Source organism: Medicago sativa, chromosome 4, assembly GCF_051527215.1.
Source record: "Medicago sativa cultivar Bolivia chromosome 4, Bolivia_mono, whole genome shotgun sequence".
Lineage (NCBI taxonomy): Eukaryota > Viridiplantae > Streptophyta > Magnoliopsida > Fabales > Fabaceae > Medicago > Medicago sativa.
The window spans coordinates 64,877,702-64,949,790 of record NC_140752.1 but is presented as its reverse complement, the minus strand read 5'-3'; the positions used below and the strand labels follow the sequence as shown (position 1 = coordinate 64,949,790).

The 72,089-nt window shown below is 32.6% G+C and overlaps 6 protein-coding genes, 1 long non-coding RNA gene and 2 pseudogenes across 11 annotated transcripts; 6 read left to right on the top strand and 3 right to left on the bottom strand.

The window, feature by feature from the left end:
* Positions 1-20,832: 20,832 nt before the first annotated feature.
* On the bottom strand, positions 20,833-24,205 carry LOC146930759 (TNF receptor-associated factor homolog 1a-like). Its single transcript, XM_085702237.1, has 8 exons — positions 24,022-24,205; positions 23,796-23,949; positions 23,564-23,706; positions 23,357-23,477; positions 23,038-23,190; positions 21,517-21,858; positions 21,219-21,370; positions 20,833-21,139 (listed from the first exon to the last, which is right to left on the bottom strand). Exons 1-8 carry the CDS (start codon positions 24,041-24,043, stop codon positions 21,132-21,134), a joined length of 1,095 nt encoding a protein of 364 aa, XP_085558363.1. The 5' UTR covers positions 24,044-24,205; the 3' UTR covers positions 20,833-21,131.
* A 6,527-nt stretch (positions 24,206-30,732) lies between these two features.
* On the bottom strand, positions 30,733-31,890 carry G1 (transmembrane protein G1P-related 1). Its single transcript, XM_085702236.1, has one exon. The coding sequence runs from the start codon at positions 31,757-31,759 to the stop codon at positions 30,959-30,961; it is 801 nt and encodes a 266-aa protein (XP_085558362.1). The 5' UTR covers positions 31,760-31,890; the 3' UTR covers positions 30,733-30,958.
* Positions 31,891-33,743: 1,853 nt separating this feature from the next.
* LOC146930757 (zinc transporter ZTP29-like) lies at positions 33,744-39,043 on the top strand. Its single transcript, XM_085702235.1, has 12 exons — positions 33,744-34,100; positions 35,544-35,602; positions 35,922-36,014; positions 36,120-36,206; positions 36,297-36,375; positions 36,474-36,529; positions 36,636-36,692; positions 36,839-36,879; positions 37,259-37,326; positions 37,717-37,773; positions 37,857-37,974; positions 38,572-39,043. The coding sequence occupies exons 1-12, from the start codon at positions 34,037-34,039 to the stop codon at positions 38,615-38,617; spliced, it is 825 nt and encodes a 274-aa protein (XP_085558361.1). The 5' UTR covers positions 33,744-34,036; the 3' UTR covers positions 38,618-39,043.
* Positions 39,044-42,713: 3,670 nt separating this feature from the next.
* On the top strand, positions 42,714-43,386 carry LOC146930756 (copper transporter 6 pseudogene; annotated as a pseudogene). Its single transcript, XR_015006461.1, has one exon. The product of XR_015006461.1 is annotated as a copper transporter 6 pseudogene (transcript).
* A 115-nt stretch (positions 43,387-43,501) lies between these two features.
* Positions 43,502-45,804, top strand: LOC146930755 (uncharacterized). 2 transcript variants are annotated; one of them, XM_085702232.1, is made up of 3 exons: positions 43,502-44,367; positions 44,473-44,567; positions 44,652-45,804. In XM_085702232.1, exon 3 carries the CDS (start codon positions 44,720-44,722, stop codon positions 45,791-45,793), a length of 1,074 nt encoding a protein of 357 aa, XP_085558358.1. In that variant the 5' UTR covers positions 43,502-44,367; positions 44,473-44,567; positions 44,652-44,719; the 3' UTR covers positions 45,794-45,804. Both variants share the same exon structure in this region, with proteins under 2 accessions (XP_085558358.1, XP_085558359.1).
* Positions 45,805-47,887: 2,083 nt separating this feature from the next.
* LOC146930754 (copper transporter 6 pseudogene) lies at positions 47,888-48,740 on the top strand (annotated as a pseudogene). Its single transcript, XR_015006462.1, has one exon. The product of XR_015006462.1 is annotated as a copper transporter 6 pseudogene (transcript).
* A 7,578-nt stretch (positions 48,741-56,318) lies between these two features.
* LOC146930753 (E3 ubiquitin-protein ligase BIG BROTHER-like) lies at positions 56,319-61,345 on the top strand. Of its 2 annotated transcripts, none has more exons than XM_085702239.1 (9): positions 56,319-56,472; positions 57,126-57,234; positions 57,343-57,510; positions 57,690-57,921; positions 58,765-58,802; positions 58,942-58,986; positions 59,587-59,714; positions 60,880-60,988; positions 61,092-61,345. In XM_085702239.1, exons 3-9 carry the CDS (start codon positions 57,370-57,372, stop codon positions 61,143-61,145), a joined length of 747 nt encoding a protein of 248 aa, XP_085558365.1. In that variant the 5' UTR covers positions 56,319-56,472; positions 57,126-57,234; positions 57,343-57,369; the 3' UTR covers positions 61,146-61,345. The 2 variants fall into 2 exon arrangements, with proteins under 2 accessions (XP_085558365.1, XP_085558364.1); XM_085702238.1 differs by having other exon boundaries at positions 57,126-57,244.
* Positions 61,346-63,747: 2,402 nt separating this feature from the next.
* Positions 63,748-64,809, bottom strand: LOC146930752 (uncharacterized). The gene is made up of 3 exons (XR_015006460.1): positions 64,578-64,809; positions 64,309-64,470; positions 63,748-64,108 (listed from the first exon to the last, which is right to left on the bottom strand). It is a non-coding gene; the product is annotated as an uncharacterized LOC146930752 (long non-coding RNA).
* A 3,665-nt stretch (positions 64,810-68,474) lies between these two features.
* On the top strand, positions 68,475-70,422 carry LOC146930751 (uncharacterized). The gene has a single exon (XM_085702231.1). The coding sequence runs from the start codon at positions 68,605-68,607 to the stop codon at positions 70,207-70,209; it is 1,605 nt and encodes a 534-aa protein (XP_085558357.1). The 5' UTR covers positions 68,475-68,604; the 3' UTR covers positions 70,210-70,422.
* The last annotated feature ends 1,667 nt before the right edge of the window (positions 70,423-72,089 follow it).

Below are 72,089 nucleotides of genomic sequence, written 5' to 3'. Positions count from 1 at the left end.
CATTTTTCTTAAAGCGCTATTATACCTGTTTTTTTTAAGGCCTATAATAGCGCCCGATAAAAAACGTTATTATACCTCTATATTTGAGTTTTTTAATAGCATTTTTCTAAAAGCGCTATTAAACCAGTGCTATTAAAGGTCAAAATTAAGTTCGTTAATTAAATGAGCTGAACTTGAACTATATATAGTTCGACTCGTTTGGTTCACGGGTTGGCTCGATTATATATATGATACATTTTTAATATGTACACTATCAATAGTTTTTTTATATAGGATGGAAGTGGTAGAAGAGTTAATCTATTATATAAGTTGTTTTAAAGGAATTACCAGTACTATTTTGAATAACAAATATAAAAATAAACAAAAAGAATAACTCATAAGCTATAAATGATATTTTTGAAGGAACTATGAATGATATGTATATATAATAATTGATAAGATGGTACGAATATGAAAACGTATTATCAACCATGAAATGAAAAGGAAAGATTACAAATAACAAATCAAATACAAGAGATAGTGTATTATCTAGCTAGACTCTTATTCTCGTTGTTTAAGCATTAACCAACAATTAGTAATAGTCCCACATCGAGCGTATATAAGAAAGTAAGAGGAAGCTTTGGCTATAAAATATGAGCCTTGAGTGAACTTACTGGTAGTCATAGATTGTGTTGATTCAACCCGTGTTACAATTATGAAATGCAGGGATGTCAATTGCAATTGTCATAAGAATATTAGTGCAATTTTTTCATAGTATTTTAGTGCAATTTTATCATAGTGTTTTAGGGTCAGGTGCACAATTTGGTTACATTTAAGCAGAATCTAACGAACTGAACCTACCGAGTTGAGTCGAGTTGCTCGTAAACTTAAAACGAGCCGAACTCGAGCTTAAAAAAAGGTTCGTTTCGAACTCGAGTCGAGTTTCGAGCCGAACCAATTCTAATCGAGTCGAGCCGAGCTCAGACAGGTTCGGTTCGACTCGACTCATTTCCAGCCCTAGCCACAATTGAGTCGGACTCAATATAAATGTGACATAATCCTCTGTATAAAGCAATAGTCAAACCTTTTTTATCGCCCATAATTCAGTTGAGGTAATAGTGAGGTGTATAAGCTCTCAGCAAAACCCACGACAAACTCATTGTCGAAATTGCAAACTACTCCGTTGTAAGCTCCGTTAAGACCATTGTCCGTCACATTACTGTCGTAGTTCACTTTCATCCACCCATGCAGAAGAGAATTCCAACAAATTCCATTTGTACTACTTGCTAACATGTTGGCTGACATATTTTGAGGAAGAATTTGTACATTTTCCAACTCATTTTCCTCTTGAGTTTCACCTTGTAAGTAATGGCCGAATTATCATTCGAAGAATTAATAAAACAAATGTTGGAATATTTTATTATTTAATTATATTCCAATATCATTATGTGGGCAAATATCGTAATAATAATTATATTAGCTATTTATCAATTGTGAGCCTTAATTGATTAGTGATCAAATTAAGTATAAGGCTATTAGATTTCTAATTAGATAATTAATTAAATATTTAATTAGTTGATATGGACTCAATGAGTGGATGTCCGGATGACCCATTAACGGAATAATGGAAAACCTTAATGGCCATCCAATATAAAAGAGGTTATAGTCCCCATACACCGTACACGGCAAAACTCTCTCTTCTCCCTGTCTGAAGAGAACTTGAGGCATAAAGGTACCGATTGAGGAAGAACCAAATCAGCCGCCGCTAACCGTGTTGATGTTTATGTTTGTTTCAGATCACCTTCTCTTTGGTTATCATTCTTGATGAGAGGGCTGCTATGAAAGCTTCATCCAGGTATTCCTAATACTCTAATTCTTAATATGCTTGATAAATCAAACATGTCGTAGATCCTATCATGATCATGTTCAATATTTTATTTGCTTCCGCTATTGATTCATATTCGTTGAACATGGTTTATGAAATCTGTTTTTATTAAGACCTAAATTTCCAACAAGTGGTATCAGAGCGGTCGTCATGTTTGATTTATTGGGATTTTCGTTAACCCTATTTTTGATTTTCGGGCTTTTGGTTTTCTCCCATTTGTTTGAACCCTAGTTTTTCAATTAGAAGCTTTGATGTTGATATCAATTTGCGATTACGGCTTATGTTTGTTTCTTTTTTTGGCTGTTGTCGTTCAATCTCTTTATACGTGTTTCGATGTTGATTATAACATGCAAAAATTTTGGTCATATGCATATATGATTCATCTGGTGCCGATACTATATTGCGTTTTCAAATTTCTAAACAAATCAAATTGATTGATATCATTCCTTTTTTTTATTGCTGCGCCATGCCATTCAGTATTTGTATATTGTGCTTGCAATTGAATTGTTAATTTGGTTTCAAAATCTTGCAATCGAAAGGATGTAGCAAATAAAGTCTGTTCCCTTGTATGTTGTCAATAAAGAGATGCTACATTAAGTTTTTTTCTTTATTTTATAATAATGATATTTGGGGCTATAACGACTCTAGTGAATCCAGCTGAACATATGTGCATAACGTTTTATTTTCTCCATTAAGATTTGATTGCAGTTGAGCTTTGGGAGAATTCATAGATGAATCATTTTTTTTTGTTTTGTTCGTCTGACCACTCATGAACGATATATGATAATACAGTCTTGATTATTATATATGATAATTTTTGTTTTGGTGATAAAATCTCTTTTATCAATTTAGTTTTAAAATTAAAAATGCTAAAGGATAAGGATAATTTCCCCTTTACGGTCAATGAAGGATTATGGTTCTACATGACATTTATGTACGAGACTGTTGATTGAACATATTTGAAACGTGTCTCACACTTCATACGGCCTGGTAATTTAATTTTTTAATCAATTTTTTTGGTAAAAAATATTTTTTTCAAATATTTTTATCATATCTTAGAGCTTAATTTCTACAAGAATTTGGTTTTGATTCACATAGATTCAGTACTTAAAAGTTTATTTTGAGATATTAGGCAATTTTTGATATATATTTGGTCATCATATATCATTTGTGAAAATTTATTGTCTCTTTTGAATAGTGTTTGAAAACACATCTCAAAATATTTTTTAAACTAATTTGGTAGTACATAAAGTAAGGATTAAATTCTTTAATTTTGGAAAATATTAATTCTAGTTTTGCTTATTTGTTTATAGACATATAAAGTTTGATTTCTTTATTTAGGAAATCATTTCTTTAAAAGAATCATTTGGTACTTGTGTGAATCAATTGTAGCATGAATACTTTTGGTATATAAGATTCAATTTTCTTCTGTTTCAAAATTGAATATTTGTCTTATAGCATGATTATGATGTTAGAGTTTATTGTTATTAAGTTTTCTACAATAATATTTTGTCTTATCATGCATTTTGAATATATTTCATGCTATGTTTGTTGTTGGTTTTATGCAATATATGTAAATTATTGTCATACACACATTGGTGTGATTTGTGACTTGCATCTTCTTTCAAATTCGTGAGTTTATCTTCACACTTAAGTATTGTCATACACACATTGGTGTGATTTGTGACTTTCATCTTCTTTCAAATTCGTGAATTTGTCTTCACACTTAAGGGTTGTCGAGTGACCTTATGGTTACTTAGCAACATAATGAATTAATTCAGCCTACATTATGTCGGTAGTGCCTTGTAAATTTAAGACCATTCCCATTTAATTTGCTGTGAAATGTCTAGTAATTGCGGTTGTTTTGGTTGAAACAACATGTTGCCAAAGTAACCTCTGTTGCGTAGATTTGATTCAACTGAACTTACAAAAGACGTAGTTAAATTATCCATGTGAGTTGTCGTCGGCCCTAAGGTAGGCACAACTTGACCGGATAGTTGCATACATATGGTAGTAAATGTGTGGTGATTATAAAGTAATTTTCCATGTGAATAATAGGATACCCGAAGGTGACTATTATTTGACAGGATTTATCACCCCATTTAATATATATTAAAATTGTCTAGTAAAATTAGTTGAGTCAGTTGAAACAATAATGTTGCCCAAGTAAACTCTGTTGTGTAAATTGATTTCAATTAAGCTTACCAAAGATGTAGTGTAAAATTATTCATGCGAGTTGTTGTTCGGCCCCAAGGAAGGCGCAACTTGGCCGGATAATTATGCACTTGCGAGAGTAAATATGTGGTGATTATAACCTAATTATCCATGTGGGTAATAGGATGCCCAAAGGTGACTATTATTTGACAGGACTTATCACCAATGTTTGATCATTGCATTGAGAGTACCGCTTGCAGTTAATTCTTAGCAATCCAAAGATTGTGTTTTAATGGTGCGCTTGGTATCTTGTTAAGGTCTTTTATTTACAAATAAAGAAGCATGTTTCTTTAATATTTTACTGGCATGTGTGATAATGTTGTGCGAGTGTAAACTTATTTATATATTTAAGAGTTTACATTCCACAAATATTATGATAAACATATGACAATTATAAGAATTTATTCTTTGTCAAAGTAAATTGTCATTGTTTGATCAATGATGTAAAATACCGCTAGCAATTGATATTATTGTTTAAAGACTTAATATTGATGGTGCACTAGGTATTTTGGTGAGTACTTTGGCTACTCTTGTTCTCTTTAAGTTAATATAGTTTATGTATCTGTTAATTTGAGTTGAAATTTTATTTTTCAACTCTTAAAAGTTTTAACTTTTAGAAATTTTAGAATAATATTAATATTGTTCTTGGATCTTGACCTTAGATAAGGGTGGTGAAACTCACATTCTCTCACAAAATTCAGCACCTAATATGAGAATCAAGTTTGATAAGTGAGTATACACCAAATCTCATAGGTCATATGTGATCATAAAGATAGAATATCATATGTATTAGAGGTGTTATTTAAAATGACAAATTTTTTGTCATATTTTCTTTGCTTAAACTAAGGTGCTTTTAAAGCAATATAGAGAAAGACAAGCTCTCATTGAAGAGTGGGTATTTCATTAAGGTTATTAGGCAAAGAAAACGTTAGGAGCACATTATGTAAATATTTGCTGAGAAACTATAATTTCGACTATCAGGTGACTTGTTCGAAAATTCAGCATTGAATACTCTCTTTGCATAGTTAAGTTTATAACTGTTAAAGTTAGAAATGATCCTTGGAAAGATCAATTCATAAAGTGTGCAAATAAAGAAAAGATAAAGCAAGAGAAGATAAAATAGTGTTCATTCAGAAAATACCTCAAAAGATAAGGGCAAATGAAGAATGGTAATCTTGACTGACTTATGTCCAATGATGTTGAAAGATATGTCAATTAAGAATGGACAAAGTCGATAAAGATTTCTTTATTCATTTTTAAACCAATTTTAGATTGTCATTACTAGCATATTTTTGTATTTAAAAGACAATTTGGTGAATCATTATTTGAATTAATTTGTTTTAATTTCTCTTTGAAGAAATCAAGATATTTAGAGTTTTATTTTCAAATGATGATTCAATGTGTTTTTAAGTTCAATTATTAGAGTCAATTTAGTTATGACTTATGACATTCTATATTGTTTAAGGTTTTGAATACTATTAGTTTTTTGTCCCACAAATTAAGAAAATTTTGAGACATAAATTGTTAAGTTTCCTTGAGGATATTGAGTTTGGAGAGAGATATTGTAATAAGAACAAAATTGAATGAGGAAGAATTAGTTCTAAACTAATTCATATAGTTACTATTATTATAGTATATTTGGATCCTTATCAGGACATTACTGTTCTTCCTCTCCATCAAGTTAAGAAGTTAATTCACATATAGATCAAACTCAACACCCTCAAGAACTAGGGATTCTAGTGTCATTGAGAATTGACTGAAAAGAGAAATTCTATTTAGTTTAACTGAAAGACTCTACTAGGACAGTCATGATACTAGTTTGCTTATTATAATTTTGGAGCTGCATAAGATGGATTTCAATTTAGTGTTTCTTAATGGTGCCATTAATGATACAATATGGTGCAACTGAATAAAGCTTTTGTGTCAATTGATACAAAGTAGATGATTTGCAAAGTCATGCAATCCACTTTTAAGTTAAGAAATTTGTCTCTTTAGTGTTACCACAAATTCTCATAAAGTAATTGTCTCATTTGATTTTGAGATAATATTAAGGAGAATTGTGGATTTAGTAAGCTCAGTGGGAGTAAAATTATATTTTGAGTTTAATATGTCAATTTTATTTTATTTAGTCAACAAAGATATATATTAGTTATGCAAAACCAAGAAAATCTCTAACGAAAGTTTAGCGATGAAAGATCTTGGGGACACTTCTTTTGTATCAAGTTTTAGATACTTAGAGATTACCCTCAAGGTATCCTTCAGATGTCACAAAAGATTTATATCAATAAGTTGGAAATAAATTGACATATAAGTTATGAGTGACCTTAATCACTGAAAGAGACTTTTCAGTCTCAAATATTGCCCATTAGAAAATTTATGAATTCGAAAATTAAGTATTTTCCTTTGCTTTGGCAATAGATATTTTTTTTATGTATAACCTTATTTATATGCATTTGGAAATAGCATATATAATTAGATTGTTTGACAGATATTTAAGCAATTCAAAAAGTTTGAATTGTTGAAAAGGCAACCATAAAGAGAACAAAAGAGCTTATGCTCAAATCAGGGATCTGACAATTAGGAGATCATTTGTGTGTCAGACTCTGGCTTTTGGATGTCTGTATATAATAGACATCCTAACTCAGGAAATGACTATAAATATTTATGTCACTTTGTTGCATATAGTTAAAAGTATTGAAAGACCATTCAAGTTATATAGTGACATAATCAAGTCGTATAGTTATTTAACAACAAAATTTATAAGGTTCATTACCTTATAAAATATTGTTGTTAAATGATAGAACATGTAGAGACAAACTTTATGCTAGCTATACCACTAATCAAAGACATGACACATAAGGTCTTTCATATGGTTGTTGTCATTAAGGATGTCTCGGGTTAGTGGGAGTCTCTTTTATTTTATGTTCTATACTTTTGTTTTGGTATTGATACAGACTTTATGTTATGATTTTATGCAGAAATAAAGTTCATGAGGTTATTTTGTTATAACCATTCTGTATCATTTTGTGCAAATATTGAATTTGCAAACTTCGGTTTGATCTCACTAAAGCTTTAAGTTGGACCAGTTGGAAATAGACATGATTTAGAGATCACATTACATGAAATTTCCATGTCACTCATCCATATTGATCTATGTCACCAAGTGCATTGATATGGTGGTCGTCGGGGTTCCGTTACGTTATACGTCAGTGACGACAGCCGCGGTGGTCCCATTATTAATGTATGAGGTGGACCAGATTGTAAAGTTGAAATCTAAAGATAAATAGCATTCAGACGCGCGCCTAAAGTATTCTGATATAATTATTAAGATATGTAGCCCAAGTGGGAGATTGTTGGAATATTTTATTATTTAATTATATTCCAATATCATTATGTGGGCAAATATCGTAATAATAATTATATTAGCTATTTATAAATTGTGAGCCTTAATTGATTAGTGATCAAATTAAGTATAAGGCTATTAGATTTCTAATTAGATAATTAATTAAATATTTAATTAGTTGATATGGACCCAATGAGTGGATGTCCGGATGACCCATTAACGGAATAATGGGAAACCCTAATGGCCATCCAATATAAAAGAGGCTATGGTCCCCAATACACCGTACACGGCAAAACTCTCTTCTCCCCATCTGAAGAGAACTTGAGGCATAAATGTACCGGTTGAGGAAGAACCAAATCAGCCGTCGCTAACCGTGTTGATGTTGATGTTTGTTTCAGATCACCTTCTCATTGGTTATCATTCTTGATGAGAGGGCTGCTATGAAAGCTTCATCCAGGTATTCCTAATACTCTAATTCTTAATATGCTTGATAAATCAAACATGTCGTAGATCCGATCATGATCATGTTCAATATTTTATTTGCTTCCGCTATTGATTCATATTCGTTGAACATGGTTTATGAAATCTGTTTTTATTAAGACCTAAATTTCCAACAACAAATTCTTTCCATGCCTGCAAGAGGCACTCTAGAGTTATCATGATTCTGCAATGAATATGCACCTATAGTCTACAACCTACGGATTTTTTGTTAACCGGTCGGTCATTGAGTTAAACAATGAAGTAATTTTTGTTTTTGTTTTTGTTTTTGTTTTATCTTTACAGTTTTCATTGTTAACAAGACTCTCTTTTTAATTGCTCAAAATACCGAAAATGTCAAAATAAGATAAAATAAATCTATTAGACAAATATGGTAAAATTTTGAATATTTTATTTGTTTTAGCTTTTCAAAAACAAACGTATTGGGAATAGGCAAACATATTTTATTGGGGTAGCTAAACATAAAATACACTTTACTAATACAGACAAAAAATAATAACTTTTGGATAGCCAGCTACCCTCCCTAACTCACAGCTACACCCCTGGGTAGGATTCATTGTCTCGGTCAAATTAGACTCTTTTTTTTTATGTCAAATAAGATATTACATTTTTATAAAAAAAAATATCCAAGTACTACAACTTTTTATTTATTTATATGGTAACATCAAATATTTGTGATCAAAGCAAACATAGAATTTGTCTAGTTCTAGTTCAACAAACAAACATACTAAAATTGTTAGGTCGGACGTTGTGAGTAAGGTTGAATCCCGACTTCTCCAATTGTGTATGTAAGTTTTCAATAGTTATTTTCATTTCATCTATCTACAAAATAAAAATAAATATATCATCAACTTAAATTTATAAGGGATTCCCTCACATTGTCCAATCTAGCAAAAAAAAAATCCAATATTTGTAGACAACATACAACGATTCCTTAGTGCTAACATTGTTATATATCCAGATCAAATTATTTACACTCGCATACTATTTAGTTTATGCATCGCTAGCATCAAGATAAGCCCTAATGTGACTATCTCTTAATTTTCCTATTGTGCTTAATTTTACGCTTGTCTTATCGTATTTGGTTATATAATTTTTTTAAATATATTGTAATCAAACAGATATTTAACTTTTATTGTTCGTTTAGTAGTGAAATTGGCATTTGTTTTACATAGTTGGAATGGTAAAATAACCTTCAATATCCCCCTTATATATTATGAAAAATGTCATTGATAGAGATGACACAAATGCACGCAGGGGATATACATACTTTCTATGCACTCCTCATTAGTGCCCCCCCTTTGTGGAGAAATCAAAACCATGGAACACCTATCTAAAGTTCACACTATGACCTATGGCTTCACTTGTCATACCACCTTAATGCCCCCTAAAGGGGGAAACTTGACTAAAAATTTAAAATATGATACCGTCTAATTGTATTGAACCTTGGGTACAATCATTTGATATTTTTATACAAGTCATTGCAAAATATCTTCCAAAATGCACGTGGGTATCTATGACCATACTTTGCACACCACCTAAACGTCCTATCTACATTTTGATTGCATGTCGACTTGGTAGAAATAAAATATTTACCTTGTTGGAATGGTACTGAACCATGGATATCCTCCTTGAATTTTGTGATAAAGGTTACTTCAAAAGTTGACACAAAATTCACGCGAAAATCTATGATTTCATTTGGCACACTTCCTTAAAGCCATATCAGCCCAACCTCATAGCGACATGATGGAAAACTCAAGGAGTGGTTTTTGAAATAATAAGAAAATTTCCAAATCTACTCTATATATTGTTTTACAAATCCCTGCAAGCAATTTGGTGGAAATATTAAGGACGTGTCGTTCGAATGGTAGTAATAGTTATTGTGTTATAACACCCCACAAAAGATGAACCAAATTTCACGCGGGGATCAAAGGTTTCATTTTGCATGCAACATAAAAATCACCTCTTTTAAAACAAAGATGAACTTAGGCCAAAAATAAAATAGGACTCATATTTATATTAAAAAAATTCCAGACACTCTTTATTCAAAGCATTAGAAGTCCCTAAAAAATATGATGCATAATGCACGGGCAGTTCTATGGCATCACCTGACTCACCTTCGTAATGGATTCTTTGTCTAATGAGGGGATTTTTAAAAAAAGAAATCATTGACAAGTCATCAAGATGATACTAAAATATGGATATAATTCTTATATATTGTTATACAAGACCCTCATAATTATAGTCCAAAATGCAAAAGAGTATCTATGACTTCACTTTGCACACTGCCTTAAACCCACATTATCCGGACCGCGTGGCGTATTGGTAGAAAAATCCAAGAGGCGTCGTTTGAGGTCCTTGGGATGTTATAAACGTGCCTGGATATTTTTGGAACAAAATTTGACTCGTGTGTATACGCGCTCTAGGGAAAAAATTGCAATTTTGCGCGTTTCGATCGAAAAATCAAAATAAATCGAGACGTTGGCGAAATGTTACGGAACTTTGCATATCCTCTCAATTAGTTTTTATAGAGACGTCTGCAAAAAACAAGGTCAAAATTCAATTTCTAGGTCAATGTTTTGCGATTTTGGTTTCTCGAGTTATTGACTCGGTAAAAATTCATATTTAATTTGTCCCTTGTCAGAAAAATTTAATTTTTTGTGAGATACGTTGTTTTTATGTTCTAAACATTAATGCAAAAAATCATGAAAAAACACAACTTCTAGATCACTTTTTCAGACTTTATGTCTGGAGAGAAAATTAACACTTTTTTCTACAACAACCAAAATGGTACATCAATCGTATATCGTATATAGGGGGAGCTTGTTAGCGGGTATGATGCGGACTTATCAGGGCCTGCCTGGGGCGTGGGCTATCTATTCCAGTCATTTTGCCACACATCAAACATGGGTTCGCCCTAAAGTTGGATTCTAATTTTTTTTGTAATCTTAGAATATTGAGATGAACTTTTCATCATTTTTAACGCTAACGCTCGTGGCAAAATTTCTTCACTAAATGGTTTTTTTTTTAATAGAATAATAATATACATGACTTTGGCTCGTAGCTGCTTGTTAATCAAAAAATTTCAACACAACCAAACAACTAATCTAAGTACTATAGTTACTTGCTTTTTTTGAAGTATATTCCTTCACTCTTGTACATTTCCCTCAACTTGTGCAGTTGCCTTGAATTTTTGGAGATCATCTTCATTTTTAAGGGATGAGTGCTGCATGTCGTATTCTGCCAGGTAACCATCCTCAGTGATTCCACGTTCGTTGAGAACAACATTAAAAAACCAGCTCTGATTTTAAAAAAATTGTAATTAGAATAATTTATATAAAGGGTATAATTGTAAGATAAAAAAGACAATCCAAAATCATATATCTCCTTTATATATAGATATAGATGAACCTAATATAAAAATAAACAAAACAGAACAATTTTTTTTTTTAAAGAAACTATTAGAATACAAAGTATTACTACCATTCAAATCTTAGAATATAAAGAAACTAGATGACTGAAATAATTAATGACCTTAATGTCTCTTAGGTTTTGTTTGGTAAAAATAACGGATAGCTGATAAGCTAGCGGATAGCTTATAGCTGATAGCGGAGGAACTAATGGTATGTACAAAAATTTACCTAGCAAGCTAGACATGGATAAAGTGATTGTTGTAAGCAAGGAGACAGACTTGGACAAATTGATTGACACACTCAAGGAATAGAGAATATTTGCTTTGGATTTAGAACATAGTGACCACAAATCATTCCTAGGAGTAACAAGTCTTCTTCAAATCTCTTTTTTGAATAATAAGGATTATATAATAGATACAATTGAAGGTCATGACTACATTTTTGAAGATTTAAATACATGTAAGGTTATTCATAGGGGTGCAAGTGACATAAAGTGGCTCCAATGAGATTTTGGTATCTATCTTATCAACATCTTGTTGGAACAAAATGTGTTTAACAATGAACCTTAATGAGTTTTGATGATAAGAAGGTATTAAAAAATTGTAAATTGGACTAGCTAATATTTGTTCAAGTGTACAGGACCATAGTTAAATTTTTACATCATTAATTGGTACTGAAGAACAAATAAAGAGCAAAAGAAATCAACAATTCGAAGCTTAGATGCTCCTGAAGGCAATATGCTCCTGAAGACAAAAAAGCGCTCCTGAAGAGAGAAAAGCGCTCCTGAAGTCAAGTGCTCCTGAAGACTAGTGCTCCTAAAGACTAGAGGTCCTGAAGTGCCACGTCATTATCAGAAGCTACATTATCAGAAGCTGCCTCATCAGAAGCCATTTCACCAGAAGCTGAAGATCAACTGAATTTACGAAATTCAAGGATTCAAGAGTTGTTTCATGGATCGAAATTCATCAAAAGACAGCAGAAGACTAGTGGATTCTTGCAACGGTCATTTTCAAAGGTGTTTGAAGGCATTTTCTTGCAATATGAACGAAAGCGTTGACATTGTACTCTGTACGAACTGTACAACCACCTTCTCCACTACTCTGTTTTGTGTCCACGCTACAAGACAAGAAAACAGCTCCAGATACGGTCTCACCTGCAAAGATGTTCCTTTGGATTAGGAATGGATTTCAAATTGGTTCTTCATAGGACAACAACCAAATCAGGCAAAAGATCATTGGTGAAAGATCAAGCTTCAACAACGATTCTTTTGATGTGTTGGCAATTTCACAACGTCTCTTTCACACCTCTATATAAAGGAGTGAAGACTTAGAGTTTGGCATACGACTCAACTATAATTTACAAGCGCCAAAACTCTGCTGAAATTGTTTTGCTTTCAAAGTTACTTAGAATTTCTGTTTTCAAGTTCTTATCTTAGAAATTCTTAAGTTATTGAGTCTGTATCTGATTTGTTTTGTGAGCACCTCTGATTGTATATCAAGTGTTCAATCTCAAACATTATTCTTTGTAATTTTGTTTGTTTAGAAGTCTCTTGCAGTTGTGCTTGAGCATAGAAGTCTCTTGATTGTGTTCTTGAGCATAGGAAGACTCTTGCAAAGTGTGCTTGAGCAAAGGAAGTCTCTTGCTGTGTGCTTGAGCAATTGTAATCAGATATTACATTCTAGTGAAATCTCCTTGGAAGTGCAAGGGGGACTGGACTACTTCTGGATTGTTGAAGGAACCAGTATAATTGTTTTGTGTCTTTCTTCTTCTCTCTCTTTGTTTTATTCCGCTGCGTTCAGATTCTGTTTATCACTTCAGAAGCTGTTTCACTTAGCTTCTGATCAGTGTGTTCAGTTTTTAGGATAAACGAAGAATTTTTCAAAACACAATTCAACCTCCCTTCTTGTGTTTTTCTCACCTTCACATCTTTGATACGCAAATAGCATCTTTGACCTTGAAAAAGGAGGAATCAAACCTGAACTTCCTGCTACAAGAGTATTGCAATGAGTCTAACGATAAAATAATGCAGGTATGACATTTCTTTTATTTGCAGATACTACAATGTAATAGCTTTTTGGTACTTACACTTTCTCTTTTATTTACAGTTGTGTGACTGGACTGAGAGGCCTCTTACGCCTAAGATGAAATTATATGGCGCGACAGATACCCATTTTCTGTTACACATAGCACAACAATTGGTCATAGAGGCCACAAGAGGAGGGGCCACAACAGGAGGGCTAGAGCCAATGGAAGATATTTGGACTAAATCAGATAAGCTATGCCTTAAGATGTTTGAGAAGGACACCAACATTACTTCTGGAAAGAAAATAATTAAAGCCAATGATCTAAGCACATATTGTCCTGATTGCCATAAGGCAAGCTAACTTTCTTTTATTTGTGGGTTATTTTGTTTGAAATCATCATCTAACAAACATATTCTAATTTCATTCAGGGAATGTTAAGATTATTGACCATGATCTGTGCATGGAGGGATATCATCTCTCGGATTCATGACGAAAGCCTCCAGTATACCATAGCAGACAATGATGTTTGAGAGATGGCTAGAGACTTTACAGCAGGCATAAACCTAAAGACAATGTTAGTCAATCAGAAGAGTCCTTCTCTAGTTCTTAGATCTCACATCAAATCACTCGAAGACTTCATCAATAACAACATGGACAGTGACAAATTTCAACTGAGTACTTTGGCAGATGAAGTGGAGACTTGTCTGAAGATGTATTGTAGAAGGGACCATTTCAACACAAAATTGGTAACAGATTTCCAGATTACACTGCCGACATTAGAGAAGAGTATTGAAGACAGTTTTTCCAAGGTTAAAAGATAAAGAGTCACCTCCTGCAGTATTACTTATTCTAGATTTAGCTACTGAAAAGTCGGATACTTGATGACTGATGACTTATAGCTGATAAGCTGATTGAAGTGTTTGGTAAAATTAACGGTTCAACTAGCTGATAAATATAAAATGACATAAAAGGACATTATTAATTCATAATAAAAATTGTATCAATTAATATTTAAAATACATAGAATTTAATAATTTAAATTTAATCTATCTTTTATATATTTATTTTAAATTTATTTTCATTAAAAAGTACTATACTTTGCGGAAAAAATGTAACACTAAAATATGCTTCTATCCATTATTATATTTTCTATGCATTAATTTTAAATTATAAACTTAACAATAAAAGTATAAACTAACAAAAAAAATTATAAGTCACTAAAACCAAAAATTACGAACACTTATATAAATGTAAACCTTGGTCCTTAATAAAAATTATTGTAACCCCATAAAATATATATATATATATATATATATATATATATATATATATATATATATATATATATATATATATATAAGCATTAAACGTAACATTTTTCTTTGTAACAACTTTTTTTTGGACCGGAATAATATATATAAGCATAACATTAAATATATTTTAGATAAAAATAAAATAAAATCTATTTAAATCAGAAAGGTAATAAGGGGAACAATGTTGTAACCAAAAAAAATAATAAGGGGAACAATGTTATATGAGAAACGTAAGTCCCATAAGTCCTTGCACAACTGGCAAAAATGCCGAAATTGTTAGGCCGGACGTCATGACCGGGGTTCGAACCCCGGTACCTCCAATTTGTATGTATGTGTGAGTTTATGATGGCTTTGCCATCTCGTCTATGTACCCAAAAAAAAAAAAATCCGTTCAACAATGTTATATATGCGTGAACAATATATATTTTTTTGGTAGTGTATGCATGAACAATATATATAAGCGCAGTAACGTAACCCTCTTTTGAAAAAAAAAAAAACTATTTTATTTAAATTAAAATAAATTATAAAGGGTAAAGACGGATTTTAGATAAAATAATAAAGGTAAAAGTGGAAGAAAAAATAATAAGTTATAAGCTAAAATGCTACCTGAAATAGCGTCCGAAAAATAGTTTATAAGCTCGTGAAATAAGCTATAAGTTCGTGGCAAAAAACCATTATCAAACAGTTTTTTTGGACATGTGAGCTTATAAGCTATTCGCTATCCTCTATAAGCTAATTTGTTGTCCTTACCAAACAGACCCTTATATAATTTTTAAATGGTAACTAATGGACCTTATAATTTATCCATAAAATAATAAATTTTACAAAATTTTAAGAGATTATTTTAAAAAGATAATATTTACTTGATAGATAACAGATATATAATAAATAAATAAATATAATATGAGTTAAAATTTACGATCACTTTGTATTACTAACATTTATATTAATTATTCTCACATGACATGCATTGCTTAAAGAGTCATATTTAATACATGACGAATGAGCTAAGATATGTATTTTTTTAGAGGAACTAAGATATGTATTATTTGCAACATATATTGATAGTTCATGCATGTAGTTGTTGTTGTTATTGTTGTTTGTGGTTGAAATGCATGATTCGAAGATTCAATTTTAAATTCACAAGAATGAGCAAAAATCAATTCAGTGTGATTTATCTAAGCTTAATATTTACCTGTTCACGAAATTGGTTCCCCAATTTTACAATCCTCAAGGTTTAGTCCCTACCTCAAACTTTTGGACTAAAACATTGTGACATGACATGTTTTAAATGATTGACATACAATGTGATAGTTTAAACTTATATTATTAATTAAATTATAAAAATGAATCATTTCTGAAATGGAACCTAAAATTTTGAGCGAGTTTTCTTACAATTCCATGAGCGTTGATAATTTCACGTCAACATAGCATATGTCACGTTATTTCAAACATGCCACATCACAATTTTTAGCTAGAAAAATTGTGGAGGATCCAACACTGGTATTTTTTGAAATGGGAAAAAAATGGGAGTCCCAAAATTGCAAATAAACCATTTATCTAATATTTTTAATTTATTTTTTAATTTAAAATTAATTATATGTTGATTATGTTTTTATCTTTTTCTTAATTAATAAAACATGCATTCACCAAATTCTAGTAGGTTTTCAGAATATTTCTCTTTGTTTATGGAGAAGCAAAATTTAATTGTTGAGAAATGCTAAGAAAACTCACTCTAACACTCACTCTATTAGGGTAATACTCATGCACGTATCACCATTGAGATCATCACCATTTTATGTGGGATTCATTTCTGAAGTATGTGTCACATATGATTTTCATCCAATGAAATAATTGTATACAATAAAGTGTCTTTCTTTATTTTGACTAATTGTATATGTAGTCTATTGATGCTTTTATATATTAACGAATTTACCTTTTGTTTTTTGCAACTTAAATTTTTTATTTTCATTTTTTCAAGTCAAATTTTTTGTTCAAACCTTGTGGGCATACAAAACTATAATAATTTATCCTTCAAAAAAAAACTATAATAATATAATATAATTAGATGGACCAAAAATATCAAAGACGGCCCTGTCTCAGTTATTCATTCATGAGCAAATCTTTTGGCATTCTCTTTTATCATAATCAACATATATTTAAAGAAAAGATGGAAAATCAAAATAATATGTGAACACATCTCTTACTTATAAATGTTAACCCGTCTTCTTATACTTAACCTAATTTTTCTCTCCACACTTTTGCATTTAATGTTTATCTAAAGTAAAATAAAATTATGTTCCTAATTATATGCTATTTTTTTAGGAAATCTCTTACTTATAAATGTTAACCCGTCTCGCTATCTCTTACTTATAAATGTTAACTCATCTCGCTATACTTAACCTAATTTTAACCTAATTTTTCCCTCCACACTTTTGCATTTAATGTTTATCTAAAGTAAAATAAAATTATGTTCCTAATTATATGCTATTTTTTTGGAAATCTCTTACTTATAAATGTTAACCCGTTTCGCTATCTCTTGCTTATAAATGTTAACCCATCTCGCTATCTCTTACTTATAAATGTTAACCCGTCTCGCTATACTTAACCTAATTTTAACCTAATTTTTCCCTCCACACTTTTGCATTTAATGTTTATCTAAAGTAAAATAAAATTATGTTCCTAATTATATGCTATCTCTTACTTATAAATGTTGACCCGGCTCGCTATACTTAACCTAATTTTAACCTAATTTTTCCTTCCACATTTTCGCATTTAATGTTTATCTAAAGTAAAATAAAATTACGTTCCTAATTATATGCTATTTTTTTTGGAAATCTCTTACTTATAAATGTTAATCCGTCTCGCTATACTTAACCTAATTTTTCCTCCACACTTTTGCATTTAATGTTTATATAAAGTAAAATAAAATTATATTCCTAATTAGATGCTATTTTTTTTTGGAAAGGAATAACCGTTAACCCGTCTCGCTATACTTAACCTAATTTTAATCTAATTTTTCCCTCCACACTTTTGCATTTAATGTTTATCTAAGGTAAAATAAAATTATGTTCCTAATTATATGCTATTTTTTTTTGGAAATCTCTTACTTATAAATGTTAACCCGTTTCACTATAATTAACCTAATTTTAACCTAATTTTTATGAAATATTATATGACAATCATGACATTCATCTAAACTCTTACAAATGTTAACCCGTCTCGCTAATTTTAACCTAATTTTTCCCTCCACACTTTTGCATTTAATGTTTATCTAAAGTAAAATAAAATTATGTTCCTAATTATATGCTATTTTTTTGGAAATCTCTTACTTATAAATGTTAACCCGTCTCACTATCTCTTACTTATAAATGTTAACCCGTCTCGCTGTCTCTTACTTATAAATGTTAACCCGTCTCGCTATACTTAACCTAATTTTAATCTAATATTTCCCTCCACACTTTTGCATTTAATGTTTATCTAAAGTAAAATAAAATTATGTTCCTAATTATATGCTATCTCTTACTTATAAATGTTGACCCGGCTCGCTATACTTAACCTAATTTTAACCTAATTTTTCCTTCCACATTTTCGCATTTAATGTTTATCTAAAGTAAAATAAAATTATGTTCCTAATTATATGCTATTTTTTTGGAAATCTCTTACTTATAAATGTTAATCCGTCTAGCTATACTTAACCTAATTTTTCCTCCACACTTTTGCATTTAATGTTTATATAAAGTAAAATAAAATTATGTTCCTAATTAGATGCTATTTTTTTGGAAAGGAATAACCGTTAACCCGTCTCGCTATATCTCTTACTTATAAATGTTAACCCGTCTCGCTATGCTTAACCTAATTTTAATCTAATTTTTCCCTCCACACTTTTGCATTTAATGTTTATCTAAGGTAAAATAAAATTATGTTCCTAATTACATGCTATTTTTTTTGGAAATCTCTTACTTATAAATGTTAACCCGTTTCACTATACTTAACCTAATTTTAACCTATTTTTTATGAAATATTATATGACAATCATGACATTCATCTAAACTCTTATAAATGTTAACCCGTCTCGCTATACTTAACCTAATTTTAACCTAATTTTTCCCTCCACACTTTTGCATTTAATGTTTATCTAAGGTAAAATAAAATTATGTTTATATGCTATTTTTTTGGAAATTTTTTACTTATAAATGTTAACCCGTCTCGCTATACTTAACCTAATTTTAACCTAATTTTTATGAAATACTATATGACAATCATGACATTCATCTAAACTATTTTGTTTCCTATTACCGTCAAATTTTACAGTCGATATGACCCGTGCGTTAACACTGGTCGATGGTCTAGTAAAAATGAATGTTCTACAATACCCCATGCCATGCCCCTATTTTTCTCCTGTAATAAAGAAGGTTACCGTTGGTCAGCCTGTAGATATGTACATTGTATATCTCAGTCTTGGTGTGTTGCATTCTAAGAACTTCAAACAATAATTGGGTGAGGTTACCAATAAATTCCAAATTTAACATGCACAAAAATATTTCAACATTTTGCAACCGACTAGAATCATCAGAGTAAGTTCAATGTCCCTGCAACATTGGCTTATCATGTAGCTAAACATTATTGCAATTGCAATTTGCAAACATTGTGATACAAAAATTTATTCTAATATGGATTTGCAATCATAGATAGAAATCCTTACGCAAGTTCAACTATTCTTAATAATGGACGATTGGTACATGATTCGGTGTGCCACAATACTCACGATGCGCTCAGTTTGTTCGTCTCTCTTATAGTGAAGGATGATAGAGAACTCCAACGCGAGATCTCACATTGGATGAGAGCGATTTCTACGCCATGGTTGACCCAATCTTTGAGTTTTCTAAAGACAAAGGAGTTTGTCCCCAAAGTCTTGAGAGACTTAGAGTCTGCCCCCCATCGAAAACCTTAGTGTCAACCTCATTACCAGAAAAAATTAAATCAACATGGCTGAAAGAGTCGAAGAGGCCTTTGAAGGACATATATAGAGCATTGGCTCCTTACCATCCCTGCTGAATTAACCCCACCCGTGAAACTTCCGCCAAAGCTGCTAAATCGGATTGACATTAATTCAATCATCGCCATTGTTTGTGCCATGTTAAAACTGTTCGTTCAACACCACATGGAAAAGGAAAATGGGCAAGTAATCATTGTCCAGACCAATACTAGAGCTACTATTTTGTTTCATAATTTTGATATTTGCCATATTTTTTCTGTTTCTACAGGTAGTAAGATACTGGTAGTTCTTGCTGTGTATATGCATATCTACAATTTGTTTTGTTATGATCCCGGAGGTATGTGCTACCCACATCATGTTTTGGCTGCACTTAATTCCATGCAATATTTTATGGCTGAGCACAATGGAATATTTATTTATGTTGATTCCTAAAAACTTGAGGCTAATAGTTATTTATGTTGATTCCTAAGAACTTAAGGCTGCATCACTTATAAGGTATTGGTTTCATGAACAGAATAACTGGAAATTTGGAAGACTTATTTATCTTACTTTTATGAGATCACTATATAACCATAAAGAACTTGCCGATACAATTCAATTATTTAATGTTGGAGTTGTGTTGCTTGCTCGAATATCCTCCATGCCTCGTGGTGTTATCTCAGTGCACAGGGAGCCAATGCGTTTTTCTCAAATGGCTAATATTAATTTTTCTAACTTGTTAGTTAGAAAATGTCATTCGAATTTCAAAGGTTTGGGTTAGCAGTCTTGCACGTACCGTGGCTGGAACGGTTGAATGTGCAACCAGTATAGACTCTATACTGAAAAGTTTATTGAACAACATCGCTATTGTGTGGTTGGTATAATTACCTTATTGCGTGTATGCACTAGCTCATATCATGAATCATGATACATAAGCATCACGATTCTATAGGTCAGTCCCAATAATGATGATTTCCTATATTCTTTGCATTTGTAATGACCAGTTCACATTCACACTTCACAGTTCTTCCATCTCTTGTCCATAGGACCAATAAAAATCAAACCAGTTTGAGAAATGATGTTGCATACAGAAATGGGGAGCTCTTAAATACGACTGATAGAAGTTCTGTTCTCAGGATCCCGTTAACCGGAACTGCATAATGTCCAAGCCTAATCAGTTCAAGATACTCCATAAATTTTGAGATTTTGTAATTAAATATCAGATTGATAGTTGTCAGCAAAAACAATAAAAAGTCTCTGAAATTGCACTATCATATTAATCGAGTCCCCTGCTTTAACAATATTTCGAAAGGATCTTAGGTTCGTCCAGGTACTATAATTACATTAAATTGCAATGATCATTGAAGCATCGCACTCACAGGCCATGGTGATCTTCAATTCCAGCAAGTCATTAAGCTTAGCTCTCACTGTGGATATCCAGAAGAACAGACAATTCCTCTTCCAAATCTGCTGCAATCGATTCATCATTTTGCTGCAGCCACAAACAGTTTCTATCAAGTAGTTAACAAAATAAGAAAAACCCATCTATTTACAGCCAAAATCAAGTTTACCGTTTGCTCCATCTCTTCTACACTTATCATTTCTCTTTGGTATAACCATCAAAGGAAAAGAAATAGTTTTTCCCGTTTCTTTCACTTTCTTCCTGGACTTCTTTTCAGTTCGATTGAGCTCACTTTGAGTAAAGTTCCCCCGAATTTTATTCCTGCATCCATTAAATAAATAATTAGAATATGATCAGCCTGCACAGTCTACTGGATATCAAGCCAAAAGCCTAGCAACACTATTGCATCACACGAATTTAATATAAAGAAACAAGACCCAGGTCAATAAATAAATGATATATGGTACCTGAATATCCAGTCAAGAGCAAATATTTCCACTATCATGCAACAAAACTCTATGGCAATGCTTTCATGTATAGGTTTATACTCTCTACCAACAACCACTGTAAATAGGGCTGGCACATCAACCAACCCAAACCTATCTTCCTCAATTTTGACAAACTTAGCCGTAGTACTGTTATCATTTATTGATGTATAACCAATGTATAATAACTCCATTACCAAAGGAGATGTCACAATACCATCTACAAAAAAGTGATTCACCAAGGCTTCCTGAATTACAACTTGTTCTTCCCAAAACATTTGGTCCTTCGAAATTTGGTCACTTTCATTCACGAAAGTACAGAATCTGCAAATATTGAAAAATCATGTTAGTTAAATAGCAAACAAAAAATTTGAGGGTGTGACGCCCGTTTTTTTTGTTGAATAACAAAACATGGGTTTCAAAATTTCATTTCTCATAAATTAAGAGTATCCCTTTTAAATTCACAACATTTGTACAACATAGATAGACTCCTACAAAAGCATCAAATACAAACTTAGACTCCTACAAAGTTTGTACAACATTTGTACTGTTGAAACTGAATTACTTGGCTATATTGTTCCTATCCTGTAGTTAATTATTCCTATTTCTAAGGAAGTGCTAGTGAAATTGACTTAGTCCTTCCACAATTCACGTTTTAGTTAGTGGAGTCATTTTATTTAGTGGTTTTCATCTCTCCGTAAGGATATTAAAGACATCTCTTGTGCACTCAAATAATACTGATAAATTCCCTTATGTTTTACTCTTACATGTACATAGTACATCATGGTATGCACATACAAAAAAGACCTTTGGATTTTCTTATATCTAATATTTAGCTTCCCAACATATATTCTTTAAACTTACCAAGTTTCAATCCTTTAGGAAAATCATAACTTAATCACACAATTCGTCATTTTCTAGGTCCCATGACTACATACTTATGAACTTCATCACAATTACACTACACAAGTTCACTAGAATCAATAAAATTAGTACGAGATCAAGGATAACCGTCTAATAGTAAGATTACACACAATTTGATATGCCCTTGGAAGTATCCTTGACACATGTGTATAAGAGACGGGGTAAAATGGGAAGCAAAGAAGAGAAAGAAGACATTGCTATTGCCACCATAATTTGTTATATTGTTTTGTTACTATTATTTTGGCATTTAGAGCTCAACCTGGGGAGAGTATGCTAATGATGAATATCTAATTAACCAAGACATTGCTTCAAAAACAAAACAAAAAAAAAAGAAGGAAAAAAAAAACCGAATCAACTAAGACATGCTAAACATAGAATAGCATATGTTCATAATATTTATTGTTTTTTGCTTACGGGGGCTAATGACGAGATGCTTACTCGTTCCACCATATATTAGTAAAATTCAAATGGTAAAACCATACACATCTATTAATTAAGTTTGTGACTCTTTTGTCAACTCCATAATAATAAATAAAAATATCATTTTCAACTTACTCGTAGAAAAAAAGTAAAAAATACCTTTTCCACTTATTTTCATCGTCAATCAGGTTCTTCAAGTTATCTATTGTCTTCTTAAAAAAACTAGAACAAATCATGTTCACAAAATGCTTGTTGGTCAAAAGAAGCTCAGCTCGATACTTCTTTACAAGGAGAGGCTGGAAGACATCTAGTCTGTGCATTAAAAACAATGATACAATGAGTTGCATGGAATTCAGTGACACCCAATGCTTATAATTATTGGTCAATATAGTTAGTAATATGGTAAAAATTGTATGAGTATATTGACCAACAACAGTAGAATGAGATTGAGATTTCTAATGCATACATAAGGACTTACCCAAAGATCTGAATCTGCAATTCTACTTCAAGATTACCCTTAGGGTCAAGAAAACCTTCACCGGCATTCTCAAGATGAAATATATACCCCGGGTGAGCCTTAGAGACTGAGTGGAATCGATCTGAATAAACTCAAATGAAATAGTTATAGTTAGTATTAGTAATTTTTTTAAAAATACAACAACAACAACATTATTTAAAAACCTACCTGAATAATAAGTTAGCAGGGGGTCACTGCGGTGAATTATGGCTATTGTGTTCAGTGCATAAATTTTCATCCTTGGATTATTGTCTATGTCAGCAAGAAAATCAAATTGCAACGTTCCCTCAATCTCACGAGCTATGAAAGTCCTGTATTGGCATATCAATATTTACTTATATATCTTTACAATTATTCACTCTTGAATATATAAAATAGAAAAATTAAGAAAGTTGAACACCATTTATATTCTCCAACTTCAATGACTGCAGAATCCTCATATCGAGCAATCGGGTTTAGTATAAACAATTTTTTTATATATAGTTTTGACGCATCACAACCATCTTCTTCAACAATTTTGGATTCCACAATTTCCCGAATTCGATTACGAATATCTGAGAGAGAGGACAATAAGTATGAGTATCATCAAAAGGAGATTTTGTTGCTATGTTTAAAGAGATGCTTACAATTTTCGTCCTTCGCCTCCATCTTTCTTTCAAAATCAAAAAATTGTATGAAATTTTCTCCTTCCTGTTGAAACAAAACCCTATAATCTCATACCACCAATACAATATACATAAACACTATAACATGAAATTGATTAATAGAGATTATAATAAGATTAAGATTCAATTCAAGAGCTCAATACCTACCTATCTGTGTTTCTGCGTAGTATTAGGGTTTCGGTGGATTTATTTGTTTTATGGGAAATGCTGACCGTTGCCCGGGGCACTGGTTAAGGATACTAAAAAAGGAAATTATATATTAATTATTGCATTGAAAATTGCTTAATTAGCTTCCTTTTATGGTAAGAATTTTCTATTTTTTTTGTATGCTTAACCAGTATCCCGGAGGCACCGGTTAGCATGACCCTTGTTTTATAACTTGGAGTGGGCTATTTTTTATTAGTAAGTGCAGATAGCTTCTACTTTTTGCTATTGCTTTTCTCACCCTCCTTTCTTAAAAAAATGTTCCGACCAAATTGTTTTATAATGAAGTACAAGAGTGAAATAAGTTTATAATTTAATTTAAATGCTCAATTATTAGTTAAAATTGTAATGTCTTTCAACAATAACATCACATTTGTTATGCACTCAGATGATTGTAAAGTCACCAAATGTAGACAGAAAATTGTTTGAGAATTTGAATAAATAATGAATAACTAATTGGTCCAGAAGTACCATATTTTAGTTCAATTGAGATACAATAATGTACATTGCTAACTATTCATGTTATGATGATATATTATGTTACTTTGTTATATTGTAAATGCATGTTATTTGTGTGATGGTCATGATGAAATTTTAGCACTGCTTAAAGAAAGTCGAGAATATGTTTGGTTGAAGTGTATGATTAAAAACGTAGAAGAAACCTGCAGTTTGTCTTCTGAAAGATTGAATGAAACAATCATTTATGAATATGATATCATGTGCATCGCTCAATTGAAAGGAGGTGATCATAAGAATAAAAATACAATAATAGAGATATTATATCTTTAGTAGACTTTTGACCCTTGCGTCTACCAAAAGAACACAAAAGAACTTTTTTTGTTTTGTTTTGAAGAAGCTAAATTAGCCCACTCAAATTGGTACCGAAGAGAATCGAACCTGAGACCTTGAGGAGAAGCACACTCCCAAGTCCCAAGTCAATACCACCAGACCAACTCAGGTGGGTTAGAACACAAAAGAACTTAATAGAGATATAATAATATTAAGATAAAAATTGCCGTATTGTGCCTTTCAAAGATATTTTAAAAAAAAAATATGATATTGTCGTGGTGATTAACATTTATAAACAAATAGGAATTGGTACCGCTCAAAACTATGCACGAAATAATTCATATGACATTGTTGAAGGGATTTTAAGAGGGGTTTCTTCAAAATTTTAATCCTCTTTGCGGAAGAAATCTTATCGAAACGGATCTTGATTAAATCATTAATCACAAATCAAACACATACTTAAACAATTTAAGGATTCATGTGTTTACCTCTTGAAGAGCAGAATTGTTTTTGATCACGAGCAAAGCAAAGTAGCGATGCCTCTACTTAGTCCACACGAACAGAACTTCTCCGATGACCGGTGCTAGCCAATTCCAACGGAGATTCAGAGAGAAGAAGGTTTAGAGAGTGGCGGCTATGGTTTCACAACTTTTGTGAATTAGGTTAAGCACTCACAAAAGTTAGTAATGCTTCAACACAAGGGTTCTATTTATAGAATCACTTGTGTGGTCAGCAAGACAAGCACTTAAGTACACCGTACCTTACGGTGGACCGCGTTTCTCTATTTGGTTTCATAATTTTGATATTTGCCATAATTATTCTGTTTCTACTGGGAGTTCTTGCCGTGTTTATGCATATCTACAATTTGTTTTATCATGATCCCGGAGGTATGTGCTACCCACATCATGCTTTGGCTGCATTTAATTCCATGCAATATTTTATGGCTGAGCACAATGGAATATTTATTTATGTTGATTCCTAAGAAAACTTGAGGCTGCATCACTTACAAGGTATTAGTTTCATGAAGAGAATAACTGGAGATTTGGAAGACTTAGTTGTAGAGTTTTATTGCTTGCTCTAATATCCTCCATGCCCCGTGTTATCTCAGCGCACGGGGAGCCAATGCGTTTTTCTCATATGGCTAAGATACATAAGCTATTCAATAAATCAAGTTATTTGCTTATAATAGTGACCGAATTGAGCATTATTTATGTTTGTGACCAAGCAAGTTTAGCTCAACTTGCCGAGACAATTCACCTAATTGATGTTGGGAGTTGGGTTGGAGTTGTATTGCTTGCTCTAATATCCTCCATGCCTAGTGATGTTAAAGCAGAGCACGGTTAATTACACCTTTTTCCAACCTGTTAATTTAGAAAATGTCATTCAAAATTTAAAGGCTTGGGTAAACAACCTTGCATGTACAATGGCTGGAGCGGTTGAATGTGCAAGAGGTCATTGATCAGAACTCTTTCAATTTTTTTCCACTCATCGTTACATCATATGTAGTTGTTTTAATATTGGGTCATAACAAAAAACTTGGGGAATGTTGAGGAAATTAATGGCCAGATCAAGGTAGAATTGATTAAAAGCAATCTGTGTGTTTTTGGAATTGGGAGACATGGGATCCCGATGGACAATTGAATATGTCTATGACAACTAGATCTTCATTCAAACAATAAGACCCAATAAAACTTGATTCATTCAACTGTTAAGTTTTACAACCTCCAGGACAAGATTACTCTTGGAGAGATAGGATCGCTAAGGCTAGAAGAATAAAGACTCTTCTAATTTATTCAAGGGAATTGTTTAGGCATATTCTGGAAGTTTGTTGATTAGTGTCTATTGTGTGGTTGGTATAACTATCTTATTGGGTCGTAACATATAATAAAAAATGATAGAGAATAGAGATGATGAAGAGGTGAATGAGAGGATGAGATGGAGAAGATTCAGAACCATCAAGACAATTATTTCTAATATGACTTCAAAAACCACAAGCTGTTTCCATCGTGTCCTTGAAGACCAGCATGGAAATTTATGCGAATAAAAATAAGGTCAGCATAAGTTATGCAAAACGTTAGTAGCTTCTTACATCATGACATATAAGCAAAACCTTTCTATAGGTCAGTCCCAATAATGATGATTTCCTATATTCTTTGCGTTTGTGATGACCACAATTCACAAAGCATAAAAAAAAAAAAAAAAAAAAAAAAAACTATTGACTTCAACTAGTACATATCTGATAGTGCTATTCCAAGCACATCCTGCACAACAAAAGTAAAGCTACCAGTTCTGCCATCTCTTATCCAAAGTACCAATAAAAATGGAACAAATTTGAGGAATGATGTTGCATACAGAAATGGGGAGTTTAAATTCACACTTAAATATTAAATAGGATTAATAGAACTTCTCAGGTCCGTCAACTAAAACTGCATATTGTCCAAGCCTAACCAGTTCAAGATAACAAAATCTGAGATTTTGAAATGCAATAGCAGATTGATAGTTGTCAACAATAGCAATAAAGGTTCTCTGAAATCGTAGGATTGTATCGAACCAGTCCCCTACATTAACAATATTTCAAAAGGATCCCTCAAATTGCAAAATGTTAATGAGATTCGTCCCTCTGTTTGTAAGGACTACAATTACATTAAATAAATTGGCAATCATGGGATGCATTTGCAACTAAATAATTACATTCAGAGGTGCATTTCATAACAGACCTAGAGAGAAGGACAGACCTAATTAATATATTGCAATTCTGATGATCATTCGAGCTGAACATGTGAACACAACCTAAGCCCTCCAAGCAAAGTAAGGTCATAAAGCGAATTTTGACTATACAAAAAATATCCACTGCAAAGCATCCAAGTTAATCTATTCTTTTGTTGAAACTCTGAAGATGATAACAAAGATCGATCCTACTGATTCGTCAATCATCGCATAACAGAAGCAAATAATCCTATTAATGGAAGGGAAGAAGACAGCCAAAGATGAGTGTTTGCTTTCATTAAATTATGTTTTTCCACGTCAAAGGGAAGATAGAATGGTTACATCAAATATGGGGAAGCTAATAACATGTAGAAGAGGTGATGAATCTCCAAAAAGTAGAAAGTAGAAGTGAGTCTAGCAATGACCACCATGGATCTACTGGACATTTAAATCCATACTTGAGACGCAAAGTGTCTAATACAATATCATTCAACACTTACATTATCAACGACCATATTGAAATATTTAGTGTTCCTTACATCAGCACAGTCTGTTGTTGATAGCAAAAAAACTCTTCAAAGCTAACAGCATTGGTTTACCATTCATGGCTATCCCTATTCATTCATATGACCAAATATTTGGGATTCTCTTTTGGGTCTTGTTAACAAGAACTAAGAGCATCTTCAATGCATGTTCTAAATATGGTTCTTAAAAATAATAACGAATTTTTATGGTAAAGTATCTGTCACATATAAGAACAATATCCATCCCTAATCTCTATACATTTTTCTGATACATGCACATGGCTACTGTTATATCTCTGATCTCTACCCCCCACCTGTGTTTTTCTCTTGCGTATAAAGAAGATTATGTTCTGTGTATATACACCTGCAACAACCTGATTCCTACTAGAAAATGTTATAAATTCTCAGCATAGTGTTACATTATAAGAGCCGCAAAAACTCAGGATCTTTCCGAAACATAAACTTTTCCAAAACTTGAACCTTATTTAGAACATGCAACTAATTAACATTATGATGCCAAAAATATTACACCAATTTGAGTTTTGCAATCAAAGATTCAAAAGTTGCTCGGGATACACTCTAATTGTACGTGTAGAATGAGATATACTTCTGAGTTCTGAGACAACAATGTAGCATGCAGTGCAAACCAAGTTTTGACAAGGCATACTCACAATACTACCATAGCAAGCTATATAGCACAAGTTTAAACATAAAGTCCAGCCCAAACATATTTCCTTTTGAATATGATGCAATTCACCAAAACTTATCATTCATTTAATCACCTGTAAATGTTATTCCAAGCACATCCTACACAACATATATGACAGTAAATGCTATTCCGAGCACATCCTACACAACAAAAGTAAAACTACCACCTTGCAGTTCTGCCATCTCTTGTCCATAGGACCAATAAAAATCAAACCAGTTTGAGGAATGATGTTGCCTACAGAAATGGAGATCCCTTAAATAGGACTAAAAGAAGTTCTGTTCTCAGATCCCGTTAACCAGAACTACATAATGTCCAAGCCTAATCAGTTCAAGATACTCCATAAACTTTGAGATTTTGTAATTAAATATCAGATTGATAGTTGTCAGCAAAAACAATAAAAGTCTCTGAAATTGCACTATCATATCAATCGAGTCCCCTGCTTTAAAAATATTTCAAACGGATCTTAGGTTCGTCCAGGGACTATAATTACATAAAATTGCCAACGATGGGATGCATTTGGAACTAAATAATTACATTCAGAGATGCATTTGATAACAAACCTAGAGAGAAGGACAAACCTAATTAATTAATATATTGCAATTCTGATGATCATTTTAGAATATTGATAATGTGGAATACTATATTAACACAATCCTAAAATTTCAGTAACTAAATTTAGATATTTACTCAAAAGCAAATCATTCTAGATGAATGTGTGAACACAACCTAAATGATCTCCAGCCCTCCAGGCAATGTAAAGGTCATTAAGCGAAGTTTGATGATACAAAAATAATCCACTCCAAAGCATCCAAGTTAATCTATTCTTTTGTTGAAATTCTGAAGATGATAACAAAGATGGAAACCACTGATTTGTCGATCATCACATATCAGAACAGATAGAAGAGCTGATGATCGTTGAAGTGAGCCTAGCAGTGACCACCACCTTGGATCTACCATACATTTACATCCATACTTGAGAAGCTAAGTGTCTGATACAATATCATCCAACACTTGCATTATCAATGACCATATTGAAATATTTACTGTTCCTTACATCAGCACAGTTTGTTTGTTAATAGCAAATAACTCTTCAAAGCTAACAGCACTGGTTTACCATTTATGGTTATCTCCCTAGACCCTTATTCATTCATATGACCAAATCTTTTGGTATTCTCTTTTGGGTCTTGTTAACGAGTGCCCTAAGAGCATCTCCAATGCATGTTCTGAATATGGTTCTTAAATATAATAACGAATTTTTATGTGCCACATGTAAGAACAATATCCCTAATCTCTATACATGGTTCTGATACATGCCCTCCATATTATTCTCTTGCATATAAAGAAGATTATGTTTTGTAAATATATACTCCTGCAACAACCTAAATCCTACTAGAAAATGCTCTAAATTCTCAGCATCAGTGTGTTACATTCTAAGAGCCGCAAAAGCTCAGGTTCCATAAATTAAACCTTATTTAGAAGATAACTAATTTACATTATGATACAAAAAAATTACATCAATTTGAGTTATGCAATCAAAGATCAAAAGTTGTTCAGGACCCACTATAATTGTATGTGCAGAATGATATAAACTTCTGAGACTACAATGTAACAGGCAATGCTTACAGAACAAACCAATTATTTTAACAAGGCATACTCACAATACTACAATAGTAAGCTATATAGCACAAGTATAAACCTAAATTCCAGCACAAACATATTTCCTTTCTGAATATAATGCAATTCACCTGTAAATATTTATTTATTAAGAAAAATAATGCATTACAACTACAAGACAAATAGTAAGTAGCCTCATAAACAATCAAAATTTGTATAATCTCTCTTTCCATTATCGGATTCTCGTTAGCAATGTGTTCCTCCTAATCATTATTACAAAAAATTCTCAACCTATACTCAAACAATATCATTGTAATATAGTCCTCAATAAAATTAAAATTGTACCATAAATCTACGCGGCATTGTTGGGTTTCTCCTCAGGTTTCTCCTCGGGCACACCCTTAGTTTCCTCAAGAATCTTCTTATTCTTCTCAATAGCAGCGGCTACTTCTTTCGGCATATACTTCTCATCATGCTTAGCAAGAACTTCAGTAGCCGAAAAATAATACTCGCCACTCCTCGCCTTCGCGGCCACATTCTTCACCGAACTTTCCTTCTTAATCTCATCGGTAAACGGTTTCACAAACCCTTCAGCAACAACAGAATGTCCTTCCCTAAACAAATCAGGCAAAGAGCCGTTGTACCGAACCACAATATCGGTAATCAAATCGGTTACAACGAATTCTGTATCCGGTGAATTCGCGGGATATACGATACTTCCTTCAAGAACTAAACCACCTAATCGGAATTTTGATTTTGTAGGATTGGCTTTGAATTTTTCTATTACTTCGGTTGGTGTAACGTAGAAAACTAATTGATCTTGGAAGTTGTTGAGAACAACGACGATGAAACCGGCGAAGGTGGCGAAGGCTAAGCCGTAGGTCCAGAGACGGCGAGCTTGGAGCTGACGAGCGCGTTCGGCGATGTCGATGTTTTTTTTGGGGCGGGTGAGGGGTTGGCGGCGGGAGGTTGAGAGGAAGCGGTGGAGGGAGAAGGAGGGGAGGTTTATGGAAGTGGAAGTGGAAGTGGGGGTGCAGAAAGAAGAGAAGAGTGATGGGGAGGGTTTGAAGGGGGGTGCGCGGAGAAGGGGGGTGAAGAGGGAGGTGGTGCGGAGGAGATTGGATCTGAATCTGAGGGCGAGGGAAGTTGCCATTGGGGTTTGAATTGGAAGAGAGAGGTTGGTTGGGTTTAGGGTTTTAAATTTTTAATTAATCAGGCTACGCCGCCATTACTGAACACAGGTTGGAACTGGGAAGGTTCGATTTGAACATCATTTCATGTGAATGAATGGAGAAAAAGAGATGGAATAAAGACGGGTCAAATAAAATAATTATTTTTGTTTTTTTTTTACACGAAAAATAATTATTTTTGTTAAAATTTAAAAAGAAAAAAATATTGTGTAAAAATAAAGTTTTATATGATACAGCAGATGGAGCACATGGATCATCCAGACCTGAAATATTATCATTAACATGTGCGCGCGCGTGTGCGTGTGCGTGTGTGTGAGAGAGATGTTTGGTATAGTAATAATAGTGTCATGATTGTATAGTAGGGTGATATTTTTTTTTAAATCGTCTGGATTATACGATTTGGACGATACCAATGCATAACTGTTCTATGTGAAATACATGATAACGCAATTAAGTTGTAGTCTTGGATTGTGCATTGTCACAAGGAGAAGTTCATCCTCCCATCAAACAACCAAACTTCCAACTTAAATATAGCCAAAACACTATCTACGAAAAAAAATACAAATGAAATGTTTACTAACATCTCTTTAATCAAATGACACGACATAACATCTCTTCCCACCTTGATCGAAACCTTTGCTATGATGTCATTTGGTGGAAAAACAACAAGAGAAAATCTCCACAAAAGGAGCAAAAACAAAAACTATTCAATAAAATTTATTACTCAGCTCGCAATTTTTACAAAGAAAAAATTACAAACTCTCACACAATTGCAATTTTTATAAAGACAAAATTGCAAACCTTTCAATCACAGTTTTTTGAACAAAATTGCAAACTCTCTCAAAAATAAATAGAGAACTGTCCATACACTCAAAAGACTAAAGATGTTGCGGTGAATAAAACTCTATGTATATTACCACCATATTTATAATAACTCTACCTCTCTTTTCTTCAAACTACTCAATCTAAGACTTGGATGAGTATCCCTTTTAACACAACACAATTTACACAACTTTGTTAAAGAAAAACTATGTATTCGAAATCAATTGGTTTTTGGGTACAAATTCGACATCAAATTTCTGATATAACAAAATATTTCACTTTAAAATGGTTATAAAACATTTAAAAAGGGTTCTTTAGATTGATTTGAGTAGTTTTAAAAACATTCATTACGTCAAATGACCTGCTGATACGTTAAAGAGAAATGACATGACATGCTGAAGGTCTAAACATACCAAAACTATATAACTTTACATTGAACTATTGTGCGGTGGGACGTGCACCAACGCACTCATATAGCACGCCAATATATATGCTAGGAACAAAATATAACAAAACAAACTTCATCGAATCCTACCTAATACTATTTGAATATATAATTAATAAATAAAATTTCCTTAGGGGGCTATAAATAAAATATTTAAAAACATATTGATAATATTTCAAAAAGAAAAGTATTTTAATAAAAAAATATTGATATAAGTATATGGTAGGTCATGTTTTGTAAGCACACTCTTTTGTAATTGCTAAGACATCTGATATGTTGTGACACAGATGCAAATTTCTAATTTCTTACTTCTCAACATTTAAAATGTAAATTTCACAACCTAACTCTTAATAGAGTAATGATATTTTGACAACCATTTGATAACAACTTTTTTGACAACCTTACTTCTCTTTCTTCTCATTGGTCAAAAACAATAGAGAGAGAAAAAGGAAGAGAGAGGATAAATACATCATGTGAGTATGAGAGAGAAAGTAGTATTAAAGTTGTCATAAAATGGTTGTACAAATATCATTTCTCCTCTTAATATTCAAACAAATAAAAATTGTCCTTATGAGCTTAGCTCAGTTGGTATGGACAATGCATAAAAAAATATGCTAGGTCAGAGATTCCAACCTCGATCACCACAAAAAAAAACAAAAAAATTAAAGTGCAAGGTAAGTGTGAGATTGAGGTTGAGAAGAACCGAAGGTGACACGAGAAAGTGGAGAAAAAAGTTCTTTTCGTGGACCAATGACACAATTCATCTCTTTCTTTAATGTGTGCATGTTTCACTGTGGGATATTCAAATTCCCTAACCTTTCCTCCCATCGTGGTCTTACATTAAAAAAACAATAACCGTGAATGAAAAACTGTATATATACACATGTTGTGAATGATGGATCCAAGCATAGTTCCATAATCAAATTCCTTTCCCAAAAATTTATTTCAATTTTTCCCTTGCATTCTCATCCTCATGGATTCTCAATTCTTGCTAGGTATCGCCCTTTCATCCATTGGTGGTTTAAGCACTTCAATTGGTACGTGTATTTTTCCCTTGCTTAAAAAAAGAATACGTAGTCACTCACATTAATATTGGTAATGGACAATGGGGGCTGCAAATTAGTATAAGTTTATTTTTTAAGTGTTTATTTTTTCACTCGTTCATACATGTTTCAGATTATATAATCTAAAATGTTGAAGGACGTTGGATAATGTTTTTAATGTGTTTTTACTCCTTTTAGAATATATAACCTGAATTATTGTAGAAACTCTCTTGTTTTTTTACGAATTAATGGGACACAAAGCCAAAGAAACACATTAGAAGGCGGAAACATAAAAACAACCAAGGCAATGTTTGGCTTAGCGGTGACTTCAATATTCTCACGTCCCAATGTTGTTTAAAAGTGAAAAATAGAATCTCCAATTTGGAGCTTTGGGCAAAACGCACGTTGGGTGTGGTACCCCACCGTGAAAACAAACTCGCTATAAGGACTTGGGATAATAAGACCACGTTTAGCAACAATCCTAATAACTTAAGCGACAAGAAACAATTTATATATGCAAGTGAAAACAAATAAAGAATAATATTTTCATGAATAAAAAGTGTAGGAAAAAAATAACAAGCATATACAGTAAAATGTAATATGTGAAATGACATGTTAAAAAGGGAAGTAGATTTGGAGAAATATAACCGTTAAAAAATGAGGAAGGGAACATCCAAATTTAGGCCACTGTGGAAAAGTGTCTCATAATTTATGGTGGATTAATATTTGAAAATCATTTAAAACTATAACAACTATCAATATTGTTAGGTAAGTAGAAGACTTATATATTACATACACTCACGACTAAGATGATGATCCAATGAAAGAAAATAGACTTCATTGCACTTTTGATCATCATATTCGATCATGCTCATGAAAATATCCTCCTTTTTAAATTGAACTCTTGGACTTTCAATTATCATATATGTTGCAATTTCGGTCTGAAAGTAGGTTTTATATATAAAAAATGTGATTTATTGCCCCAATTTCGAAACTCTAGAGAAAAAAAAATTGCTCACTAGCCCTTGGATTGCTAACAGACACCTAGAAATTTCAAAATTCCCCCCTTCGTTTCCTAACTCCCTATCGCTCTATTACGTGATTGTATCAACGCTAAGAACATGAAGTACTCTGAACTTTTTTTAAAAATTGATGATGTAGATCGTCATCAAAGTTTTAACCATTTTTCAAGTGTCGGGCTATGTAGTGTCGACTATGCTGAGTTTAAGTAATACTTTCAACATCAAAATGCCAATATCAAATACGACGGTTTTTTATTTTTTTGTATATTTTTTAAACACCTAAGTCGTAGAAAATAAAAAGTAAGAGAAATAGTTGATTAAGTTTACATTATCTATATTTTGATGTTCAAATGATATGGTTGATTGAGATTTATATATAGCTATAGTTAAGCTAAAGTTTCTCAATATGTAACAGGTGCACTTTTTGTAATTATGAGTCAAGCTCCAAGTTTGAAGATGCTTGGACTATTACAGGTGCTCGCAGTCTTCTATCTATCTATTCTAATTAAAGTCTTATGCTAATATGACACGGGACTATGAAGTACGGACACTCTTCGAGTTAGGTGTGACCCTGACACGACACCTTTGATTACACCGGATTATGTCATTTTTTCAAATTATTATCTATGTCGGTGTCCATGTCGTGTCCGGTGTCCACGTCTGTCCGTGTTTCATAGGCACGAGATCTTTAATAATTCAAACCAAATATTTTATCAATATTATCTGTTTTGAGATTGCATAGGTTCATTTTTAATCTTTTCTAACTTCACCTTTTATGAAATGTGAAATAAAGGGTTTTGCTGCTGGTTTGATGCTGAGCATATCATTCTTTGATCTTGCTCATAATGCCATAAACACACTTGGTTTCCTCAGAGGCAATCTTTGGGTAAAGCCTTTCTCTTCTCTTTACTTCTTCAGCATAATTTTAGTATTCTACATTGTTCTCTCATATTTATTCTAACCATGATGTTTTATTTTCTTGTTCATCTAGTTTTTTTCCGGTGTCATATTCTTTGCTATTGTTGTCAACTTTATACCAGAACCAACAGCACCTCCTCCTGATAAGAAGAGCAAAAAGGTTTTAATTAATTTAATTTTCTTGGCTATTATTTGGTATGTAGATATTAATTGTGATGTATAATTTTGTGACACGCTTGAAAATATTAAGGCTGGTAGTCAAGAAAACAAGAACACGATGAAAAAACGTCGCCGCCAGGTTTTATTCAGTGGAATTATTACAGCCATAGGTACGAGTACCTTCCATCAAAGGGTGGAGGAATTTACTTGATTCAGTATTAATTTCTTTAAGGTTAAATTTAAAATTTTCAATTTGGTTTTTTCCTAGGTATAAGTTTACATAATTTTCCAGAAGGAATGGCGGTGTATCTTGGATCCATGAAGGTATATACCTCTTCTTTCGGAAAAAAATTAAGGTGTTTACATTACATGTAACTAATGTTTATGTTGTTACATTAAATTGATGAATGTGTCACGTTTCTTTTAATAGGGTCTTCGTGTCGGTCTCAACCTTGCATTGGCCATTGCTCTGCACAATATCCCTGAGGTATAAATTTTGAAGCAGAAGCAGCTTAGACATGAGACTTTAATTTTATTTGATGCCATGTCTTAATATTTTAGTTTAATTTGGTTTGTTTTAATTGCACATTTTTAGTTTCAGATAAAATTTGTAATGTTTTCTCTGCTTTCCAGGGTGTTGCTGTTGCACTTCCTGTTTATTTTGCAACAGAGAGGTAAAAACCTTAATGGGGTTTTGTTGCTTTTATTTTGGTTTAATAGAAAGAGATATAGTAAAGTAAAATAGAATGAAATCATAAATTTTTTCATTATTTGGATTTGTATTATTAAAAAGAAATTAAAGGGTATGCACTTCAAACGGTTTTATATTGATATACAATGAGAATCCATTATTTTGGGACATCACTTCACTTTCGAAATTCATAGTGTGACATAGAAAGGAGATGGCTTCTTATCAGAAGTCGGTGTAAATTTGTTTTACATCGACAATATATAGTCCATCAAACTCTTGAAAATACGATATTTTTTATACGATAAGCCAATTATATTACTCGAGTTGTAACTTTTTTATTTTATTTGTGCGATGTGTCATAGTAAATGGCAGGCATTCAAATTGGCATCTCTTTCTGGCTTGGCTGAGCCCCTAGGGGTTATTATTGTAGGTAATATCGTCTGCTTTTGCTGCTTTGTACCATATTAATGCATCTTTGGTTTGACGGAGAGATTAACAAAATTACAATGACAAAGTGGCTTCGTGATTTTGTTGAAGCTTCAAAGAATAGTTGTTGTCACATGATTTTCTCAAACTTATTGCAGTTACAAATATCCTCTTATCAATTTTACTTTAGTAGAAACCGAAAGTAAGAATAAGAAGAAACTAGGAATAATAACAGTTTGATTAGGAGTTAGGACATGCTTAATTAATAGGCTAACACACCTAGCACATTGAATCACTTTTCCTTCTCAACTATAGATAAATATTTTGATGACTTTGAATATGTGTAAGATGGTAAAGTTGAACTTACTGAGATAATTTCTTTCTTTTTATGTAGCATGTCTGTTCCCTACTAGTCTAAATCCTGAGATTCTTGAGGGATTGTTGGCATCAGGTTTGAATTGCTCAATAATTTTATTTTATTTTGGCACTTTGTATTGCAATGTATATTTGTTGATTATTCTGTTATAATTACAGTTGGTGGTGTTATGGCTTTTCTGACCCTTCATGAAATGCTGCCATTGGCTTTTGAGTATGCTGGACAGAAAAAATCTGTTAAGGCTGTCTTCTGTGGGATGGCTTTCATGTCTGCAAGGTAACAAATCATTAAATCTTTTTCCAATTTATAAAAATCCATCTCAAAAGCAATGCTAGTACTCTTAGATTTTGCATGTTACTGGTAATTGTTAAAAGTCTCACATCGAACAAAAGATGACCTATAAGTTCAGGCAATTCTCACCTCACAAGCCGGTTTTGTAGGGTTGTGTTAGACCCAACCACGATATCTAACATGGTATCAGAGCCTCCTCCAAAGATCTATTGGACCACCTGCTATCAGGTTTCCGCTATCGGGTCACCCACCATCTATACAAACCAAACCCAATAGTGCTAGTCGTGAGAGGCGCAACCACGATTTTGTGGGATTGTGTTAGGCGCAACCACAATTTCTAACAGTAATTTTATTTATTATTAGTTGAGATTATTTACTTTATCTATAAAAGTGCATTGAACATTTTAGATGTACTGTATTTCAGTAATTGTATGAAACTATGAATATTGATTGGTGCAAATGGAAGAAACAAAAATGTAATGCAGCTAATTAAATTTATTAATTAGTGACATTTATATCTAAAATTTTAATCATCCTATATCCTATGGTCTTAAAACTAATTTACTATTGCTTGATGTGCAGCCTGTATTTTCTACGTATCAGCTTACCAGAGGACACTGGCTTATAGTTTGGTTTGCAGCCTGTAGAGGAAATTCAGGATACTATATCTTTTATGAATGAAATGTATGCCATATACTTCCATCACAGACTGTCTTCTGCAGCAAGATTCCTTCAGAATGAGACTGGAAAACTTCCAATGACAATATTATGCAACTATCAGTAGAGGATATTGCATAGGAATGTAGGATATGTTTCACCTATGGCCCCATTTCATAAAATGTACAAGGAATAGGAGAAAGAAAAAAAAAACTATTGCAGTTCGGTTTCTTTATAAATTTCACAATTTGGGACTTTTGAAACTTAAAGGACCACTTTGGGAAAAACGAAAAACTTAAAGGACCTTTAGATGCATTTGACCATTTATTTATGACATAGAGAACAAGTAAAATAATCTTAAACAGCATACATATTATCATCAGCCTCTTCTTGAGCTTAACATTGCCAAAGGTATGCATCTTTGTAGAACTTCAATGTTCTCTGCACTTTGGTCAAATAAACCTCCACAAAGAGACTTGCATATTTCCCATGTTCCTATTGCAAAGCATTTCTATCAACCTTCACCTTCCTCCTATTCCTATTGCAGTATATGTTTCATGAAGCCAACCAGGTGACGTATGCATTTGTCAAACATTGTTTAAGTTTGATTTTTTTAACGACAACATTTATTAATAATCAAGTCTCTGTATAAGACGAACAAAGACCGGCAAGACATAAAACAAAAAATAAAAATGGCACCGCATATACATGGAACCGAGGGCTATCACCAAATACCAATACAAAAAACTAATCACCAACACCAAATTGAACATGTAATTTCCACAAAACAGTAGACACCAAAACTTGAGCCAATCTCCAATCTCCATGGCGAATTACCACTTAAAAACGAGATCCGAACACCTCCAAGTAACCAACAAACCTACCAAAATCCCAATTACAACACTTGACATTCTCTTCCACAGCTGAGCCCAAAAAGCACCCGAAAGACACTTATTCCAACACTAGTTTGAATTACACCACCAAAATGACCCTCAGCCTGTGGAGAATACACCAGACACGTTCCAGAAATTGACACTGGAATTTGACGTCCGATCTTAAAGCAAAAGTGATCGGTCCACCATACTCCGTAAACAAATCCCCATGGCACTCCTCAAAACTCCCAGCGCATCGGAGAATACATCAAACCCGTCCAAGAGCTTGAAACTAAAAATAAACATTGATTCTTGATCTCGAATCAAAAGCGATCAGCCCACGATAATACAGAAGACAAAAACCTCAAGCAGTCGACAAAGCGGCAGTGCAAATAAAACCAATTCGGAGAAGAGCCCAGCTCAAAGACAACCCAAAATCAACCACAGACCAATCGAAAACAACACCAAAACTGCAAGAGCTAGCGACAACAAAGATAGACACATATGAGAGATCACCACGAACAGGTAGCACAAGAAAAATAAAGCAAACCCCCAAAAGCATAAACAAACCACGAGCTCGTCAACATCATCACCACAACTAAAACTCCCTACCACACACTAAAACACCACCAACATTTCAACTCCCAACTCGTCCCAACATCACCAACAACACCTTGTGACACCAACGCCAACCCCAACACCCTATCTCGAAATAGGAATGCTCAAAACTTGGTCAAATCCCTCACAATGCAAAAACGTCAAGGATCCCAAAGAAAAACCATCCATAACCACCACAAAAAAAAAAACCACTAACCACCACCAAAAACCACCATGAGCACCACGACAAAAATTTGCACCATCACCACCATGAAAACAACCATTAAGCACCATAAACCAACATTAATCAACACAAAAAACCACCACTGACCACCACAAGCACCACCTCAAAAACCAGCACCAACCCCACCATGAAAACCACCACTAACCACCGCAAAAAATCACCACTAACCACCACGAGCACCACTACAAAAAACCCAGCTCGAACGCCACCATTGAAACAACCCTTAACAACCATGAAGCACTGCAAATCAACACCATTTAAGTTTGTTGAGGGTAGTCAAATCACTAATGTGAAAAAACTATAAGCGTGCGTTTGGTGTGTTTGGTTCTTAAGCTGAGTTTTAAAGAATGGATATTGAGAGAATTGATTTTGATTAAAAATGAGTTTAAAATAACTTAATTTATGTTTGGATACATTATGATAAAATGACCAAAATAGATTTCGATTTTATTTAAAATATATGTAAAAAAAAGTTGTTGGATGACGAACATATAAATAAAGTACCGTGGTCCCGTGAGCATAGCTCGGTTGGTAGGACAATGCATTATTATATGCAGGGGTCGGGGTTTGAACCCCGGACACCCTACTTATTCACCTTATTGTCAGGTAGTCTAGTGGCTAGAACCTGACAAAAAAAAGTACCGTGTATCTGAAATCTTGGAAATGATTCTCAATCCAACACAAAATCTACTAATGTTAGCTTCACTGTGAATCGATTTTAATGCCATGAATTGCTTTGAATTATACATAGCTAAACATGTGAATTATCACTAATGTTGCGTTTAGGCATGGCAATGGGGCGGGGTGGGGACGGGTTTTGCCTTCCCCATCCCCATCCCCTACTCTCATATACTTACCCGTTACCCTACCCATACCAAATGGTGATGATAAATTGAATCTTATCCTCGTCCCTAATGGGTTCGGGTATTCCCGCCTCATCCCCGCACTAAATCAATTTTTTTAATAAAAAAAAGAGTTTTTTTAAGTTTCAATGGTAATGTTGTGATGCATTATCCAACAATTTGCGCTCATTTTAACATTTCTTTGCCGAATAATTCAGTTGCTCCTTTAACTATCAATGAAAGTTCTTATATCATGACAATTATCAAACCAAATAACATGGCATATCATTATTAACCCCCTCAACAAAAATAAAACAATGACCTTTCTACATTCGGGTAGGGTTTGGGTATGGGTTCGGGGTGGGTACATATATCTCCGTTACCCGTCCCATACCCGTATTTTAAAATCGGGGAAAACCCAAACTCATACTCAAACCCAATCAAATCGGGGTTGGTTTGGGTGCGTACCCATAAACACAGGTTTTGTTGTCATGCCTAGTTGCGTTTGGCATTGTTTAACGTCGCATTTGAGGTGATAAAATATTAAAATAGATCTAGGCATGGCAATGGGGAGGGGTGGGGACGGGTTTTACCATCCCCGTCCCCATACCCGATTCTCATATACTTACCCGTTACCCTACCCATACCCAACGGGGATGAGAAATTGAATCTCATCCCCATCCCCGACGGGTTCGGGTATTCCCGACCCATCCCCGCATTGAATAAATTTTTTAATAAAAAATATAAGTTTTTTTGCATCCCCAAGAGCAACGTTGTAATACATTATCAAACAATACGCTCACTTTAACATTTGTTAGACGAAATGATTTAGTTGATCCTTTAAATATCAATGGTAGTTTTATTAACATGACAATTATCAAACAAAATAACATGACATATCAACATAAATTATTTTTTTACATTTGGGACGTGTTTGGGTATGGGTTCGGGGTGGGTACCTATATACCCGTTACCCGTCCCATATCCGTGTTTTGAAATCGGGGAAAACCCATACCCATACCCAAACCCAGTCAAAACGGGGAAAATCCATCAAATTGGGTTTGGTTCGGGCGGGTAACCACGGGTATGGGTTTTGTTGTCATGCCTAAATAGATCTAAAGATTAGTTGGATAAATATGTGACCTAAAATGGAGAAATACGTCACCGTTTAATCCATGTAATTGATCCTGTATAGTGGGATACATCTTGGTTGTTGTTTTGTTCCCCTAGTTGACCGATAGAAACTCTCTTACTTCCTATAAGTTTTTAGTATTTTGCTTATTGTTCTTGTGGTTAGAGTTTAAGCCCTATTTATTCATAATTAAAAAAAAAAAAACATAGTGCAGTACAATACGACTTTTTTTGTTTGTTTGACTTGTAGTATTGCAGTACAATACGACTTATTTCCTTTATTAAGCCAATGATGTACTACACCACGTCACACTTAACCTAAAAATAAAAAGATTAGTCTCAAACCCTTATCATTTCAACCCTATATAATAAACTCAATATTACTAACTAAACAGCCAAATATATAGTCACAGAATAACACAGGTTTTGGAAAAAGAAACAGCATGGATCATGACATGGATCATGGAATGGCAATGGCACCAAAGTCATCATCATCTACCAATGACACTATGATGATGGGTCAGATGCATGACATGATGCACATGACATTCTTCTGGGGTAAAGATGCATTGATTCTCTTTGACAATTGGCCTGCTGGTAATTCTGGTAAGTATGTATTAGCCTTGATCCTTGTTTTCGCCATGTCCATACTTATCGAAATTCTCTCGGGCACCCGGTTCATTAAACCCGGTTCAAACCCTGTTGTGGCCGGTCTAGTTCAGACACTTTTGCATGTCCTTAGGGTTGGCCTAGCTTATTTGGTTATGTTGGCACTCATGTCTTTCAATGGTGGGGTGTTCTTGGTTGCTGTGCTTGGTCATGCTGTTGGGTTCTTCTTTCGTAGCCGTGCTTTCAAAAAACCACATCAAGATGAGAATTTCGATCTTCCTCCGTTATCTTGTTAATTATTTTTATTTTTACTTATTTGTATTAATTACAAATTATTTACTAATTTGTAATTCATGTCTTCAGTGTGTTTACTCTGTAGTGTCCAAATTCCAGGTGATGAAATTGCTTAAAATTCAGATGCATGGATATATGCACTTTTTTTTTTTTTGAAGAAGATGTATATATGCACTTTATCAGTTCGTATACTTTGTGCCAAACTCATTATATACAAATTTTATGTGAAAAAAAGATGACTAGACCTTTTTTTTTTTTTGTGAAAGAAAGTTGGTTATAGTATTTCATTATAAACAAGAGTATCAATACAAGAGGGAATATCAAAATAAGTGGTGAGACTAACCGATAATGTAGCTGCTCCAATAAGGGTGTGAGCAACCACATTTATTTGTGCCTGTAAAACTTCGTCTGAGAGTTTGTAAAATGAGAAGCAAATAAATTCCTTTAGGTTGAGATGATATTGCCAAACCCTGTAACAGCTACATGTCGATTGTAGAAGGCATCTATCGTCGTCTTGGAATCAAATAGAAAGTTCACGTTGTCGAACCACATATCACTTAATCATTCCATAGCATGAAATATTCCTAGCGTCGTTATTGCTATTTTGTTTAAGGTATTATATGTTTTTTTTTAATTAGTGATAGAAGCTAGCTACTGCCTCAGCAAAAACTAAGACCAAATTTGAATTATTGTCAATCACAATTAGGGTGGAAATATGGTAGCAAAACTAAACTTTAAAAGGCTCAAACCACTCTAGTCTATTACCCGTTATAAGCTTATATTTTTAGGATTATTTTTTTTTGAAAGTTTTATTTTTAGGCTTTATTTTACATTAATTGTTATTGATAGCCTAATTAAAATCTTATTTTATGTTAACATATTTAAATAAAATAACATAATATATCTTTAAATAGATTAATAAGAATGAAATTAAGTTTTATTTTGAGATTTCACATGACCTCGTATATAACCTGATTTTCAATTACATTACATTACGCGTGGCATGCCCCAAAGAATTTGGCGGTATGGGGTTTAGGAATTTCAAAGCTTTTAATCTCGCTATGGTAGCTAAGCAAGGATGGAGCTTTCTGTCTAAACCTGAATCTCTGGTTGCTAGAGTTTTTAAATCGAGGTAATTCCCCCGTTCTTCATTTTTGGGAGCTAAACTCGGTTATAACCCGAGCTTTGCTTGGCGGAGTATTTGGAATTCGCGTCAGTTACTTTTATATGGATGTAGATGGACAGTTGGAAATGGGAAGCAGGTCAGCGTGATGAATGATCCATGGGTTCGAGGTGTCCATGGAAGCTGGATTCAATCCCCACAAAGCCAAGGTGTGCATAGTTTGAGTGTGGCTGATTTAATAGCTACCAATGAACGGACTTGGGATATTGATAAGATTGAATCTTTGTTTCCAGATGATATGGTGCAAGCTATTCTCGACACACCACTGTTTGCGGAAGTTCAGAATGATAGAATAGCGTGAATGATGGAACGTGATGGGAGGTATACTGTTAAGACTGGTTATAAACTAGCTATGATGGAGTTGCTACATACAGATCGGTTTCATGTTGAAGGGGAGTGGCATAAAATCAGGAAGGTGAATTCCCCTCATAAAGCACATAATTTGTTATGGAGGATATGTAGGGAGTGTGTTCCGACGCGCCTTCGATTACAATCAAGACATGTACAATGTGAGGTGATATGTCCTTGGTGTGAAACAGCTGTTGAGGATGATTGGCATGCTTTTGTGGGTTGTACGGTGGCACATGAGAGTTGGTATTGGGCAGGGCTTGCGACTGTGCTGCAACCGCGAGTTGGAACTGTGAGCAGTTTGGCAGACTTTGTTTTTGATATATGTCGTTCAGAAAGCCGAGACATTGCTGGTCGGGTGGCTTTACTTCTTTGGCAAATTTGGAATGCACGTAATGATGTCATTTGGAATGACGCTCATCATACTTCAACGAGCATTGGAAGGACAGCACTAAATGCATGGCAACAATGGCAAGAGGTTCATAAACACCACTTAGCACCGATTATACAACACGAGCATAGGAGAGTGCAAGGCAACAATTCAGTTTGGGAGAAACCGAACGAGGCGTGGTTGAAGTGCAATGTGGATGCCGCATTTTATGACCGTAACCATATTACATCTTTTGCGTGTTGTGTTAGAGACTCTCGCGGGCAATTTATTCGGGCTCAAACAAAATGGCAGCGGGCAAATTTGACAGTTTTGGAGGGGGAGGCAGTAGCCTTACTTGAGGCCCTTCACTTTGCTGATGCGAACAGATGGGACCGGGTTGTGTTCGAGTCAGACTCATCTACTCTAGTACAGGCTCTATCGTCTCCGGGCCATGGCGATTCGGAATTCTATGCTATTGTTTCTAGTATTATTTATCAGTTATCTTTACATTCCAACTTCGAGGTGAAGTTTGTTAGGAGACAAGCGAACATGGTTGCTCATAGTTTAGCTAGGGCGGCCTGTTCTTGGGCTAGTCACCGTATTTTTGATTCTTATCCATCTTGTATTGAACATTGGTTGATTAATGATATTAGTTAACTTTGTTTCGGTAAAAAAAAAAGTCCTTTAGGGTGCTACTAACCAGTGCCCCGGGGCACCGGTTAAGAAGCAATAAATGAACGAATTCCACTTATTTTACATTAATTAAAGTGATAAAAAAAAGTCAACTAATTAAAATAAAAAAAATTGTATTTAATACTCTATTAAATTTCCTTTCTTTACACAACTATACACAGTTGCTTTCCTTTCTTTTTCTTGTGATTTCAGGTTCCGAAATTGAACCATTACGTATTCACATCCCTTTATCCTTTTCATTTCTTAACAATACAATTTTTTTTTCCTGTGGATTTTATTTGAACCAATTTTTTTTCCGTGAATTTTTTATGAATCATTTTTTCTTTCAAACCATTTCATGGAAAGCCTATGCATAATTAGTAAGATATCCAATTAAAATAAATTAACAATTTCAAAGATAAAACATAACCAATTAAATATCAAATACAAAATCATTAAATGCATAGAAATTACAAAATCTTCTTCAAAATAAAATAGGATTCCATGCTTGTATCAAATTAATAGGAAATTTGATAGAGTATTGAATGCACAATTTTCATATTTTAATTAGTTGATTTATTACTCACTTTAATTAAATGAGATTCATTCATTTATTGCTCATTAACCAGTGCCCCGAGGGAACTGGATAACATTACCCTAAGTTTTAACACGCTATTTCATCTATATTTATTTAAGTAGCTAGGCGTTAATGGCATGTAGCATGACGAATAAAAAAAATGGCATGTAGCATGACATTATTAACTAACTATGCTTCTAAAAAAGTCCCCTTCAAAAAAGAAAATGCTTCTGAAATAGTCTTGGCCATTGTTGTAGGCTAGGGCATAAGTTTTTGTCGGTCGATCTGTATTATTCCCACTCTTAAATATTGTTTATAAAATCCTTAAAAAATCTTATTTATAATTTCATTTTGGTAAGAATTGTACTATACCCCTCAAAAAAACAAAAGTAAGAGGTGTACTATATAGAGCTTTACAAAAATAACACGTCGTAAATTTTTTTTTTTAAATATGATTACTATATATAAAAGTTGTTTTTTTTTAAAAATAACACGTCGTAATTTTTTTTTTAATATGATAACTATATATAAAAGTTGTTTTTTTTAAAACAAGTCACTTAAAAAGCCTTTGAAGTGCACAATTCACATTTCATTCATATCACTCATTAATCAATTTAAGCATGTCAATGTCAATTTACAGAGGCAAACGTCATTCAATTGTGTGATGTCTATCAAAACAAATTAAAGAACAAATACAAGTAAATTCACAGGACAAATATCTATTATAGAATTAAGAAACAACATTACCACTAAACTTGCATTTACCTCCTTCTATCTTCTATGTAGTTTGAGACACATTTTCTTTTTTATGGGCTTTACTAATATTTGCACTTGGTTTTTTTTCCAAGTAACCTAGTAGTTAGACTAACAAACTTTTAAATGTTTTTTTTGAAGGAAACAAACTTTTAAATGTTGAAAAGTGTAATACGGAGTTCCAGACTCTCGCAAGTAATATCAATGATAGCTAACAACTTAGCTACACTTCCGAAACTATTTGCACTTGTCTTATATAATATAATATATTATATACACATGTATTCTTTAGAAATAAAATAATCAACATAGCATTAACCTCATATAATTTTATCCCATATCCCTTTTTCTTTTTGTCAAAAATTATACTTTCTTTAGTGTCGTAAAAAAATTCTTATGCATTTTCATTCACCCTGAAAAAAATGATAAGTTGTGATTTTATTTTATGATAATGATAACACTTGAATTAGCCAATGTCATGTGACATTACGTCACACAAGTGTAAATCATGATCGTGGAAGAAAATAAGCACATAATTTGATTCAGAACTGTTTCTTATTTCACAACACCAGTTTTTGCGTACAATAAAAATCACATTAATATTTTCACCTATACCTCTACATATTGCAAACCTATGTAAGGCAACCGATTTCCCCTTGTGAGTTTTTTTTTCTCCACCCAAGCTTATTAGTGCGTCTTGCACGGGCTTGTTGGTTAATAATATTTTGCCGATTAAAAAAAAAAAACATATTGCAATACAATATTTATAAAATTCCTTAAAAAAATATTTATTTATAAAAATAAAATAAATCCTTCAAAAAGAAAAAAAAAATCATAATGCAGTACAATACACTTAATCCCTTACTAAGCCAATATTGTACTACACTAGTACACCACTTCATAGAAAATTAAAAGAAAATCATCACAAATCCTTCTCATTTCAACACTATATATTCTCATGTAAACAATATATTCACAGTAGCATGGATGAGATGTCAATGGCACCAAAATCATCATCCTCTAACAACGGTACCATGATGATGAGCCAAAAGATGCAGGGCATGGTACACATGACATTCTTCTGGGGTAAGGATTCGTTAATTCTCTTTAACAATTGGCCTGCCGGTAATACCAGTAAGTATGTTATGGCGTTGTTCATGATTTTCATCATGTCCATGCTCATGGAGTTACTCTCCCACACACGGTTCAAACCTGGTTCGAACCATATGGTGGCCGGACTAGCTCAGACCCTTTTGCATGTCCTTAAGGTTGGATTGGCTTATTTGATCATGTTGGCACTCATGTCTTTCAATGGTGGAGTGTTCTTGGTTGTTCTGCTTGGTCATGCTCTTGGATTCTTCTTATGTAGCCGTGCTTTTAAAGAACCACATCAATATGTGGCGCTTTGAGAGAGAGTCGACACAACATATTATTAGGCCTAAGGCGAACAATAAATTGAAGCATTTTATGTAATAAAGACCAACATAAAAAGTCGATTTTACAATTGAAAAAAAATAAAAAATTCAATAAAAATCATTTTTATCAATGTGGTATATTTTTAATTTGAATTTAAAAACAAAGTCTGACTTTTTTTATGGTCAATTTTTCATAGATTTTATATTATGATATTGATAGCACTTTATTATTGAAATAAATAATATTTCCTTATTAATTACAAAAAATAATAATATAAATACTCGCTTGTAGAGAGAGAAAAAGAAATGGAAAAAGAGAAAAAAGAAGTCACGCAATAAAATTTAAATAAAAGTAATAATAAAAACAACAACAACAATAATAATAATAATTCCCTCAAAATAATAATAATAATAATAATAATAATAATAATAATAATAATAATAATAATAATAATAATAATAATAATAATAATATCTGATGGACATTTGTACTCCTCTTTGCATTTGGATAGAAAAATAAATAGAGAGAATGATCTAATAGGTGTACATATATCATTGTTGTACATATAATTCAGCTCACAATCAAGTTTAAACTCGCACACAATCGTGCAAGGCTACCCTAACATTAAATCGAACTAATAGCAAACAACTTACCTTTTGAGGACTAATTGACTTTAAAGAATAGTTTTTCTCAAGAGGCCTTTTTTTTTGGTCGAAAATATATTTCATTCATTCAACAAATTACACCATGTGTAGATCACTGCACAATATTGGGGGTAAAGTACAGAACTTTGCAGAATCAAACAAATAAAAACTCTAAAGCATCGGATTTGCTCCTGACTTATACATCTATGGAATCACAGTAAACTTGGCAAACTAGGAATGAAGAGAAACAATCCAACATAACAATACCAAGAACAATAAAACATTATACAAAGCTAAAAATAACTCTAGAAAAGAAATATTCCCACCAATATTACTACCATCACAACCCTAAGAATGTTACAATACAATCTTGGAATCAACACATCTCTGGAGAGCAGACCCCGTTGTTGGTAGACCAGAGCTACTTCGACGGCAAGAGAGAGAGAGAGAGAGAGAGAGAGAGAGAGAGAGAGAGAGAGATCATGATACATAAATAATATTCATTTTCAAGTTCCGCAATATGGTGTTTAGTTTACTAGCTCATGTAAACATTTTAATGTTCATTTTGGACTTCACTTATGTACCATTAAGGCAGGAATGTCACTGACATTGGTCAATCAAATTGTGACACATAAGCCAATTCAACCTCTCTCTCTCTCTCTCTCTCTCATACACACACACAATTATGTTTAAAAAATTGTATTGTCACTGGTCATACTTGAATTGATCAATGTCATGTGACATTATGTCACTTGAGTACAATCCGTCCATTTTACTTTGATCATCATTGATTAGCGGGGTTTCATGCAAGTGTAATTAAAATCTTCATCCAACTTTTTATCAAAAAAAATAAAAATATTCATCCAACTCGACTTTCTTAAAGGGAGTACTTCTTTGAAGAGGTGTCAAACACTAAAAGTGAATTCTTTTTTTAATTGATATTCAAATTTCCTTTCGTCATATTGTGTGAGATTAACCTCTTTCGTTTGACTCGACTCTTGATAATCTTTATGAAATATTCTATGAAAATTGGAGAAAAGCTAGATACGAAGAAAAAGAAGCACTATCATTAAAAATCGAAGCGAAGAAAAGCATATGACAAGAATGCACACACTGTCGCACAATATGAAAAACCAAATCATTGGGTTGAAGTACAAGAGAGAGATCCAAGGTAGGCGACATGAATAGGTGGATTCTGAACTGGTCCCATTTAGATAACCTGCTCAAGGTACTATTATTACATTTTTTTGGCAGGGAAAAAAATGAAAGGAACGAAAACAGAAGAAAAGAAATTAAAAGAAGAGTAAAATAATAGAAGGTAAATAAAAGGAAAAGAAGATAATTTTTTATCCCTTTTCTTGTTTGACCGTATAAAAAGTGAGAGAAGATGAAGTAACATGTGGAATAACATAAGTTTTTCAAAGTGAAAATGAGATGCTACAAAGAGAATAAAAATTAAAAAATTTAGAAACGTTCTCTTTAAAAAAGTATTTGGTCAACATTTAGGATAAAATCAAAAATATATTTTTTTAAATATAATCATTATTGAAATAATATTCAAGTAATATTGATTTTAAAAACAAATTTTGATTTGACAAAAAAAAACTAATTTTGGTTTTTAAAATATAGTCTTGTAATTTCTTAAAAAATAAAACAAATTTTATATAAAAAAACTAATAATTTTAATAAACAAATGTAGAATTGGAGGGGCAATATAATCTATAATATATCATTTCAATTCACGTATAGAACAAGAGACAACACATGGGGAAATGATATTTTCATCTTTCTATTCTAAGTTAAAAGTAATAAAGTATTTTCTTCCTTTGATTTTAGCTATTTGTGGAGGGATTAATTTTTTGGTGGGACATACTAAAACCTATCTATCTTTTCCTTTTTCGTATTAGAAGCAAGGCAGATTCCACCAGCCACAGTTCCACATGTGTGACACATACAATCTTATTTGACAATTTTAAAAAAAAATCAATTTTTTTTATTAAATAACTTAATAGTTAGAAATTTATCTTTAAGATGAATAAGTAGGGTATTTGAGGTTTGAACCTCGACCTTCTACATAGATCACGTATTGTCCTACTAACTGCGTTAAACTCGAGGACTATTACAATCTTGTTTTAAAGGAATAAAACATAATACATCTGATATGTTTAGAGAGAATTTACGATGTGTATTGAATTTAGTTAAAACTAAATTAGCTAAATTCTAGCCACGTCTGATTCACCAACTATCTTTAAACACCATGTTTCTCTTATTATTATCCGCTTCCTACTATCCTGTCATCGATTAATAACACATTTTTGGACCACATTTCATGACCTAACACAACGATTTTAAGTTCGTGCCCACAATGCTCAACAATGTTGCATCACAACCAAAGCAAGAAAGGAAGACCTAATTTCTCAAGTAGAAGAACACTTACTCCAAATTCAATCCAATTGAATCAATTCAATCTGGAATTGGTTATATTTCTCCCAAATTTTACTGCAAGTTAAGAATGCAAACTGTCTCTCACTGCCACTATTGAAGAACATCATCAGGGTTTTTTTGTTGCGTTGCTCGATGATGTTTGTGATATGTTTCAACCTTCTAATTAAGTCGTGGTCCCTTTCAACTCTCATATACTACCGAAAGTGTACATTTATATTGGGTAATAGAGATATTTTTTTTGAAGGGTGATATTATATATATGTATGTTCTCACATAGACTTTGCATTGAATATTAATTTATTTCCACTATAGTGATTTTAAGAAAATAAAATTGGTTAGAGAACACATACTTTTAGGGGGAAAAAATTAGAGTGCTCCTATATGAGATGAGAATAATCTCAAAACACTATTGATCACACTTGGTTATTTTATTTATACACATATATTGTTAATTAGTTTCACATTGAACAAACAAACTGATACAAAATTGGTGCTAAAATACAAACTAATAGTAATATTGCAAAATAATCTTAAGAAATTTGAGAGTCGTGAATCTCTTCCTTTCAAAATGTTTGAGGGTTAGGTCTCTCCAATCCTTCCAAAATTTATACTCCTATATTATCAAAGTTTAAATATTTCAGCTCGATATCATTAGTTAGGTTAGAAGATACATGATTAAGATAAAAGAGACATGTGACAATTTTTTGAGGTGTCAAACTCATTATATCATGTTGCATACAAGTTGAAAATTCAGGCATAAAAATTAAATTAAATAATTTAGGATTGTTGATTGTTCCTAATTTGATTGATTTGAAGCAGTGGCACATGATTAACATGCATAGAATGAAATATACTTTTTTGACAGGGCATAGAATACTATAATGGAATATAAATTATGTTTGCAATGAAATATAGAATAAATCAACATTTTCTTCACCAATCATAAATCATATGATCATAAGTAGAATATAAATGATGACGCGAACTCTTCAATCAGATGGTGTTGAACTATATATTTTTTTGGTACATGGTGTTGAACTATTATTATGGTCTTGTATTAAATTCATGTAAGACACCTAATACACACCTAAAAATTGGTGTGTAACTATATATACACACACATACATGTGTGTGCGCAGCGCATGTTGATTATTGTCGTCACAACGTTATTTTGCCACGGTCACGACAATCAATGCTCTAAGACTATTTGACTATCTAATTTAACAGAAATGCTGTTTATAGCGAAGGATGATTCACGAATCATCCCGATAGACTTTAAAAAAAAATTCCTTAATTTTTGCAACTGCATGGTGTGATTGGTGGGACCTCGTTTTTTTTTGTTACCACTACATATTTAGCCTTTCGTGATGCTGTCGCTGGGATTTTTGTCGTGATGTTTAGCATCACTCCTAATTTAATGACATGATGATAAATTTTTCATTTAATCGTAATATTTTAAATGATATTTGTTTTACATTGTATACTATATGTTCAAGTTAACACCCCTTTTCTTTAAGACTCTTAGCTATTAAAACATTCGTTTTCATTTCAAGTCATCTAATATATTTTCATATCATTAAATTTGATGGTCAAAATCATGAATTGGTCTAACATTTTTAAAATGGGGAACAAAATTGTGCAATTAGAAATAGGGGGAACAAAATTGCGGTTTTACTAGTATAAGAAGACAACTGCATTTAAACATTTAAGAAAGTATTTCATGGACATTCAATGAATATTTATACTATACTTTGATAGAGAAAGAAATAAAGAAAGTGATGTGATTTATATGATAGGTTGATATCCAGTTTTAATTAATTAGAATTAATACATATAAGAAGGTTAGCAAACTAAGAAACTCACATTTAACAAAGTTTGTAACTTAAAATGTTAATTGTATGTGGATTGAAGAATCACCATCTTGTATAGCGGTCTCGACTTTCGATTGATGCCAAACATAGTTTAATAAAAACTCTTTTTTACGTGAAAACAATTAAAGATATACCAATATCATTATTATTTTTGTGAAATTCTCCCTGAACTATGCTCCTGCTATCGACCTACACCTTGATTGATCCCATTTGTGCATGCATATAAAGTCCATGCTTTGAACATAATGTTAATGGAGCATCTTCATGTAAGAAAAAAAAAAGTAAAATAAACAAGGAACATTTCCTAAAAATAACCACACTAGCTACTGACGTGGATTCATGTGATGAGGCCGTCTTTTTTAATGTGGTTTGACATGTGATATACCATGTCTGAAAACGACATCACGAGGCCTCTGATTTCATTGCAACTAAATAGTGAATCTTGTGTTAATTGGTTTTGGTGCAGAGTGAGTGTGTTTTTTTTAACATTGTGGACAAAAAGAATGTGAAGGGTTTATAATTATCATTAATTATAATAATTATAATGACACTTTTCGTCCTTCACTTCACTTGCACGCCAGGTTTTTGTATCATTTGCTTCTCAATCATGTTATGCCTGATGCTTTCACATGCTTGACAGTCTTTTTCTTCTGTTTCCTCTCAATAGGTATATTTGTTTGTAGTAGTATTGCTAAGGAAAAAGAGTAGTGAAGCAAATTAAAATGTGTTTTGCTTACTTCAATTCAACTATCTAATGAATTGCCATTCTAAATAAACACCTAAGTTGACATTGTTGATAACACTTGCACAAATAAAATAAGGTAAATGCTAACATTTAAGGTTTATAAACGTTTTTTTTTCTTCTTCTTTTAATAAATAGTTTAGAACGATTTAAATCTCTTTTTAAGAAATGAATTCTAATACTAATAAAAAATATGTTAAAATGAACGTGTAACTAACGTTTTTGAATAACATTCGGTGGACACTCCAATAGGAGTATACACTTTGAGATAAACAAGAGTGAGTGATACGATAAATGTGATATGTTGGTGATGTGGTAAAATAAGAGAGAAATATGTAAAATATGATGTTGAATAGTGTTAGAGAATTTGAGGTGTTATCATTGTTAACTTTTTTTAGCAAATGCTAAACATTACAATTGATTCGAGATGAACCAAGGAAGATGACCGAGTTGGTGAGAAAGTTGGACAACACTTTGTGGTTTCGAAGGTGAAGACGATCCCATGAAATACTCTGATGTTAAAAATCTGATGTTAAAAATAGTATATCAGAATTTGAAAATGGTATTTCATCATTCTCATAAGTGTCTTTTAAAATTATGTACACATCTTAAAAAAAAAAACTATTGAGTGGATTAATTTTTATAATAAAAGGAGTTTCATTTTCTAAATTATCTTAATTAATTAATTGAATAATTATGTGAGTCGTAATATAATAACTAAAAATATATTAATAAGAAAACTAATTAATATTTCAATAGTAATCTAAAATGATAAATATTTTAAATGTGTCAATTTAAGAAAATGTGAGTCTGTTTTATTGGCCATAGCTTGGCATGGTAAGATTAGAGGGTAGAGCAAAATTATTGTGTATTTTGTGAAAAACAGAAACCATGTGTGCATGTACATTTTGTTGTTGGTTGAATCCTATCAACAAACCATAACTGCAGTACCAACTTCATGGGATGCGTTTGTTTTGGTCACCCCTTTTCAACAACACTCAACAATCACGCCATTCCTTTTCTAAACATGGGCCAACTACCCTATGTTGTCCCTATCAAAACTCAACCATTTCACATCCATGTTTCCTATATTTAGTAAACAAAAATTACCTTAATTTTCCTTAAAAGAAAATTACCTTAATTTGACTTTAATTTCCTTCAATATAATCCCCAAAAACAAACACTATTTTCCCCTTTTATTTTTCTCTCATTATTTATCAATTTAAATGTTTTTTTTAAAAGATTTATCAATTTAAATCCATGTTAAATTATTATAAAATTCTAACAAAAGATTAAATCCAAGTATTTTTTTAATAAATATAGTTCAACTGACAAAATAAAAAGTTGTTGGACCGACCATTTTTATAATTATCCAAGTTCGAATATGACACGTTCTCTCTACGTGTTCGAGTTTTCTTAATGTTCATCGCACCGCCCTCAAACAACAACAAAAAATTTCACTTTAAAAAATTTAGTGATTGACCAAAAGCTAGTATTTATAGTTTCGTAAAATCATGGGTGGTCGGTGGAGACATATTAAAACGCAAGAAAAGCATACAAAACGTCAAAAACTAAATATGTTACTAATTCCACTTGTTAAAAAGAAATCACCTTATTAAAATTTTCAATTTTAGAAAAGAGTAAAAGAAATTAGAGTTCACGGTTAATCGTTTCCACATCTTATTTTAGGTGGAAAAAAAAATACGAACCGTAAGAAAGATTCATTTTTAGTCTTTCAATTTTGATCAAAGGTAAGTAAAAATCAAACCATAAAATTCAGTTGGAAGATAAACAAAATCTCATTAAAAATATTTTAAATAAAAGAAAATCTTATTATTACCTTATTTATTTTATTTTTGCCAAAAATGAAAAACCTTATTATTATTACAACAATAATTTCATTTTTAGTAAACAGTAAAAGAAAGTAGAGTTCACGGTTAATTCGTTTCACATGTAAGAAAAAAAACAAAATCCGTAACAATTGGAAATGAAAAAAAAAAAAAAAAAGGTGCGATGCAGTGATGATGGTCTATCTCTATCCAAAAGAGTTGGCGTGTTGGTGAAACCAGCTTCACCAAAGTTCCTAAAAGCAGTGAGAGAGAGAGAAAAGAAGAGAGAGAGAGAGAATAATAAGTTACAAAACGAAGAGTGCTAACAAATCCATTTCACCATTTTCACTCATCTCGCATCAAAACCAATGAACTTCTTCTAACTAGGTCAGTCAGTTTCTTCATTTCCATTCTCTCTCGAACCTTCTTCATCACATTCTAGTTGTTTAATTCTTCACTTCCTCGAAAACAATTTACTTTTTAGATTCATTGAGTAACTGATACCGATGTATTTGGATTAAATTATAAACCAGATACATCTAATTTTGATCGGTACATTTTCCGGTGACGGTGATTTTTTGTTAATTGATAGTTTAGATTATGTGATTCCTTTTGATGAAATGTTCATGATGAGAAACGAGAAATACACTGTCATTGTTTTGTTTGAATTAATTTTTTATATGATAAAATTAAATTGTAGATTCAGATGCAATGACAGTGTATATGATTCTTTGTTAGAGATCTCTAATTTTTTTTTTTTTTTAACTTTTATGTGATCTTATGCTTCACTTTTTGATCAGTTAATTAGAAACATATTTGGACATAATCATGTTGATTTATGAAAATGCTAAGAATGATTTTTGTTGATAGCAATTTTCTTAGTTTTTTTTTTTTTTTTTTATGTGAAGTGTTAGATTAGGCATTTATGATTGTTACTTCTTTTTGAATGTATTTATTTAATTTAATAGAAGTTGAAATAGTATTGGTTGAATCAACGCGTTTTGTTTCGCAACATGATTGTGAATTTCGTTTTTTTGCAGGTTTAAATGATTGTCTGAATGATCCGTGGCGGATGGTTCCAGAGTTAATTCCTGCAATTTTTGTTGATGAATCTACATTAGTGAATCTGTGAAGATTGAAGAATAGTTTGTATATATATGTAACTATTGATCTTTGTGTTTACACTTTAATAATTTTGTGTGTGTTTCCTTTGTTTCTGCGTTGGTTTTTGTAATTTGTTGTGAATTCACCTTGCAGATTACTTATCTGCAAAGAAGATTCAAAATGAGTTGGAACCCGCATATGGAAGTTCATTACAATAACATCAGCTATCCCTATAATACAGCAGGAAGCTTTATTGAATATTTCGAAGGCCTCACTTACGAGCATGTTAACTTTATTTTTTCCGGCGCATCACATGCTCAGGTGCGTGAAGAGATTGTTGTGTATACTCTGTTGAAGATATTTTATGCTTTGATTTAATGGTATTTTCATGTTTTCTTAACGTAGATGTGTTGGATACGCTGGTCTTTTGATTTAAGTGTAAGGTGATAGAAAGATTTGTATATTCAAGTAAAATAATAAAAGTCTCATTCTATGTGCAGGAGAGTCAGTACCCTGCAAATTCAAACTTTTACAAGTTTGGGCTATCGGAACCTGAGAATACTTCATATTACCGCTACAATCATGGTTATGAGGTAAATCATCATGAACCACTTGTGGATGAGTATAGGAGGCCTTCAGAAAATTCTTCAACGATAAGTGAACCGACTCTGGTTGTAAGCCCAGAATGGGGAGAAGATGGAAACACTGATGCACAAGACAATTCTTTTGAATGTACGTTCTTGAATTTCATTTTGAGATAATTTTCCCAAGTATTACAGTGCCTTGGATAAGCCTAGAACAATTAAAGTACCAAATGGCCTCTTACAAACGCACATTATAAGTACTTAATAACACTTTAGTAATATTTGGAGTGAGAAGATGCATTTTAACATGTTTGGCAAAGAAGTCTCTTGATTCCTCTGTGAGCACCAAAATGTTTGACACACTGTTGATGTAGAGTTAGGTGGAGTTGGGTGCATTTGTTGACCAACTCAAGTATTTTTCAGACTCCACCTTCCTGGTTCATGGCGATTAAGTGTACTTTACTGATATTAGTATACGTGTGTTAATGCCATGATCTTTTGTTCTTTTATCATCCTATGGTTTGCCATAATTTAGTTGTTCTTTGTGAAACTAGACAATATGGGTATTTCTCTTGATTTTAGACGACTTGTTTAATTTTCAACTTTCATCTGCACCTCTTCAATAATCTTTACCCTGTCTATTTGGCAAGAAGGAAATAATGCTGACATTTTGTTCAAAGTATCATTTGTAATTGTATTTAAAAGATGGTCTCGGATCATCTGCTGATACTTTGTTCACTAGAGACAGAGAGAAAAATCAATTAACTGAGTAGTCACACTTTAAAAGGCTGTCTATATACTGTAGCTCTTTGCCCATTGCAAATTGCTTAGGATTCTTTTTGTCCCAGAAAAGATTTCAAATTCTTTTATTGCCTCTTCATTGATATTTGCAGATTCTTCTTTGCCGAATTTCATTTGATATTTTCTGAGATTTTTCACAGAACATGTAAACTGTTTGACCACAATTTAAACAATTTCTCTCCTCTTGCAGGTCCACGAAGACATCATAGTAATTCCAATGATTCTCAGGTATTTTCCTTCAAGTCTCCTTGTGCATGAAATAGTTAAATGCTATGAACATCTAATAAGTTTGTAAAGTTACCTTTAGCTATATATCATTGAGAAGCACAGTATATGATTATCTAAACTATTTTTCTATGTTTTGCAGGTCATTTGGCAAGACAATATTGATCCTGACAACATGACCTATGAGGTTAGATTGAGAATCTTAGATTCCTTCCCTTTCTAAGTACCATGTAGTACTTCCTCAAAGTACAGCTACTTTATATTTGATTTCTTTATAGTTATTCTTCTAGGATAAAAAAATAAATCTTCTATATACATTATGTAGTCAATCTTCTGGTTATTTGATTATACTTTGCTTACTCCTTTATTTCTATTATGCCGTTTGTTGTCTTGTTCTTAACTCTTCGTTCTACTTGTACACGTTATTCTATACGAGAATAGTTACTCTAGGAAACTATTGTTTGGCCAAATCATTTCATAAAGCTCTTGCAGCTCATTACAGCTCATTATATGTCCTCATGATCTTGATTATTGCATTACTTATATTAATTGCAATTGGTATAATCCGTAATGTTGCTTTTACTACCAGTTTGTTTGTTAGTTGTTCACAAGAAAAGCAAAGTTAATACAGAAACATTTATGTTAGTAAATTGTCTCATGGATGCACTTTTGTTTTTCAATTGAATGTGGACAGCATGTTCTCAAAATATTACAGTTATGTGAACATCTCTATAAGAGTTGATTCTTTTTCTTTTTTCCGACATTAATATTGTATTATTTATTTCAGGAATTACTTGAATTAGGGGAGGCTGTTGGAACTCAAAGCCGTGGTCTCACCCAAGAACAGATCTCCTTGCTTCCAGTTTCAAAGTTCAAGTGTGGGTTCTTCTTTAGGAAGAAGTCACGGAATGAGAGGTAATATTTGAGTTTTTTGGACTGCGTTTTTTACTTCATTGCTTTTCTTTTCTATATTCACGTAATATATCGATTTTATATTTCCAGTGTCTACCATTCAAAATCCTTGTTTCTGTTTTTTGTTCTTCTTCAACTCTACTTTGTGTTATAGGCTGGCTAATTGTTATCACACTGTTCTGTTTTCTTCTCAGTCAGAGTTACAGAATTAGGAGAAAATGGAATGGCATTAATTCTGAAATCGAAATACACTTCATACAACCAGAGCCAAGCCTCCTCAGAGGAAAGAGACTAACCTCTCTCTCTCTCTCTCTCTGTCTCCACTAACGTAGTTATTAAGAAAAACATAAAACTGAATACCACCACTTAGTCTCATACACCTTTATTACAATATTATAATAACTGCCTAATAACTTCTTCAAAAAAAAAATAACTGCCTAATAACTATCCACAATTCCGCCCTCCTTTCCCTTGGGCTTATCATGCCTAAAGCCCAATAAGACATCCCCTTCTATAGCATTAGGCCTATCAGGTTATGTATTGCTGCTATTAGGCTCATTCTTTCGGCTAATTTTGTCAGCTATATATGCCTTTTTTTCGTTGCTAAATTACTACTTTGTGTAGCCTATGTATTGTATTGATGATAAGGTAAAAGTAGGATAAGCTGATAAGTTACAAATCCTCATATGAAGAGAATATATTGATTAATGGTGTAATAGGGGTATATTCTTATGAATTATAAATGCTTAGTTAATTTCAGTCGTTAGGATACAAATATGAGATATGATAGAGCATTATGACATTGTTTGACTCATGTAGCTAACTCCACGTAGTGGGTAAAGCTTGATTGTTGTTGTTGTAATATAATTTTACGATCAATTGAAGCTGCTGTCCTACAATCTATTACATTCTCTATTGTGCATTGATAATTTACGCCTTTATGGTTTTGTCTCTTTTATCATCTTATTCAAGTATAATCTGGAACTTGAAATGGTCTAGATGGGTATAACGCCTAAAACTTGGGTATATGTAATATGTCTTTTGTGCCCCTTAGAATAAGAACTTGAGTCCTTCTTGCATCCATTGTTTTATTCATGGAAAGGGCAATTACTTGCATCTTGCATCCTCTTTGCTATAATGTGCTGATCTGAGTCATCCTATTGTTTAGATGCGTGATTTGCCAGATGGAATATAAAAGAGGGGACAAGAGGATTACTTTGCCATGCAAACATCTCTATCATGCTAGTTGTGGGAACAAATGGCTTACCATTAATAAGGCAAGATATTTACCATTTTATCACAAACTCAATAAGTGCTTTTGATGCTTATTTTACTATTTGCTAAAATACATGTTTTTGTATGCTGGGGTTGTTGTTTCAGGCTTGCCCTATATGTTATACAGAAGTATTTGCCGACAAATCAAAACAAAAATAAAGGACCAGGGAATGTGTAACCTGCATATGTTTCTGTTTAAAGGTTGGGTTTTTTTTTTTATTCATAGAAATACATTTATTCGTTTCTCGTAGTAAGATAAACAATTTCGTTGGGTTGAGTTGTAATACAAAGAGAGTAGTACCCAAAAGTTTTATAAAGATTATGGACAAAACATGGACATGCTTCATGGTTGTGTTTGAGAGGCTTGATTATGGTTTGTTTTTTTATTTTAGTTTTATACAGTATGTTATGATTTCTCGTACGTATTATCACCGGCTTCTGATACAGTCTTTGTGTTGGAGAGCCTGGAATACGAAACACGCATTCATAATTTTTTGGAAAGTTTCTTCAAATATGTATGAAGTTTGTTTAGTTAGAGCTTAGACTTTGCTGGAGCAATACATACATGTATATGTAGCCCAGCATCAAGTAATTAGCAAGTACATATAAATCGAAGTGGGATACGAAATGGTACAAATTCAGATAAACTATTGGAAAAATAAGGTCCATATAACTTAAAGATAAGACATGGTCAGATTTTATAAAAAATGACACTTCTCGCCTTATAAGATTGGTTAAATTTGATAAGGTATAAGAGCACAAGTCGGTTTTGTAAATTACTTCTACACTATTTTCTAATTTAATGGTGAGATTTATTGATATAATGATAAAAAAATAATGTTGTGCATGATACAAGATTTATCTTTCTTATGTACTGTAGAATTTACATTAAACTAAATTTTAGAATATCTATTTTCACCTCTCCGAATTCGCCTGCTAAGGGAGAGGGGTTAAAATTGGCTTGAGCAATTTTACTCTACTCATCTAAAAACTTATATCAAACATCTTAAATTAAATATAATGTCTAGTCTCTTCTCCCTTTTATTTTCGTGTCATTTACAATGTCCAAGTTGCAAATTTGTAAAGTGTAGTGATATCTGTGATACATTAGTGACGTGATAGAAAGAGGTAAATAACAAGAAACCAGATGTTGAATAAATATAAGAAAGTTAGGGTGTGTACAAATACAAGTGTTCAATAAAAAAAAAACTACAACTTATTCTTTTTATGATTTTGTATAAATTAATATCAAAATAAATAACAATGGTCACTTTCTAAATTAAAAAGTTTAAGGGTCATATTATAATTGTATGTTTTTAGCAAGGTCAATGTCTAGATAACAAAAATTTAAGAGGAATGCTAGCAACACTCTCTTTTCAACACTCTCTCTAATACTCACTCTCTTATTGGTTTGAATCACTGTGGGTGGATACTTTGAAAATTGAACCCACAAAAAATGGTGGGACATACATTGCTTCCATCCAATAAAAGAGTGAGTGTTAGAGAGAGTGTTGAAAAGTGAGTGTTGTTAGCATTCCTCAAAATTTAAAAGCAGATAGACTAATGAAGTTGCCCTCTTAAATCTTGACCATCCATATTTTTTTCTACTACATCAATGACTTACAACTTTTTATTGTATTGTGCACAAGTTTGTTACTTGGGAATGTTAAAATTCACATTTTATTTTCCTCTTACCAAAAAGACCTAATTGTATGAAGAAGAAACACTGTTAGTTGTTTTAATGGTCCTATTAGATCTACTAAACCATAAACAAACCCAACAATTAAATAAATACTTTTAGAAACATTTGGCCATTCATCTACATATCTTAGACTTTTGCATTTTTTTTTTTTCAAAATAGGCTTGGCATTTTGAATTTCAATAATTTATTATGAGCTTTCAAACGCAGGAGTCAACTTACCCATCTTGTTTCTGTAAACCAAGTCATAACTACTCGTGCACACTTCATTATAATTCAGTTGTTGGACTAATTCTTATTTAATTTAGTTTTACTAATTCTTTCTTATTTGATTATGCACCTACTTGTAAGATTTGTCGAATCTAATGTGAAAATTTTATTTTAAAAGATAAAATCAGTAATTTCAGTTGTTAAGAAGATCAATGATCGATATTATAAATATATATATACCAGAAAAAATCGAACATAAGACTTTGAGGAGTAGCCTACACTAAAGTCCCTTGTTAACAACTCCGGGCCAACAACAAATAATACATGTTACTTCACATAAATCGTTAGATTTCCTCCTTAACAGTTACGTCGTCAAAAAAGGGTTTAGAGTACTTAATTTTCTATCTAAATAAATTGTCTTTGAGAAGAGCTGATAGTTAAACAAAATATTGTTATAACTTTTTGATGTAATATATATCCAACAATAATAACTTTTTGATGTAATATATATATATATATATATATCCAACAATAATACATTGTTAAAAAAAATTGTAGGTACACCGAAATCGCAACATAGTATTAGATATACCCGTGATTTTTTAAGAAAAAATACGGTTTTTTGAAGTTGCTGATTAAAGTTACAATAAAAAAAAATACAGTAAAAAATATAAAATAAAAGATGCACATACTTTTTTTTTTGGGACAAAAAAAGACGCACATACTTAACACCTATCGATCATCACATACATATATCCATTAGAAGCAAGAAAAGAAAAATAGAATAGAAAAGAGAGTGCAATGAGTACTCTAAGTATCTAACACACTTATAAAGAGGGCCAATAACTCGAATTTGCATAGTTTTTTCCCTTCAAATGTAGCATAGATTCTTCTCGTTTGATTTATGTTCAAACTCTACTATTATCCTATTTTTCTCGTCGAATTTTTACAATTTATTGGAAGTCTACTGCTTATAATTCTAAGGAGAGTTCTGCATGGTAATGACTACTAATTAATAAATACAAAGTTTTTTTATCTCCAGAATAGGGTATCACCGAAACCAGGTGCAACTGCAGAGATTAATCTTCGAGTCGGATAAGGCGGTAAGAGATGACAAAACTCTCCTTGAAGAGATTTAACGTCGCTATATTCTTAAGGCTGATTCGTACCCATATCTATGATTAAACTGAAATAGGTCTCTTAGCATCTCATCCTGTCCAAGTATTTTTGGATTAAAAAATACAAAGTTAGATGTATTTGAAAATGAAAATATGGTTTAAATAATCATGAATATTATTTCCTTTCACAATCAAAGATATATTATGAATAATTAATAAAGGCTTCTAAATACTTATTGCAAACGGAAATAACAGTGGCCAGGTGCACTAACGAGATTTTTTTAAAGTTTTATACCAAGTCAAAAACATTTCTGGTCACCAAAGGATGGATTAGGGAACAAAGGATGAAGAAGCTTGAATCGCTTCTGGCGTAAACGAGGCCGAGAGGGCACAGTGCAAATAAAGAATGGACAACCTCAAAGCTCCAAAGCCAAATGATTAGGGGAGAAAACAAAACCTGTCAACAGAAAACACAGGCAGCATAGCTGCAGGGACTCAAAAACCTCCAGCTCCGAAACAGAAAACCCCACCCGAAATGGGATAGAGACTTCATGAATATGTTACCTTGTTGATTCAATGACTGCGAACTTTTACACATTATTTCTTTTGCAACCTGGTATCATGTCCCATTTTGAGTTTGTCGGATTGTGTTTATGGTGTGTATCTATCTGCTACGCATGGATGATTTTCTTCCAATTGTGTTTTTTATCCTATTTTCTTGTGTTAATATTTGTTGTAAGTTATGTGGTTGTTAGGTCAGTTTTTTGCCCAAACTTTTTGTATTTTTTTTATTTAATATATTTTCACTTGCTTACAAAAACGTTATCCTTAATTTGTGTTGCGGCTTTTTTATGTGTTAAATATACTTTTAGTCCCTATAAAATAGAAGCCTTTTAAGTTTAACCCTTATTTAATTTAAATAGTTTTTTTTAGTACTTTTAAGAAATTTCTGTACTCAATTTAAGTCATTCTTAATTCAAATTTGTTAAATTATGCTTAAACACTTACTTTTTTGGGACAATTTTTTTATAGATGTGTTGAGAACATTACTAAAAGTTGCTCTACAAAAAATAAGCTCAAAATTTGATTTCTACGTCCAAATTTTTGTTACTATTAAAACTTTTGTTGTTTTAAATAATTCAGATTTAATTAACCATGTTAAAAAAATTCTAAATTTTAGTAGATGAACCTTTTATAATGTTTTGAACGTGTCTCCAAAAAATCATTCAAAAGTTTTAAAGAGTTTAAGAATAATTAAACAAATTTAATTTTAGCAAAGACTAAAATTACACATAATTTTTTTTAGAGACTAAAAACATATTTAACCCTATTTTTATCGACTATAAATCAATTTTTCTATTGTACAAAACGGTGTTATGAAGTTTGCCAATTCCACAATTTTATATCTTTGTTTTGTTCTTTCTTGTTGTCCTTGGTCTGTTCAAATGCTTTTTTCTACTCTTTTCTAGGTTTCATCTTTGATATTACTTCTAACTCAACCTGAATAGGGGGAGTAACATTGACCCTTTTCCAATTGTCTACATAGTGACCAATACACTTGTAATGTATACAGAAATCAGGAAATTTTTCGTGGTCAATCTCCACAAAATATGGAAAACACATTTCCTTTCGACGAAGACCTTGTATCTTACTTGCTTCAAAAGATCTATATCTATCATCTACCAACACATGAATAGAGTGACTAAAATATCAATCAAACATTGGTTTATTTGTTGCAGCATCAGTGCAAATAAACAGCTCCAATGGAAAATAGGGTTTTCGAGTGCCAATATTCATGTTACCCATTAGTTTGAATCCGTACATGAGCTGATGAGTGTAGTTGCATGCTAGCGTTAAAATCACGACTCCAAGCAAAAAGTTTTAGAAAACCAAGGTTTAGGTTTCAAGATCCAATATATCTAACATTATGAACAACTTACAAAGAAGAAAATTTCCCTCAAAAAAAAAAAAAAGAAGAAGAAAATGAGAACTCATAGAAGCCTTTGAAATTAATCCTTACTTACATATGGACATCCATAGGACAGATAACTTAAAGCGCAAGTAATCAACCTTCAAAGAAGTTGCACCCTTAGGCCAAATGATTTGTTGTTAAAGATTATGCATGCATGTCCAATCGGCTAAACACCTCTCCTCCAAATAGTTATGGCTATTTTATTATCTTTATCCATTAAATATGTATCTGTATCACTTAAATAATGGATAGTTGAAATATCCGTTTATTTTATCAATGGATATCCATTAAGGTATCCGTTCTATGTCCATGGCGGATTTTATCCGCGCATATCCACATATGCGATTTTTTTGTTATTCCTAAGTAGTGGGTTTGAATTTTTTAACACTTGTCAAAAATTTAGTTGACGCGCATGTTCGTGATATTGTTGTGAAATGTTTTTCGCGAGGTTCAAGATTACCACTGTTAGGAGCTCATGCATATATTATGACTAAGAGCACAATGAATGAACTCTTCAACATTTTTAGGAATCCTCATTCCAAACCATCTCTTGTTGGAAATACCTTATTCTTGGTATGCTATCTCGACTCTGAATGTGAAATTGTATATTTCGAATGCAATGATGAGAAGATGATTACGGTAAGAAGAAGATTAAGGATTTGGGATTTCAAATTGATGAAAAAGAAGGTGGTTTGAGAATTTTTGAATTTAGGGATTTAAAATCAATCACATATCATAATGGCTAACCAACTTTGGAGTCAGAGGGTGTTATCCTAAGTCAGGGACTAGTTTGATAATGAGTTGCACATCTAAGGATTAAAATGGTTGTTTGCTTTTTTTAAGTAATTTATTGACAAGAAATTTATCTCTTAAAAAGAATAAGTAGGAGATCTGATGTTCGAACCACACCTCACGCATATACAATGCAGTGTCCTATATCAAGTGAGTTACTTGGATGTTAAAACTAACATGATCCCTTATATTAATATAGTTACTTTTATCATTAATTAAGTTGTATTGCGACTTTTTATTTTTATTGATGATAAATCAACTTTTCTATCGTAAAAACAGTGTGTGACAGGATAAATAATTATATATACCATGTCAATTTTTTTTGTTGACAAATATACCATGTCATAATTTAAAATTTTAAGCTAATGCATAGTTTTCTTCATATAAATAAACATTTGCCAGTTGCACGCAAATTGAAAGGGAAACAAATTGGAACCTGTTCAACCCTAGTGAAGTCGTCTGTTATAAGTAAAGAATATATATGCGCATTAGCTATATATTTTGTGGCATAAAGAGTGCTAAAAATACTCTTTTTAATATTTACTTTTTTATTGGATAAAATTTATGTTGGTCTCAAACTTTGAATATTAATCTCACATGAATTTCATTGAATAAGATAGCTTTTTTAACACCCTTTGTATGGTAAATACACACACATATATTGAAATGTGTTTATCTAATATATACCTAAAATAATGTCAAAAGATGGACGTACCTTCATAATTTTTAATAAAATATTAGATCACTTCCTTCTTTGTATTATTATAAAATTCAATATTATATCATACTAAAAATAGTAAAGATCCATGTTTGATCCTTTTCTGAAGGTTTATATTAGACAACCCCCCCCCCCCCCCCCCCCAAAAGAATTAGACACACCCCTTGAAGGCTTGAAATGTTCTTTCACAAAAAATAATTAACTTAATTAATGACGGTTTTACACCAGCAATTTGACAAACCCCTTAAAAAGAAATTCTGCTTATAATTTGAACCAAAAAAATATATTATTTGCAATCATCCCTTTTTTTTTTCTTTTTCAAATGGGTTAACGGTCAAAATTTTACCATTTAAAAATGAATAAGTGGAATCCCGGTGAGTTTAGCGCAATTGGTAAGTATATTACACAATAAATGCAAGAGTTAGAGTTTGATCTCCGAACACCTCAATTCTCCATATGTAAAATATTTGAGTTCTAATCACTAGAATACTTGACATAAAAAAAATGAATAAGTGGAAAATTTAAGGTTGGAATTTAGAATATTCCTACCAATTTAACTATGCTCATGTGACACTATTTGCATTTATCTATTAATGAAATACTGTCATTTGGTTAACCCGCTTAAACTAAAGTTGGATTGTTTGGATTCTCAAGTTGGATTAGTCCTTCAAAAAAAAAAGTTGGATTAATGAAACCAATGCATTTTACATTTTCCTTTGGCTTTTGTTTCACACAATGGCTCGTTCATTCATAATCACCTGAGATTTTCCAAAAGTCAATGGGAACAGCAAGAGTCCACTCTTGATTCGTTCTTTTACAGAAATGTTTGATCAAATCTAACATGTAAAGAGTACCTAGGTCATGCACTTCTTGACTTTGTAAACTTCAAGTTGAAATAAAATATGGTGACAAAGCAAAGTGTGCATCACCTCAAAAGCGAGATATCTAATAAAATGTTTAGCCCCTTTGTATATACAACTTCAAAAATCCTTAGATAGTGAAGGACATAACACTATATAAAGAGTTACAAGTCATATATTTAAGCAAACAAAAACACAAAATCTTCTATACAACAATAGAAGAAATATAAGGTTACACATTAAGGGAATATGGGAACATCAATTGAGCCGAGGCACTTGCCTCGACTCATGTATGCAATAGCATTTTGCATAATTGCTATTAGTACTTTTGCTATTGCTGATGATAAGCCTTACTATGGAGGTCAACAACCATACTACAACTATCCACAACCAACAACACCACCATCTTACTATTACAAACCACCGCCATATAATAACTATCAATCTCCACCTCCATATGCCTACAAATTCCCTCCATATAACTATCAATCTCCACCTCCATATGAACACAAATCTCCTCCATATAACTATAAATCCCCACCTCCATATGACCATAAATTCCCTCCATATAATTACTATAAATCTCCACCACCATCACCACCACCTCCATTTGCCTACAAATTCCCTCCATACAATTATCAATCTCCACCTCCATATGAACACAAATTCCCTCCATATAACTATAAATCTCCACCACCATATGACCATAAGTTCCCTCCATACAATTACTATAAACCTCCACCCCCATCACCACCTCCTCCTTATGATTACAAATTACCACCATATTACTACAAATCTCCACCACCACCATCTCCATCACCACCACCTCCTCCATATGTGTACAAGTCACCACCTCCTCCACCTTATGTTTACCCATCTCCTCCTCCACCATCACCGCCACCTCCATATGTATACAAATCACCCCCACCTCCTCCATATGTGTACAAGTCACCACCTCATCCACCTTACGTTTACCCATCTCCTCCTCCACCATCACCGCCACCTCCATATGTATACAACTCACCCCCACCTCCTCCATATGTATACAAGTCACCCCCACCTCCTCCATATGTGTACAAGTCACCACCTCCCCCACCTTATGTTTACCCGTCTCCTCCTCCACCGTCACCACCTCCTCCATATGTATACAAGTCACCCCCACCTCCTCCATATGTGTACAAGTCACCACCTCCCCCACCTTATGTTTACCCATCTCCTCCTCCACCATCACCACCTCCTCCATATGTATACAAGTCACCACCTCCTCCACCTTATGTTTACCCATCTCCTCCTCCACCATCACCACCTCCTCCATATATCTACAAATCACCACCACCTCCTCCATATGTGTATAAGTCACCACCTCCTCCACCTTATGTTTACCCGTCTCCTCCTCCACCATCACCACCTCCTCCATATATCTACAAGTCGCCACCTCCCCCACCATATGTGTACACCCCACCTCCATATGTCTACAAGTCTCCTCCTCCACCATCTCCCTCACCACCCCCACCATATGTATACAAGTCGCCACCTCCACCACCATATGTCTACAAGTCACCGCCACCTCCTCCATATGTTTACCAATCACCTCCTCCTCCACCATATGTCTACAAATCCCCGCCACCACCACCTTACGTTTATGAGTCACCTCCTCCACCCTCACCTTCACCACCTCCTCCATACTACTACAAACCTATACCCCCTCCATATGTTTATGAGTCTCCACCATATATCTATAAATCCCCACCACCCGCTCCCTATGTTTATAAATCTCCTCCTTACGTTTACAAATCCCCACCTACACCATATAATCCCTACCAATATAGTTCACCTCCACCCCCTGTGTATTAAGCTTGATGTCACGCATTTTGACTCCTTCCAATAGTTATACTATGATCATTGTTGTGTTGTTTGTATTGCAATAAAGTTTTCATCAGTAATAAAAGTCTGCTCTGTAATAAAGCTATGCTTTGGACTCCATGTTGTATCATTTTGTATAAGTGTTATTTCAGAAGTGTATTTTAATCTCTTTTATCAAATTTCATATATACATATAGTTTCGTATTTGTTGGTGCTAATCTTGATGATATTCATGAGATTTTGAAAAAAAATATACTTTCACTTGATTAATCATATATAATAAGAGTAAATTTGTTTTTTTTTTGTAATACATGTACAGTTACACACATAAGTTAACAAATGAGATCCTTTTCAGTTTGCTAGCGTTTTGAAAAGAGAAAAAAAAAAAAAAGAATGACATAAACGTAGGAATAATATAATCAGGAACCGAGAGACCAAATGACCACTATTATGAAATTTGTTACATTGGAAAGTTGGCTAGGAAGCTTTTTCTTAAAAATCAAATACAAAAAATGTTAGATTTTCTAAAAACATGCACCAAAGTAGTCTTCCAATCGTTAGCAAGGAACTTCATAATTTGGTCCATCAGTATATAAATCTTTTGCTTGACTTTTGTTTTTTAGGTTTTAAGGTTTAGGAGAAGAATTCTCTCCTATTACAAATTCCTTTCTCTTTTGACTCTCCTCATTGTCTTCTTTATTTTTCTTAGATGCTAGCCATGTTAGAATACGTTTCAAAGGGAGTAATAGGAGTGTGGGTTGAAGCACCGAGTGGGAGTTTGGTTTCATTTCTACATGTTCTAGAAGTGCTTTACAAGTACCAAAAACAAATATAACTATAAAATTATGTTTAACATTTTTTTGAAGAGATCAATTCTGGGGGACTAAGCAATTCTACTGGAATATACTATTTGTAGCTTTTGATTCTAGAATTGATTCTAACACACAAGAAGTAAAAGTATTTTTTTCTCTTTGTTTTTATCCGTAGACTTTTCTACCTCGATTTTAAGTTCCCTAATCATTTTTATGAGCAATATTTCCCTTTGAGACAAGATTAGAGTCATACCTTCCTCCAATTATGAAGGGGGAGCCTTCATGCTTGTAATGTTGTTGTACCATATCTTCAAGGGTAAATAAGGATTCTTCAAATTTTTTCATTCCAGCGTTCCATTGGTATATTCGTCTACCACTTCCCTTGTTGGATGAGATAGCACATTATCTCACGTCCCTACGGATTCATGGGATGCAAAGTAGCCAAAGCTTAACTACTTCATCTCTTACTGAAAAAGGGAAAAGCTTAAGTCTCATGGCCATTTTATTGGTCCCATCTACCCTTAAGAGTTTACAAAATTCAAGAAGAAAAAAAAGGATAGATGGGCATCAGGATCATCAGTAGTTAATCCATAAAATTGGCAAAGATCTTCTAAAAGTTTTACTAAAGCAGGTTTGAATTGAAACGTTTAAGCCATTTTGAAGAAAATTAAAGTTTAAACAAGAAAATGATCTAAATTATACAAGTTTATGGGAAAAACCTCGATTTTTAACAAGTTCACGGAAATGGAGCCAAAACTTGATATCACCGCAACTCAAGTGTGTGGTTCTATCATTGTAATAAAATATCGATCTCACCGGGACTTATGAATCTCAAGATAGAATTTTTTTATCTCCTAAGTATGCAAATAAAGAAAATATAGACAACATATTTTTAGCTTTCTCAACGACAAGAATTAGCATTTTTCTCTAGTTGAATCACAACAAGAAGAAGAATTAGCATTTTTACCTCTCCGAAGTATGCAAATAAAGATTTTTTTTATATGATGAATGCAAGATGATTATAAAACTAATTTACATTTGTTTTGAAAGTATGCTATG

Coding starts and splice junctions, on each gene's coding strand:
- LOC146930759 (XM_085702237.1), bottom strand. CDS start 24,043: ATGGAGGCGAAGGACGAAAATT. Junction 23,950..24,021: donor GGAGGCGAAGGACGAAAATT/GTAAGCATCTCT, acceptor CCTCTCTCTCAG/ATATTCGTAATCGAATTCGG. Junction 23,191..23,356: donor TTGCAGATTCAGATCTTTGG/GTAAGTCCTTAT, acceptor TTTAATGCACAG/ACTAGATGTCTTCCAGCCTC.
- G1 (XM_085702236.1), bottom strand. CDS start 31,759: ATGGCAACTTCCCTCGCCCTCAGATTCAGATCCAATCTCCTCCGCACC.
- LOC146930757 (XM_085702235.1), top strand. CDS start 34,037: ATGGATTCTCAATTCTTGCTAGGTATCGCCCTTTCATCCATTGGTGGT. Junction 34,101..35,543: donor TGGTTTAAGCACTTCAATTG/GTACGTGTATTT, acceptor AATATGTAACAG/GTGCACTTTTTGTAATTATG. Junction 36,693..36,838: donor CTCTGCACAATATCCCTGAG/GTATAAATTTTG, acceptor TCTGCTTTCCAG/GGTGTTGCTGTTGCACTTCC.
- LOC146930755 (XM_085702232.1), top strand. CDS start 44,720: ATGATGGAACGTGATGGGAGGTATACTGTTAAGACTGGTTATAAACTA.
- LOC146930753 (XM_085702239.1), top strand. CDS start 57,370: ATGAGTTGGAACCCGCATATGGAAGTTCATTACAATAACATCAGCTAT. Junction 57,511..57,689: donor CCGGCGCATCACATGCTCAG/GTGCGTGAAGAG, acceptor TTCTATGTGCAG/GAGAGTCAGTACCCTGCAAA. Junction 59,715..60,879: donor AAGAAGTCACGGAATGAGAG/GTAATATTTGAG, acceptor CCTATTGTTTAG/ATGCGTGATTTGCCAGATGG.
- LOC146930751 (XM_085702231.1), top strand. CDS start 68,605: ATGGGAACATCAATTGAGCCGAGGCACTTGCCTCGACTCATGTATGCA.